This window comes from Opisthocomus hoazin, chromosome W (assembly GCF_030867145.1).
Source record: "Opisthocomus hoazin isolate bOpiHoa1 chromosome W, bOpiHoa1.hap1, whole genome shotgun sequence".
Taxonomy (NCBI): domain Eukaryota; kingdom Metazoa; phylum Chordata; class Aves; order Opisthocomiformes; family Opisthocomidae; genus Opisthocomus; species Opisthocomus hoazin.
In genome coordinates, this window is record NC_134453.1 from 30,948,627 (window position 1) to 31,020,715 (window position 72,089).

Below are 72,089 nucleotides of genomic sequence, written 5' to 3' on the forward strand. Positions count from 1 at the left end.
CTCATCCACAAATCTAGTCATTTTATCACAGAAGGCAATCAGGTAGGTCAGGAGTGATTTCCACTTCGTAATTTCATGCTGACGCTTCCCAATCACCTTTTTCTTCATGTGCCTGGAAATGTGTTCCAAGAGGACTTTATCCATGATTTTCCCAAGGACCAAAGTGAGGCTCAAGTGCAGGGTGAGTGTGCTCCTACCTGAGCCAGCATGTTTGAGGAGACTACCACCTGAACTCCAGTGCCCTTCATCCACTTTTCCTGAGCCCTGTAGTCACAGTTGGTTCGCTCAAGGTCTCCCTTGGGAGTTTCATTGATACCCACATGGATAAGCAACCACTTGGTGTTATTCCAACCACTAACACAGAATCACAGAATTGCAGAGGTTAGAAGAGGTTGGTCTTGAGATCATCTAGTCCAGCACCCCTGCTCAAGCAGGAGCAGCTAGAGCAGGTTGCCTAGGACTGCTTTCAGTTGGGTTTTGAAAATCTCCGCAGACGAAGATTTCACAACTTCTCTGGGCAACCTGTGCCAGTGTTTGAGCACCCTCAGAGTAAAAGTATTTTCTTATGTTCAGACGGAATTTAATCTGTTTTAATTTGTGACCATTGCATCTTGTCCTGTCACTGGGCAATACTGAGAAGCTCTGGCTCCCTCTTCTTTATTCCCTCTCTTCAGTTTCATAGCCAGAAGGATCTGGTCGAGTTCTGAGTACTCCCGAGATTACACATATATAACTCCTATGTGAGAGGGAAACTGATACTTTGCTAATGCGTCTACAGTGATAAATTTTTAACCAACCTTCTAGAGCTTTATGCGGCCTCCCAAAGAGGACCTGTGCTGCTAAATCCTTGGGTTAATTGGAAATTGACAGTGGGACAAAAAATGATTGTTTTTGTACCACACGTTACGCACTGCCCTAGACCAAAAAGGTGGACACTGGTTGTCTCCAAGCTGGATGTTGAAGCACCAGGTAGCACTTCTTGAACAAGACGATGCTGTTTTAAACACAACTACAGTAGTAAACCCAGCAGTTTTCCTGTCATATCAAGAACTGGAAGAAGAAAAACGCACATATGATTGTTTACAGACCACTGAGGAAGTGTATTCCAGCTAACCTGACCTGAAAGACATCCCTCTGGAAAACCCAGAATGGGAACTATATTCGAACTAGAGCAGCTTTGTGAAAGAAGGGATCCAGATGTCAGGCTATGCTGTGACTGCAGTGGACATTGTTGTAGAAGCAGAAACTCTGCAGTCAGAAACATCAGCTCAGAAAGCAGAACTGATTGCACTGACGAGAGCCTTAGAATTAAGTGAAGGAAAGCGAGTGAATATATGGACTGATTCCAAGTATGCCTTTGAAGTATTACATGCACATGGGGCAATTTGGAAAGAAAGGGGATTGTTGCCATCTCAAGGGACCGGAATTAAATATGCAGAGCAGATTTTAGAGCTATTTGAAAGTGTGGTGGTGGCTGTTATGCACTGCAAAGCTCACCAAACTGGACGAACCCCACAAGAAAGTTCAAGAAAGATGAGGAACTACTGGAGAGAGTCCAGTGGAGGGCTACGAAGATGATGACTGGAGCATCTCTCCTATGAGGAAAGGCTGAGGGAGCTGGGCTTGTTCATAAGAAGAAGGCGGCTGAGAGAGGATCTTATAAATGCTTATAAATATCTGAAGGGTGGGTGTCAGGAGGATGGGGCCAGACTCTTTTCAGTGGTGCCCAGCAACAGGACAAGGGGCAATGGGCACAAAATGAAGCATAGGAAGTTCCATCTGAACACGAGGAAGAACTTCTTCCCTCTGAGGGTGGCGGGGCACTGGAACAGGCTGCCCAGGGAGGTTGTGGAGTCTCCTTCTCTGGAGATATTCAAGACCCACCTGGACAAGGTCCTGTGCAGCCTGCTGTAGGTGACCCTGCTTCGGCAGGGGGGTTGGACTAGATGATCCCCAGAGGTCCCTTCCAACCCCTACCATTCTGTGATGCTGTGATTCTGTGGTACTGTGATATTCCATACCATATGATGCTGTGCTCAGCGATAAAAGCATGGGGAAAGAAGGAGGAAGCAGGAGGAGGAAGCGGGTATTATGGTGTTTGTCATCTGTCCTGGTTTCGGCTGGGATAAAGTTAATTTTCCTCACAGTAGCTGCTGTGCTTTGGATTTAGCATGAGAAAAATGTTGGTAACAGGTATTTTCAGTTGTTGCTGTGAAATCAAGTACTTTTTCCAGTGTCTTATATTCAGCTAATGAGGAGACATGCAGGAGCTGGGAGGGAGCACAGCTAGACAGATAACCCAAGCTAGCGAATGTAAATATTCCATACCATAGATGTCATGTCAGTTTATGAGTGGGCATTGACTGGGGGGGCGGGAAGCTATCTGCTCTTCTCTTCTCCATGACTTAGAATCCTCTCTTGTCTGGGAGTTCAAATTTTTTTCTGTGAGTTCAGTCTTTTTCAGGAGTTTTGTGAAATTCACAGAATTCACGAGTTTGGCATTCCATGATCAGTGCTCGCGGACTGTCTGTGGTCAGTCGTTGGGTGGTGAGAAAAATTGTATTGTATATACCTTGTTTTTTATATTCATTATTATCTTTGTTATTATTAGTAGCAGTATTATTAGTAGTATTAGTATTTACTTTGTTGTCTTATTAAACTGTCTTTATCTCAAGGGATGAGTTTCCCCTTTTGTCCATTCCTCCTCCTCATCCCTCTGGGGGGGGAAGGGGAGGGGAGAGTCAGTAACTGTCTATTGCTTAGTTGCTGGCTGCTGGGTTAAACTATGACATCTCCCCAAGCAACTGCTACGTGTGCTGATCCCCTGCTTCCCAGGAACTGGCTGGACATCTGCCTGTGACGAAAAGCAGTGAATGAATTCCACTTTTGTCTTTGCTTGTGCACAAAGCTTTTACTTTCCCTTTTAAATTGTCATTATGTCACCGAAAATCTGGGAATAAAACCTTGTAACACCAATGTAGTGTTAAAAGGCAGGCATTCTTTATTGCAGCGCTGGATGCACGGGGGATAATTCCACCGAATGTGCATACCTCATACCTTTTCCGTGCAGTTTATATAGATCAAAAATATACATATTTATTTTATTCATACATATTCAGTATTATTCTCTTTGGCGATTGGTGTAAACTTTCTCGCTTCCTATGTAGATTATTGCACAGACTCAGTTACCCTCTTCTATTGCTCCTTTTTGAGTAGGTGGTATTACTTGAGTAGGGGGTCAGTGAGTCGGTGGTCACAATCTCCCCCTGCCGGAATTACCTTTTTCCCACTAGGCTCGCAATCTTGGCAAACCTGGTCAGTTTCTTCAGTCCGTTTCACAGAACCACACTCCATTATTTCTCTTGACAAAAACACAGTTACCCACTATGGTTAGCATTAATGGTTACCTAGAGAATAGACCCTCTGTTCCAAGACCTAATGTCCAGATGGGTCGGGCTGTACCAGGAACATAGCAGCATTGTTCATGTTTATGGTCAACTGATTCTATCACCCTCGTTACAATTATCTCGATCCATGAATCTTTTTGCCTTTCTTATATTTTTTTCCCCATCATACAGGAGAGGGGAGTGAGCAAAAGGTTGGGTGGGTGTTTGGCTGCTGTCTGGGATCAACTCACCACAGTCCTTTTTAGTGCCCAATATGGGGCACATTATAACAACAATTTTGATCTGAGCATTGATGCTGTGAAAAGCCAGAAATGAAGCCTCAGTAGTTGGAAGGCTATTAAGCAGGTATTCTTTATTACACGCTGGGCACACGGGGGATCTCTCCTCCAAATGCATGCACTGAAAAGACACAATTACTAGGTATTTATGCTATGTTAGTATACATAGTCATTACATTTCCAAGAAATGCTTATCATAGTAATGTTTTTTCTGAGAACTCATTAGTTGGTGTTAATGTCCTTCAATCCTATGGGGTTTTCAGATTATCCTGCAGCCTCCTTATCTCTGTAGTTTGCATACCTGTTCTCCCAAGGCAAGTCACCTAAAGGGAGGATTATTCAGGAGTCTCTTCTCTTACAATCGTCCCAATTATTCACAAAGAACCAAGACTTGCTTTGGTTGTGCAATGATTCTGAGGACCTGAAGTCATAACTTTTATCTGCATCTGCTACATGTTACATTTGTTACATTCACAGATATCAGCATGCTGTAACTGCTACAGTTGTTAGTTGACAGGCTTCTGTGTGGGTCATGGGCTTCATAGTGGCTGCTTTCAGCTCTTACTGTTTGCTGTACTGCTAATCTCTCTGTTTCTCTGTGCCTGGGAACATTTTGATAAAAACAATGGCCATGCACTTGGCCCTGGCATTGATGTCATTCCTGCGCTCGATGGGCTATCCTATGGAGAGAATGAGGGATTACACCTCCATCTTCCCTGGGATTGATGTGGCTGGCTTTCTTGCACAGGCTCCCAAAGTTCTTGCAAATTATGTAAATTGTTTGATCCTATTATCTAATGTATTTTGCTTTTTGTGTGCGGAGTCTGGTTTCATTCTGGTATAAGAGGAAAAATCTTGTTGGGGACATGACAAGGAAATGTGCCCTGAGGTGATCAGTCCCTGGGTGGCAGAATATATGGAGGGATTTGGACAGATTCCTAGTGTGATTACCACCTCTAATGGTCTGAACAGGCATGTGATCCCATTGAACTGACGTGCCACTTGATGAAAGAGTGTCTTGCCTAACTCAGTGAGACCCAGCACCTTGTAAAACTGGTTTGGGGCTTGGCCTGTGCCTATTGAGCCTCTGTCAGCACCATCAGAGGAGCATGGCGGAGACAGTAACTCAAACTACACCTGAGGACACCATGGTTGAGACAGGGACCCAAACTGTCACCGAAAATCCGGGAATAAAACCTCGTAACACCAATGTAGAGTTAAAAGGCAGGCATTCTTTATTGCGGCGCCGGATGCACAGGGGATAATTCCACCGAACGTGCATACCCCATACCTTTTCCGTGTAGTTTATATAGATCAAAATATACATATTTATTAGGTTACATAACTTATCCCTTTCATAGTAAAATTAGTTCATTTTCATACACTCCTCCCACCCGCACTTGCGCAGTGCCTCCTAGTGGTGGTCGTCGGGGGTCTCAGGATGAAGGCTCATCCTCTTCATCACGGTGTCCGCTGGTTGACCCCAGCTTCTGCATATGCGCAGTCCTCTTCTGTCTCTTTTCCCGTAGCTAGGTCGCTGTAACTATGTCGCTGTAGCTAGGTCGCCTTGACTGGCTCTAGGCGACCGCTAACATTTCAGGTGGGAAACTTTTGTTTCAGTTAATTTAGACAATAGATAAAAACCACAAACACACCTGCAACCATAGTAATGCTATTCCTATTAAAAATTTCCTTCACTACTATTGTTTAACATTGATAATTACCTGGAAACTAAACTCTCTGTTGCTGGACCTAACGTCCAGATGGGCAGGGGCTACACAAGGGACATAACTAGCAACATGGTTTATGTTTATGGTTAACAGATTTCATCCCCTTGGTTACATTTCCCCCCTTTGGAAGTTTTGAAATAATTATCTTTTCAATACTTCCATTCTATTCTATATTAAACTTTATTTCAGTCACAGTGGTTAGGTAGTTATTGATTGTTATATTCGTTTTATAATTCATTCATTTCGCTACAGGGTGGTGGAGGTGTAACCGCTGATTCACCAGGGTTTTATCTTTTAGCAACAGCTTGAATAATTTTCCAATTAAAAGCAGTTCTGTTGGTGAGTTCTCTTTTCAGGCAATAATATATGAGCATTATTACTACAACTACTACCAATAAAAGCAGTCCGGTACTGATTAAAGATTTGACCCAAGAACTAATGTTCCACCCCAATCCATTAAAAATTTTGTCAAGCCAATTTTCCTGCATGTCGTGTTGAATCTCCTGAGTGTCTTTTTCTATTTGTCCTAGTAAGTCTAGGTCATGTTCAACATCTTGAGTGATGTTGGGGATGTGTATACAGCAATGATCTATTTTATCTCTCAGGTATCCACATACTCCATGTTCTTTTAACAGGAGTATGTCTAAGGCCATTCTGTTTTGCAGGGTCATTCTTGAGGTTGCTTGCAACTGTAGATTCAACTGTCTGAATCCCTTCCTTGTTACATTTGCTAATTTTTCTACTTGACCATTTAGTTTATATAACCAGGCCTTATTCCTATAAGTCGATAAGGGAGTCAATAAAGATTCTAAGGCCCATCTGATTTTTACTCCTGTTGAAGGCTCATTCCAGTTTTCGTCTTCTTCAACTTCTGATCTCTTTATTCGTAATAATTACAAATTTTCAGAGTTCCCTTTGAAGGGAGTCTTTTTCCAAATCGGACATAATGTTGGCATTCCTAAAGTAATTTGTTTTACCTTACCATCAACCGGTGGGTGAGTGGACCAGGTTCCATCACTCATTGCCCAAACTAAGTGTCCCAGACTTTGAATTGTAGATTTTCTACAACTAAAAAAGGTTCCTCTTTTGGGCTTATATGTGTCAGTTAATTGTAAATCATTTTTAAGTCCCCTACACTGGCATCCATATTTCAAGGCAGCTGCTAGAGGTGGAACACTCTGGATCACTTTACTAACTGTGCTGCAATTATATATTTTTGTACAATTCCACCAGGGTACTATAATTTCTTTTTCTCAGGAAGTACTTCCTTGGTCATCGACCGATGGGAAAGCTGCAAAAATCATCCCATCCCAAGTGAAACACCAGGGGGCACTGGCCATATACTGGAACTGAGATGTGATGGCCATTGACCATACTGAATCCCACAAAGTTATTTCTTGTTTAGTTTGGTTGGACTTTCTACATTCCCATTTCATGATTGTTCGACTAACGTTTTTCTTAACAGGTTCATCATAAGCACACCAACCTATATTGGGAAGAACTATTTGGACAAAAACATAATTTAGTAACTTCTCACAATTTGCTTTACTCCCAGGGGTTTTCCATTGTTTTCTAACATAATCTATTTGTTCCTGCCACTCAACAACGGGAAGTTGCTCACAATGAGTACCGTTATTGTTGGGTTCTTTGTTACTCAGATTTGTTGTCAAAATTCCCCACGGGACTGATTCTCCTACCGCCCTTGGGATTGGAAGACATGCAGTTATTTGGGTCACGTTTTGTACATTTGCGAATTCTTTTATGAGCCCGATCATCAAATTTTCCTCAGGAGTCCTCCTTGGGATGTATATTAATTGTTCAGCTTTTATTCGTAGCAGATCAACATTCTTCCTTTTTTCTACTAACACACTAAACAGAGCTCCCATCACCATTAATTGCCAGATACAATTTTCCGGCATTTTGCAGCAATAATCCTTCTTAGATATACTTTAAAGTCAGTTTTGCAGTTTCAGGGTCTCTATTGATGACCTTCCACGAAGGGGCCTTTTTCACTCGAGTGTAGTGTATCCACGGTTCCACTCCTTCCACTTTGATAGCAGTGTAAGTTGTTAACAGTACCTGGAAAGGTCCCTTCCACTTCTCCTGCAGTGGTTCAGAGTTCCAAGTCTTTATGTACACGAAATCACCTGGTTGATACTGATGCACAGGCGTATCCAAGGCAAGCGATCTGGTCAGCACAATGTATTTTCGGAGTGCCTCGAGGGTTTTTCCTAAAGAAATCAAATACATTTTTAAATCTGTTTCCCCTGCTATTTTTATATCCCCTGGGATTAAAGGAGTCTGACAAGGTCTGCCATACAAGATTTCGTATGGACTTACACCATCTTTAGATCTTGGTTGAACTCTGATTCTCAGAAGTGCTAATGGTAAAGCTTGTGGCCATTTTAAAGACACCTCTTGACAAATTTTACTTATTTGTCTTTTTAATGTTTGGTTCATTCTTTCAATTCTCCCACTTGATTGCGGCCTCCAGGGGGTGTGTAAATCCCAATTTATTCCTAAAATTTTACTTACTTGTTGAACTATTTCTGCTACAAAATGTGGTCCCCTATCGGAAGACATGCCAATTGGTACCCCAAACCTTGGTATTATTTCTTTCAACAATATTTTAACTACTTCTCTCGCTTTGTTGGTGCGACAAGGAAAGGCTCCCGGCCATCCAGAAAAAGTATCAATTAATACTAATAGATACCTGAATCCATTCTGTCTAGGCAGTTCAGAAAAATCAATTTGCCAATAATCTCCTGGGGTGTTACCCTGTTTTGTTAACTCCTAAGGGTGCCTTTTTCTGGTTTAAAGGATTATTTTTGAGACAAATTGGACACTTAGCTATTATAGATTTAATTACCCCTGTCATTCCTACACACACTACAGATGGTTTTAGGCTCGAGATCATGGCATCTGTGCCCCAATGGGTCTGTGCATGTTTTTCTTTTGCAAGATCTAACACGACTTGCGGGGTTACTATTACTTGTTTTTCTGGCGTTACCCGCCACCCTTCTGTATTTTGTGATGCTTTTAATTGCTCTGCTAATTGTTCATCCAATTTGCTATATTTTGGTTTCAGATTCGGGATTTTTATCTGTTTTACTGGTACTAGTGCAAGGATACCTCGTTCCGCAGCCTCCTTTGCCGTTTTATCCGCCAATCGATTACCTATGTTTACAGCTGTCTGACCAAATTGATGAGCCTTGCAGTGCATTACCGCCACTTCCTTGGGTGTCTGCACTTCTTCGAGGAGCTGAAGGATTTCTTCTTTATGTTTTATTGATGATCCTTGGGCTGAGAGCAGTCCTCTTTCTTTCCAGATGGCTCCATGAGCATGAATCACACCAAATGCATATTTGGAATCACTCCATATATTTACCCTCTTTCCTTCTGCCATTCGCAAGGCTTGCTTCAACGCCACCAGTTCTGCTTTCTGTGCCGAGGTATTTGCAGGTAGCGTTCCTGACTCCACTACCTCAGTGGTGGTGACAACAGCATATCCGGACATTCGTCTTCCTTCTTTCACAAAGCTGCTTCCATCCGTGAACAACTCCAGATCAGGATTCTCCAGAGGCTCATCCCTCAGGTCCGGTCTGCTGGAATAAACTTGTTCAACAGTTAGCAGGCAGTCATGTTCTAGATTTTCTGTCAGATTTTCCGTTGACAGAAACATTGCTGGATTTACAATGGTTGTGGTTTTCAATTCCACATCGTCCTGCTCCAGCAAGACAACTTGATATTTCAGCATTCTGCTGGGGGATAGCCAATGACCCCCCTTTTGTTCTAGAAGAGTTACCACCATGTGTAGTACATATACCACCATCTTTTGGCCCATAGTTAATTTTCGAGCTTCCTGGGTCATCAATACCGTTGCTGCCACAGCGCGCAAACATCCCGGCCATCCTTTACTCACGTTGTCAAGTTGCTTAGAGAAGTATCCTACTGGTCGCTTCCAGGATCCCAGATGTTGTGCCAGCACTCCAAGGGCCAGATGCTGCCTCTCGTGGACAAACAGTTCAAAAGGTTCAGTTAAATCGGGTAAACCTAAAGCAGGGGCCATCATCAATGCCTTTTGAAGTTCTTTAAACGATTTTTGTCATTCAGGTGTCCATGTCAGATACAAGTCTTTCGATTCTCTTAAAGCGTTGTAGAGTGGCTTCACATATAGTCCATAGTTTGGAATCCAAAGCCGACACCATCCAATCATTCCCAAAAAGGTTCTCAGCTCCTTTGGACTGTTAGGTTCTGGAATTTGGCAAATGGCTTCTTTCATTGCTTAATTGCCTTTGCCCTTGAGATATCTCAAATCCCAGATAAATCACCGCTTCTCTTCCTATCTGGGCCTTATTTCTGGAGACTGTATATCCTTCTTGGCCCAGAAAATTCAACAAACTGATAGTAATTTCAAAACATTCTTCTTTGCTTTCTGCTGCTATCGGAATATCATCCACATATTGTAACAATGTCCCCTTTTCCTGGTTCTGTCTCTTCCATATTTCTAATTCCTTTGCCAACTGGTTTCCAAATATTGTGGGGCTGTTTTTAAATCCTTGTGGAAGTACAGTCCATGTCAATTGCATCTTTTGTCCTGTGGCAGGGCTCTTCCATTCAAAAGCAAATATGCTTTGACTTTGTGCATCCAGAGGTATGCAAAAGAAGGCATCCTTTAAATCTAGTACAGTACACCATTTACGTTCCTTTTTCAGAGATGTCAATAAAGTATAGGGATTGGCTACTTCTGGGTGTATATCTTGAACTATCTGTTTTATAGCTCTTAAATCCTGGACTAGCCGATATTCTTTTCCTCCAGATTTCCTTACCGGTAATATAGGAGTGTTATATTCTGACTCGCATTCTACCAAAAGTCCATATTCCAAAAATTTCGTGATTAACCCGTCCAATCCTTTTCGAGCCTCCCACTTAATAGGATATTATTTTTGTCTTACTGGTTTGGATCCGGGTTTGAAGGTCACTTTTACTGGTTCTGCCAATTTGGACCGTCCCGGAACTTCATTTGCCCAAACCAAGGGGATTACTGCAGTTTCCACCTCTTCTGGAATTTGTTCCTCCTTAAAAGAATCCTGTAACATAAACACCCTTGCCTCTACGGCTTTTGATTATGGTATCAATAACTCAGTTTCCTCATTTTTTAAAAGTTATTTGTGCCTCTAATTTGCTTAATAAATCTCGTCCTAACAAAGGCAATGGACATTCAGGCATATATAGAAACTGGTGAGTTACCCACTGTTTTCTCAGTCTAAATTTCAACAGCTCTAAGAAAGGTTAATTTTCTTTTTACCCTGTCGCACCAACAACATCTACAGATTTATGACTACATTTCCCTTTACATGTGTTTAATACCAAATAAGTCGTCCTTGTATTTATTAAAAATTTTACTTCCTCATTCCCTAGCTTCTCAGAGAGGGGCTTGGAGGGGAGAAGCCGATTCTGCTACCCCCTGCCCCGTGTCCTTCCCGAAACCGGGCTAAATCTTCCTGCCCCCCCCCATAGGAGAAACAGAAGGACTATCAGTCTCAGATTTTCGGTCCTCCTGATCACCTCCCCATCTCCAGCGAGGTGCAACCATTAATTCAACATCATCCTCCTCAGACTCATATTTCAAACACTCTTTGCCAACACTACAGACGGCACAACATTTCTTTGAACCCTTTTTGCAGTTTCCTTTCTTTAAAGCCATTACCATAGAACCGTGCGGATGTATCCCACACTGCCTTTGCCATTCCGAATGATTTCTCAACAAGAAAAAAACAAATCTACATATGTCATTTCTTCCTATTTACCTTCCCTTTTACAAAACAACATCAATTGCAAAATGGTGTTATAATGCAGTGTCCCGTTCTCTGGCCACTTTTCCCCATCATCCAGAGTATATAACGGCCACCAATGATTACAATACTCAATGAACTGTTTCCGAGTTAAAGGGTCCCCCCCCAGCTCTTTCCAGTGTTTCAAAATACATCCCAAAGGTGTACCCCGTGGGATGGGCTTCTTACTCGGAAAAGTGCCCATCCTTTAAACGACCAGTGGTAGTGATTGTGCACTATATCACAGACACTAGCCAGAGGGATCCCACCCCCTGTGAGATTTCCCTCTCAGATCCCAGCCCCCTGCTGAGATCCTGGAGACTTCAACCCCCTGTTGAAGACCTCCCCCTTGGGCCCCGCTCCACCGGCTTTCACCAAGCAGAGACTTTTCACAAGGTACCTTTTTAGCCCAACTCTACGAGGCTTTCACCGCGATTTATGAGCAGGCATTTATTATACCTAAAGAATGCCTTAATTAAATTCCAGGGGACTTACTTGGAATCCTACAGTCCGGGGATCAGAGGTTCTCCTCGAGAATCCCTCGATGCCGGCTGGAGGTCCCATGATCCCACGGATCCGTCGGTATTCACGAGCAGTGTCCCATCTGGGTCACCAGGAACTGTCACCGAAAATCCGGGAATAAAACCTCGTAACACCAATGTAGTGTTAAAAGGCAGGCATTCTTTATTGCGGCGCCGGATGCATGGGGGATAATTCCACCGAACGTGCATACCCCATACCTTTTCCGTATAGTTTATATAGATCAAAATATACATATTTATTAGGTTACATAACTTATCCCTTTCATAGTAAAATTAGTTCATTTTCATACACTCCTCCCACCCGCACTTGCGCAGTGCCTCCTAGTGGTGGTCGTCGGGGGTCTCAGGATGAAGGCTCATCCTCTTCATCACAGTGTCCATTGGTTGACCCCAGCTTCTGCATATGCGCAGTCCTCTTCTGTCTCTTTTCCCGTAGCTAGGTCGCTGTAACTATGTCGCTGTAGCTAGGTCGCCTTGACTGGCTCTAGGCGACCGCTAACATTTCAGGTGGGAAACTTTTGTTTCAGTTAATTTAGACAATAGATAAAAACCACAAACACACCTGCAACCATAGTAATGCTATTCCTATTAAAAATTTCCTTCACTACTATTGTTTAACATTGATAATTACCCGGAAACCAAACTCTCTGTTGCTGGACCTAACGTCCAGATGGGCAGGGGCTATACAAGGGACATAACTAGCAACATGGTTTATGTTTATGGTTAACAGATTTCATCCCCTTGGTTACAAAACCACATCTGAGGACACCATAGCTAAGTCAGGGACCCAACCCCCAACTGCAGTAATTGCCCCAGTAGTCAAAAAGAAACACTGGATGTGGGAGTCAGTGGGTCTTGATTAGTAAGAGAGGAGGAGGACGAGGAGGAGGAAGAAGGGACTAACCAGGAAGCCAGTCCTTTGGCAAGGAAACAGGAGGAGGAAGTGACAGGAGTTACCCAAGAGGCAGAAACCACTTGGTCCCTAACCCTGAGTGAGCTGCGAGATATGCGGAAAGATTACAGCTGCCAGCCAGGGGAACAGATTGCTACCTGGTTGCTCTGATGCTGGGATACTGGGGACTACAGTCAGGAATTAAAGGGTAAGGAAGTCCAGCAGCTGGGATCCCTCACTAGGGATCAGGGAATCAACAAAGGGATTGGAAGAGAGGCAACAATCCATAGCCTCTGGAGGTGGCTCCTGTCGAGCTGAAGGCAAGGTATTCCCTCAAGGAAGATCTTGTAAACTACCGAGGGAAGTGGACTATCGCTGAGGAAGGTGTCCAGTATCTGAGGGAATTAGTAGTGCTGGAGATGGTCTACAGTGACCTGAATGACAACGTGGTCTCCAAAGATCTGGATGACGTCCAGTGCACACGGGCCATGTGGCAGAGGTTTGTGAGAAATGCATTGGTGTCATACGCTAACACCCTGGTGATGACAGACTGCCCAGACCTCAAGATACCAACTGTGGAGAGACTGCCCCTCTGGTTCCGGCATTTCAAAGAGAAGCTCTCTTCCTTCTCATCCCCATGGACCAGTGGTGCTTTCGGGGTGCTCCATCAAGTCAGCCTCCCACTGCTGGAGGGAAAGGGAGCCCTAGGCACACACTATGTGTCACCCTCTGGTTCTTCCTGTGCAATCAGGGGGGAGGACATGAGGAATTGGGATGGTGAGCCTTCCTCGAAGCTAGAAGCCTGTGTACATGAACCCCGGGGGAAGGCAGCTGCTAAGAAGGGGACATCCAATAAGGTTGTTGCTTCTGTTGCTGTTGAAACAGAAGGCAGCAACCAACAATACCCCAGACATAGAAGAAGGACTGAAAGCACCTCCCATGATTTTGGTAAAGTGACTTCTGGTCTGACACTGCAAGGATCAGATAGTGAATACTCCAACTGGGAACAAAGGGTCCATACCTCTGGCTAGGAAGAAGAAAGGGACAATTTGGTTTACTGGATGTGGTGGTCTCACCCTGGCTGGCAGCTAAGCCCCACACAACAGCTCACTCACTCCCTCTCCTGACTCCCAGTGGGATGGAGGAAGAGAATAGGAACAGCATAAGTGAGAAAGCTCACGGGTCAAAATAAAAATAGTTGAAAGAAAGAAAGAAAGAAAGAAAGAAAGAAAGAAAGAAAGAAAGAAAGAAAGAAAGAAAGAAAGAAAGAAAGAAAGAAAGAAAGAAAGAAAGAAAGAAAGAAAGAAAGAAAGAAAGAAAGAAAGAAAGAAAGAAAGAAAGAAAGAAAGAAAGAAAGAAAGAAAGAAAGAAAGAAAGAAAGAAAGAAAGAAAGAAAGAAAGAGGAGTCAAATGCTGCAAAGGCAATCCCTCAATACCTCCTGCAAGCAGACTGATGCCCAGCCAGTCCTCAAGCATTGGCAACCTTCCCAAAATCCCCCCTCCCCTCCATTTCATTGCTGAGCATGGCCTCCATTTCATAGCATGAGCATTCAGGCCTTGGAGGCAGCTTGAACAATTCTGCAGAATTACTGCCTAGCCTCCAGGGGCTTTCTCTGTGGAGTCCTGAAGCTTCTCCTCCAGTCTCCCAAGGTCCTTAGGGCTCTGCCAGGGCAATCCAAACCCTTTCCCCTAGTTGCATCAGGCATCTGGGGCTCTGAACACTTTGCCCCAGACATGTCCTGCATCTGGGGCTCCTCCAGAGTTGCCTGAACGATTCCCTGCTGTACACACATCATCTCTATGGCTTCTCTGAGGCAGCCTTATGTCTCAGGCAGCCTGAACTTTTTTTCCAGTCCCACCTGGCCTCCAGGGCTCTTCCAGGGCCACCTGAACACTTCTCCACATTTGCGTTCTGCCTCTGCTGATCCTCTAGGGCAGCCTGAACTTTTTTTCCAGTCCCACCTGGCCTCCAGGGCTCTTCCAGGGCCACCTGAACACTTCTCTACATTTGCGTTCTGCCTCTGCTGATCCTCTAGGGCAGCCTGAACTTTTTTTCCAGTCCCACCTGGCCTCCAGGGCTCTTCCAGGGCCACCTGAACACTTCTCTACATTTGCGTTCTGCCTCTGCTGATCCTCTAGGGCAGCCTGAACTTTTCCACCCCAGTCCCACCCAGCCTCCAGGGCTCCTCAGTGACACTCTGAACTGTTCCCCTGTTATGGGTTTGCGTGGCAAGGTTTTGGTAGCGGGGGGGCCATAGGGGTGGCTTCTGTGAGAAACTGCGAGAAGCTTCTCCCATGTCTGATAAAGCCAGTGCCATCCGGCTCTAAGACAGACCAAAGCCAAGCCAATCAGCAACTATGGTAGTGCCTCTGTGATAACATATTTAAGAAGGGGGAGAAAAAACTATGGTAAAAGGGCAGCTGAGAGAGAGGAGTGAGACTATGTGAAAGAAACAACTCTGTAGACATCAAGCTCAGTTGTAACCCGGGTGATAGAATCAGCTAACCATGGCAATGAACAAATGCTGCTATATTCCTTATACAGCCCTATCCAACTGGACATCAGGTCTGGGAACACTGAGTATACGAAGTAAGTTGTTCGGGATAGATGTAGGTAATCATTAATGCGAACAAAACAATAGACAATGTGTTTCTGTCAAAAGAGAATGATGGAGCGTGGTTTTGTGTAGCGAACTGAGAAAACTGACCAGGACTGCCAAGATTGTGATCCGAGTGGGTAAAAGGTAATTCCGGCAGGGGGAGATCGCGACCACCGACCCATTGACCACCTACCCAAGTAATACCACCTACTCAAAAGAGAACAACAGAAGAGGATGATTGAGTCTGCGCAATAATTTACATGCAAAGCGAGAAAATTTGCAACAGTCACCAGAGACAATAATGATAATTATGTATAAATAAAATAAATATACATATTTTTGGTCTACATAAACCACATGAAAAAGGTATGAGGTATGCACGTTCGGTGGAATTATCCCCCATGCATCCAGTGCTGCAATAAAGAATGCTTGCCTTTTAACACTACATTAGTGTTATGAAGTTTTATTCCTGGATTTTCGGCGACAGTTTCTGGCAACCCAGGTGGGACACTGCTTGTGAATACCAACGGATCCGTGGGATCATGGGACCTCCAGCCGGCATCGAGGGATTCTCGAGGAGAACCTCTGATCCCCGGACCAAAAGATTCCAAGTCCCCTGGAATTAAGTAATAAGGCATTCTTTTAATGAGTAACGGAGCTCTGGGTAGGAGCCTGCTCATAAGGCACGGCGAAAGCCACGCAGGGTTGGGCTAAAGAGGTACCTCGGTTGGTAAATCTCTGCTAGGCGAAAGCCTGTGGAGCGGGGCCCAAAGAGGGAGTCTTCAATGGGGGTTGAAGTCTCCAAGGCTGGGATTTCCGGCAGGGGGCTGGGATCCCAGAGGGAGCTCCAACAAGGGTTGGGGTCCCTCTGACTAGTGCCTGTGATAGTGCACAATCACAACCACTGGTCATTTGGGAGATGGGCACATTTCCGAGTAAAAAGCCCATCCCACGGGGCACACCTTTGGGATGTATTCTGAAACATTGGAAAGATCTGGGGGGTGATCCTCTGACTCGGAAACAATTGATTGAGTACTGTAATCATTAGTGGCCAATGTACACTTTAGAAGGTGGGGACAGATGGCCAGAAAATGTGACATTGCATTATAATACCATCTTGCAATTAATGTTGTTTTGCAAAAGGGAAGGTAAATGGGATAAGATAACATATGCAGATCTGTTTTTCACACTGAGAAATCATCCGGAGTGGCAGAAGCAGTGTGGGATACATCCAAAAAATCCTAGGGTGATGGTTTTAAAGAAAGGGAAATCAGAAGAGGATTTTAAAAACTGTTGTTCTGCTTGTAGTATTGGTAAAAGGTGTTTAAAATATGGACTTGAGGAGGATGATGTTAAATTGATGGTTGCACCTCGCCAGAGTTGTGGAGATGATCAATAGGATCAAAATTTGGAGGCTGATAATCCTTCTGCTCCTCCTATGGAAGGGGAAGCAGAGAGATTTAGCCTGATTTCAGGAAGGACACAGGGAAGGAAAAGGGGAGCTGGACCAGCTCCCCTCCAAGTCCCTCTCCAAGAAGCAGTAGGGAATAATGGTCCAGTAGTAGTAAAAGTCCCTTTCTCAATAACTAGTTTAAGATCATGGAAAGAGACTGCAGGCACCTATCGGGAGGATCCCAAAAGGGTAGTCAAGGTAATTAAAACAATAATTAGCTACATATTCAGTACTGAACACATGTAAAGGGAAATTTAGTCATAAATAAGTAGATGTTGTTGGTGCGACAGGGCAAAAAGAAAATTAACCTTTCTGAAAGCTGTTGAAATTTAGATTGGGAAAACAGTGGGTAACTCACCAGTTTCTATATATGCCTGAATGTCCGTTGCCTTTGTTAGGATGAGATTTATTAAGCAAATTAGAGGCACAAATAACTTTTAAAAATGGGGAAAATGAATTATTGATACCAGAATCAAAAGCCATAGAGGCAAGAGTGTTTATGTTAGAGGATTCCTTTAAGGAGGAGTAAATTCCAGAAGAGGTGGAAAATGCAGTAATTCCCTTGGTTTGGGCAAATGAAGTCCTGGGACGGTCCAAATTAGCAGAACCGGTAAAAGCGACCTTCAAACTTGGATCCAAACCAGTAAGACAAAAACAATATTCTATTAAGTGGGAGGCTCGAAAAGGACTGGAGGGGTTAATTACAAAGATTTTAGAATATGGGCTTTTGGTAGAATTTGAATCAGAATAAAATACTCCTATATTGCCAGTAAGGAAATCCGGAGGCAAGGAATATTGACTAGTCCAGGATTTAAGAGCTATAAATCAGATAGTCCAAGATATACACCCAGTAGTGGCCAATCCATACACTTTACTGACCTCTTTGAAAGAGGAACATAAATGGTTTACTGTACTAGATTTAAAGGATGCCTTCTTTTGCATACATCTGGATATACAAAGCCAAAGCATATTTGCTTTTGAATGGGAAAGGCCTGCCACAGGACGAAAGACACAACTGACATGGACTGTACTGCCACAAGGATTTAAGAATAGCCCCACAATATTTGGGAATCAGTTGGCAAAAGAATTGGAAATATGGAAAAAACAGAACCAAGGGAGAGGTATATTGTTACAGTATGTGGATGGCATTCTGATAGCAGCAGAAAGTAAAGAAGAATGTTTTGAAATTACTATCAGTTTATTGAATTTTCTGGACCAAGGAGGATACAGAGTTTCCAGAAATAAGGCCCAGATAGGAAAAGAAGCAGTGATTTATTTGGGATTTGAGATATCTCAAGGACAAAGACAATTAGGAAAGGAAAGAAAACAAGCCGTTTGTCAAATTCCTGAACCTAACAGCCCGAAGGAGCTGAGAGTTTTCTTGGGGATGATTGGATGGTGTCGACTTTTGATTCCGAATTATGGACTATAAGTGAAGCCACTATATGAAGCTTTAAGAGAATCCAGATATCGGTATTTGACTTAGAAACCTGAATGTCAAAAATCATTCAAAGAACTTCAAAAGTCATTAATGATGGCCCCTGCATTGGGTTTGCCTGATCTAACCAAACTTTTTGAGCTGTTTGTCCATGAGAGGCAACATCTGGCCCTTGGAGTGCTGGCACAACATCTGGGATCCTGGAAGCGACCAGTAGGATACTTCTTTAAACAACTTGACAACGTGAGCAAAGGATGGCCAGGATGTTTGCACGCTGTGGCAGCAACGGTATTGCTGATTCAGGAAGCTCGAAAATTGACTATGGGCCAAAAGATGGTGGTATATGTACCACACATGGTGGTAAGTGTTTTAGAACAAAAGGGGGGTCATTGGCTATCCCCCAGTAGAATGCTGAAATATCAGGTTGTCTTGCTGGAGCAGGACGATGTGGAATTGAAAACCACAACCATCGTAAATCCAGCAATGTTTCTGTCAACGGAAAATCCAACAGAAAATCTAGAACATGACTGCCTGCTAACTGTTGAACAAGTTTATTCCAGCAGACCGGACCTGAGGGATGAGCCTCTGGAAAATCCTGATTTGGAGTTGTTCACGGATGGAAGCAGCTTTGTGAAAGAAGGAAGACGAACGGCCGGATATGCTGTTGTCACCACCACTGAGGTAGTGGAGTCAGGAACGCTACCTGCAAATACCTCGGCACAGAAAGCAGAACTGGTGGCGTTGAAGCAAGCCTTGCGAATGGCAGAAGGAAAGAGGGTAAATATATGGAGTGATTCCAAATATGCATTTGGTGTGATTCATGCTCATGGAGCCATCTGGAAAGAAAGAGGACTGCTCTCAGCCCAAGGATCATCGATAAAACATAAAGAAGAAATCCTCCAGCTCCTCGAAGAGGTGCAGAAACCAAAGGAAGTGGCGGTAATGCATTGCAAGGCTCATCAATTTGGTCAGACAGCTGTAAACATAGGTAATCAATTGGCAGACAAAACAGCAAAGGAGGCTGCGGAACAAGGTATCCTTGCACTAGTACCAGTAAAACAGATAAAAATCCCGAATCTGAAACCAAAATATAGTAAGTTGGATGAGCAATTGGCAGCGCAATTGAAAGCATCACAAAATACAGAAGGGTGGTGGGTAATGCCAGAAAAGCAGATAATTGTAACCCCGCAAGTTATGTTAGAACTTGTGAAAAAAAAAGCATGCGCAGACACATTGGGGTGTAGATGCTATGGTCTCGAGTCTAAAATCATCTTAGTGTGTGTAGGAATTACAGGAATAATTAAATCTATAGTAGCCAAGTGTCCACTTTTTCTCAAAAATAATCCTTTAAATTGGAAAAGGGCACCCCTAGGAGTAACAAAACAGGGTAACTCCCCAGGAGATTATTGGCAAGTTGATTTTTCTGAACTGCCCAGGCAGAATGGGCTCAGGTATCTATTAGTGTTAACTGGTACATTTTCTGGATGGCCAGAAGCTTTTCCTTGTCGCACGAACAAAGCAAGAGAAGCAGTTAAAATATTGCTGAAAGAAATAATACCAAGGTTTGGGGTACCAATAGGCATGCTTTCTGATAGGGGACCACATTTTGTAGCAGAAATAGTTCAACAAGTAAGTAAAATTTTAGGAATAAATTGGGATTTACATACCCCCTGGAGGCCGCAATCAAGTGGGAAAATTGAAAGAATGAACCAAACATTAAAAAGACAAATAAGTAAAATTTGTCAAGAAGTATCTTTAAAATAGCCACAGGTTTTACCATCAGCACTCCTGAGAATCAGAATCCAACCAAAATCTAAAGATAGTGTAAGTCCATACGAAATTTTGTATGGCAGACATTATTAGACTCCTTTAATCCCAGGGGATATGAAAATAGCAGGGGAAACAGATTTAAAAATGTATTTGATTTCTTTAGGAAAAACCCTCGAGGCACTCCAAAAATACATTGTGCTGACCAGATCGCTTGCCTTGGATACGCCTGTGCATCAGTATCAACCAGGTGATTTTGTGTACGTAAGGACTTGGAACTCTGAACCACTGCAGGAGAAGTGGAAAGGACCTTTCCAGGTACTGTTAACAACTTACACTGCTATCAAAGTAGAAGGATTGGAACCGTGGATACATTACACTTGAGTGAAGAAGGCTCCTTCATAGAAAATTATCAATAGAGATCCAGAGACTGCAAAACTAATTTTAAAATATGTCTAGAAGGAAGGGCTATCATTGTAAAATATGGAAAAAATAAATTCTGACCTGGAGACTGATGATGATGGGAGCATTGTTTAAAGTATTAAAAGTGAAAACAAGAAGTAAGGATCCACTGTCAATAAAAGTGGAACAGTTAATATACTTCCCAAGAACTCTGGAAGAAAACTGGCTTGACAAAATTTTCAATGGATTGGGTTGGAATCTGAGTTCCTGGGTAAAATATTATTCATTTATTATTGTTTAAAAAATAAAAAAAGAACTCACAAATAAAACAGCCTTCAATGGAATGATTATTCAGGCAGTAACCAAAAGACAAGATTTAAGTCATTCAGTCACAATGCTCCCACCACCATACAGTGGATAGTGGATAACTGAGTTGTTATAAAATCATTATTGACAGTAGAATATTGAATTAGTGTATAACTAAAATATAATTGAATTTAGGATGGAAGTATTGAAAAGATAATTATTTCAAAACTTCCAAAGGGGGGAAATGTAACCAAGGTGATGGAATCAGTTAACCATAAACACGAACAATGCTGCTATGTGCCTTGTACAGCCCTGCCCATCTGGACATGAGGGCTGGGAACAGAGGGTTTAGTCCCAAGGTAATCATTAATGTTAAACAATAATGGCGGAGGGAGATTTTTAATAGAAATAGTGTTACCTAATAGTTGCAGGTGCATTTGTGGTACCTATCTATTGTGTAAATTAACTGAAGCAGAGAGTCTTGCATCTCCATACAAAGGGGTTAGTTTTTGATAGGGGCTAGAAGTCGCCTAGAACCGGTCAAGACGACCCTGCTGTGTGGATGGGAGCCAGAAGAGAACTGAGTTTGCGCAGAAACTGTGATGAAGAGGATAAGCCTTCATCTTGGGACCCCTGACAACCACCACTAGGAGGCACTGCACAAGCACGGGTGGGAGGAGTGTATGAAAATGGACTGATTTGACTATGAAAGGAAGGGCTTATGTAATCAGATGAATATGTATATTTTGATCTATATAAACTGCATGGAAGGGGTATGGGGTATGCACGTTCGGTGGAATTATCCCCCGTGCATCCGACGTCGCAATAAAGAATGCCTGCCTTTTAACACTACATTGGTGTTACGAGGTTTATTCCCAGATTTTCGGTGACAGTTTCTGGCACCCCAGATGGGACCCTGCTTGTGAATACCGATGGATCCGCGGGATCACGGGACCTCCAGCCGGCATCGAGGGATTCTCGAGGAGAACCTCTGATCCCCGGACCGTAGGATTCCAAGTAAGTCCCCTGGAATTTAATTAAGGCATTCTTTTAATAAGTAACGTGGGTTAGAGTCCCACTGAAGCCTGCTCTTAAGTCGTGGTGAAAGCCACGCAGGGTTGGGCTGAAAAAGGTACCTTTGTGGAAAGTCTCTGCTCGGTGAAAGCTGGTAGAGCAGGGCCCAAGGGGGAGGTCTTCAACAGGGGGTTGAAGTCTCCAGGATCTCAGCAGGGGGCTGGGATCTGAGAGGGAGATCTCCCAGAGGGTGGGATCCCTCTGGCTAGTGTCTGTGATATAGTGCACAATCACTACCACTGGTCGTTCGGGAGATGGGCACATTTCCGAGTAAAAAGCCCATGCCATGGGGTACGCCTTTGGGATGTATTCTGAAACATTGGAAGGATATGGGGGGTGATGCTTTGACTCGGAAGCAATTGATTGAATACTGCAGTCATTGGTGGCCGATGTATACTCTGCATGGTAACCCAATCTGTGGGGAAAAATGGAGGGGATACCTTTCCTCACCCTTTCGCCCCCCCTCTCTCCTTCAGGCTGGTCCTAACGGCTTTTGAGAATTTCGAGTACCTGTGGGATGCTCAGGCCAGTGTGTTTCTATTGTTCTGCCTCCTGAATGGGTTGAAGGTGGTGTTTAGGGTTAAACAAGCAGTTAAGAACATCGTGCAGAGACCTGCCCCGGGGCTGGATAGCTGTGAGTGGCTGGGTGTGTGGGACAGCATGGGCAGGTGTCTAGGGCAGTGGGCACCCCCGGTGTGTTTTGAACTCACCCCTGAGCAAGTGCAGAATCCTGACAAACTAGTAAAATATCTGCAAAAAGTGTGCTGCCGCCCTGGGAACTCCAGAGAGACACAAATCACAGCAATGTGCTGGGGTCTGGCCCACACCTACCGAGCCCTGTTCAATACTGTTCAGTGCCTTAAAGGGGAAATGGGGGGAAGCGAAGCAGCAGGCGCTGCAACTGGCACTGCCCCCCCAGCCGGCCCTGCAGCCCCTCCAGCCCAGCAGGCAGTCACAGACCCCTTCCCGACCGGCACCGCTGCTGCAGCCACTGGCGTTGTGCCGGCTTCCCCGGCGGGCACGGCAGTTACTGCAGCTCCAGCCACAGGCTCAATGACTGAGCCCAATAACCAACCTGTGCTGGTAGCAGTCGCCCCTGTAAAACTAAAGAAAGACGCAAAGAGAGCAGATCGCTCCGGGAGGGATGACAATGAGCCAGGGTCATCGCGGGAGATGGAGACAGAGATCATCACCCGGTCCCTGTCCCTGAGCGAGCTGGGAGACATGCGGAAAGATTTCAGCCGCCACCCAGGCGAGCACATTTTCACCTGGCTGCTGTGGTGCTGGGATAACGGGGCCAGCAGCTTGGAATTAGAGGGCAAGGAAGCCAAGCAGCTGGGATCCCTGGCCAGGGATGGGGGCATTGACAAGGCCATTGGGAAAAAGGAACAAGTCCACGGCCTCTGGAGGAGACTTCTGTCAGGCGTGAGGGAGAGGTACCCCTTCAGTGAGGATTCTGTACGCTGTCCTGGCAAGTGGACCAACATGGAAAGAGGTATTCAGTACTTGAGGGAATTAGCTGTGCGGGAGCTGGTTTATAATGAACCAGACGATGAGCAGTTACCCACAGACCCAGATGAAGTCCAATGCACAGAACACATGTGGAGGAAGTTTGTGTGGAGCGCACCCTCCTCATATGCCAACTCACTGGCAGTTGTAAACTGGAAGGGTAAGGAGGCACCAACAGTGGATGAGGTGGCTGTCAGACTCCAGCAATATGAGGAAAGTCTCTCTTCCTCCCTCGTTTCAGCCATGGAGAAATTGTCCCAGAGGTTCCAGCGACTCGAACAGAGTATTTCCTACTTCCCCACGTGTACGGGCCAGCATCTCAGCTATTAGGGGCAAGCGTTTCTCTGCTCAGGAGAGAGAATACAGATGCTACACACCACGGGGCACCTTGAGGTTTTACCTGTGTGACCATGGAGAGGACATGAGAAAGTGGGATGGAAAACCCACCTCAAGTCTAGAGGCACGAGTGCGTGAGTTGCGAGGTAAAACAATCACAAAAGAGGATTCTGTTAGAAAAAATGCCACTCCAGTTTTCAGCAGCCAGCTCTCCAGACCAGGCAGACAGTTTGATCTTGATTCCCATCCTCTAGAGGGGACCTTCAAGTCATTTTTACAGCAGGGGAGCAGCAAATTCTCTGACCAGGATTAGAGGGGCCCTGCGTCCAGCCAGGTGGAGGAAAGGGACAACCGGGTTTATTGGACGGTGTGGATTCGATGGCCTGGCACATCAGATCCACAAGAGTATAAAGCTCTAGTGGACACTGGTGCACAGTGTACTTCAATGCCATCAGATTCCAAAGGATCAGAGTCCATTTGCATTTCTGGAGTGACAGGGGGGTCCCAAGAGCTGAGTGTATTGGAGGCTGAAGTGAGCCTCACTGGGCAGGAGTGGCAGAAGCAACCCATTGTGACTGGCCCCGAGGCTCCGTGCATCCTTGGTATAGACTGTCTTAGGAGAGGGTATTTCAAGGACCCAAAGGGGTATCGGTGGACTTTTGGCATAGCTGCTTTGGAGACGGAAGAAATTAAACAGCTGTCCATTTTGCCTGGTCTCTCAGAGGATCCTTCCGTTGTGGGGTTGCTGAGGGTCGAAGAACAACAGGTGCCAATCGCGACCACAACGGTGCACCGGCGACAATATCACACTAACCAAGACTACCTTATCCCCATTCATCAGCTGATCTGCCAGCTGGAGAGTCAAAGAGTGATCAGAAAAACTCGCTCACCCTTTAACAGTCCCATATGGCCAGTGAGAAAATCTACTGGAGAGTGGAGACTGATAATAGACTACCGTGGCCTGAATGAAGTCACACCACCGCTGACTGCTGTCGTGCCAGACATGCTAGAACTTCAATATCAGCTGGAGTCAAAGGCAGCCAAGTGGTACGCTACAATTGACATCGCTAATGCATTCTTCTCCATCCCTTTGGCAGCAGAGTGCAGGCCACAGTTTGCTTTCACCTGGAGGGGCGTCCAGTACACCTGGAATCGACTGCCCCAGGGGTGCAAACACAGTCCCACCATTTGCCATGGACTAATCCAGACTGCACTGGAAAAGGGTGAAGCTGCAGAACATCTGCAGTACATCGGTGACATCATTGTATGGGGTGACACCGCGGAGGAAGTTTTTGAGAAAGGGGAGAAGATAGTTCAGATCCTTCTGAAAGTCGTTTTCGCCATTAAGCGAAGTCAAGTCAAGGGACCTGCGCAAGAGATCCATTTTTTGGGGATAAAATGGCAGGATGGGCGCCGTCAAATCCCAATGGATGTCATCAACAAAATAGCAGCTATGTCTCCACCAACCAGCAAAAAGGAAGCACAGGCCTTCTTAGCTGTTGTGGGGTTTTGGAGGATGCACATCCCAAATGACAGCCAGATTGTAAGTCCTCTCTGTACCACATGACCCGGAAGAAGAATGATTTTGAATGGGGCCCTGAGCAACGACAGCCATTTGGACAAATTAAAAGGGAGAGAGTTCACGCCGTAGGCCTTGGTCCAGTTCGGTCAGGGCAAGATGTTAAAAACGTGCTCTACACCGCAGCCAGGGAGAATGGCCCAACCTGGAGTCTCTGGCAGAAAGCACCAGGGGAGACTCGAGGTCGACCCCTGGGGTTCTGGAGCCGGGGATATAAAGGATCCGAGGCCCACTATACTCCCACTGAAAAAGAGAATATGGCAGCATATGAAGGCATTCGAGCTGCGTCAGAAGTGGTCAGCACTGAAGCACAGCTCCTCCTAGCACCACGATTGCCGGTCCTGGGCTGGATGTTCAAAGAGAGGGTCCCCTCTACGCATCATGCCACCGATGCTACTTTGAGTAAGTGGGTCGCGCTGATCACCCAGCACGCCCGAATGGGAAACCCCAGTCGCCCAGGAATTCTGGAGGTAATCATGGACTGGCCAGAAGGCAAAGATTTTGGAGCATCGCCAGAGGAGGAGGTGACACGTGCTGAAGAGGCCCCACTGTATAACAAACTGCCAGAAGATAAGAAACGGTATGCCCTGTTCACGGATGGGTCCTGTCGCATTGTGGGGAAGCAGCGGAGGTGGAAGGCTGCTGTATGGAGCCCTACACGACAAGTCGCGGAAACTGCCGAGGGAGAAGGTGAGTCGAGCCAGTTTGCAGAGGTGAAAGCCATCCAGCTGGCTTTAGACATTGCTGATCGAGACAAGTGGCCAGGGCCCTATCTTTACACCAACTCCTGGATGGTGGCCAATGCCTTGTGGGGGTGGCTGCAGCAATGGAAGAAGAACAACTGGCAGCGCAGAGGCAAACCCATCTGGGCTGCCCCATTGTGGCAAGATATTGCTGCCCGTCTGGAGCAGTTGGTTGTAAAAGTGCATCACGTGGACACCCACGTCCCTAAGAGTCAGGCCACTGAGGAACATCAAAACAACCACCAGGTGGATCAGGCTGCCAAGATTGAAGTGGCTCAGGTGGATCTGGACTGGCAACAGAAGGGTGAACTCTTTATAGCTCGGTGGGCCCATGAGACCTCGGGCCACCAAGGAAGAGACGTGACATACCGATGGGCTCGTGACCGAGGGGTGGACTTGACCGTGGACACCATCGCACAGGTTATCCATGAATGTGAAACATGCGCTGCAATCAAGCAAGCCAAGCGGGTAAAGCCTCAGTGGTATGGAGGACGATGGCTAAAATATAAATATGGGGAGGCTTGGCAGATTGACTACATCACACTGCCACAAACCCGCCAAGGCAAGCGCTATGTGCTCACAATGGTGGAGGCCACCACCGGATGGCTGGAAACCTACCCTGTGCCCCATGCCACCACCCGGAATACCATCCTGGGCCTGGAAAAACAAGTCCTGTGGTGACATGGCACTCCCAAAAGAATTGAGTCAGACAACGGGACTCACTTTCGCAACAGCCTCATAGACACCTGGGCCAAAGAACACGACATTGAGTGGGTGTATCACATCCCCTACCATGCACCAGCCTCTGGAAAGATCGAGCGGTACAATGGGCTGCTAAAAACCACTTTGAGAGCAATGAGGGGTGGGACTTTCAAAAACTGTGATATGCATTTAGCAAAGGCCACCTGGTTGGTTAACACCAGAGGATCCAACAACCGGGCTGATCCTGCCCAATCAAAACCTCAGCGCCCCGTAGAAGGGGATAAAGTCCCCGTAGTGCACATGAGGAACATGTTAGGGAAGACAGTCTGGGTTAGTCCTGCCTCGGGCAAAGGCAAGCCCGTCCGGGGGATTGCTTTTGCTCAAGGACCTGGGTGTACCTGTTGGGTAATGCGGAAGGATGGGGAAGTCCGATGTGTACCTCATGGGGATTTGATTTTGGGCGAGAATAGTCCATAAATAAATTGTATAAAGTTAATTGTTAAATAACCCTGTCACTGTCTGTTATCACTGTTATAATTGTTATATCTTAGACCAGTAGTATCATAGTAAGAATCGTCCAGATTAAAGAAGGATGGACTTTTTGATGAAACCTAGCAGAGCACAGCGATGATGGGACTGGACCTGGTTTTCAACAACTGGCACCCAGCACCTTCATCAAGATCAACATCTCCTGCAGACTGTGAGCTCTGGATGCAGCAAGTGACCGCCCATCACCACACATCACCTCTCCTGCCACGGAAGACCATAACGACAGATGGAGCCCGAAGTAATGGATTAAATGAACTCAACGGACACTTTAGAGGGATGATCCATAGACTAAGGGAATGATATCTGGAGACAGGAGAAGTGGTGGTGATCAACTGGACAATGGGGGACCTGGGCATGACGTAGATGGTATGGAATAAGGGGTGGATAATGTCCTGGGTTTGGCCAGGACAGGGTTAATTTTCACCGGACTCCAGGAAGGGGCACAGCCGGGGGGGGGGGGGGGGTGGGGTGGGGGGGTGAAACTGACCCCACCTGGCCAAACAGAGCAGGGTATTCCATACCATGTGCTGTCATGCTGGGTTCTGGTGGGGGGGAGCTGGGCGGCGGGAACTCACTCGCGGCTCAGGAGCACGCGACGCCAGCTCCATTCCGGGAGAGCGGCTCTGTGGGTTGTGCGGTTTGTGTTGTGTTTTCCCCTTATCTGTATCGTTGTTGTTCCTGTTCCCGTTGTTTGCTGTTCTGTTAAACTGCCCTTATCCCGACCCACTGGTTCTGTCTCTTTCTTTCCATTCTCCTCCGCACCCTGGCGGGGGGAGGGGCGGCCACGTGGCGCTTTTGTTGCCGGCCACAGCCAAACCGTAACATCATTGTAGTTCCTTTCCAACTAGAATTATGCTGTGCTATGCTATGCTATTCTATTCTATTTTATTCTATTCTATGGATGGATTAATTTTAAGTTTGTCCTATTGTTTTAATTGTGGTGTAGCTGCATATCAGGACTGTGTCTGTGCGCACTTAAGTCATTAGTTCCCTGAGTGGACCAGGAACTCCCTAGCTAGATTCCACATATATGAGATAATGTAGTGTTTTGAGACAATAAGCCAACTTGAGATGAGGTGAATGACTGAACTCCTAGCCACCTTCAGAACAAAGTATTTTACTAATTGGTGCAAGAGTTGTCCAGATGGGAATTTCAGACTGTCCTGAACACTCCCCCAGGGCAGATCACGCTGTGCCTAGACCAATTTGTATGTTTGTATGTGTTGATTAACATCCTGGGTAGAGGATCTGGCCATCCCAGATGCTCCACAGTTGGCTCCTGATGCAAAATTGACCAAAGTGTACATAAATAATTAAAAATAATCGGTATAAACTGTTCTTGCAGATGCAGAAATGGTCACCAAGATCAGTCTTTTGTACATAGTTAAGACAGTTAGGATATGCTTTGTGCGTAGTTTAAGATAACCAGTAGCAATGGTTCATGCACATGATGGTGTGGTCACATAAAACTACAGGCCAGCTGGATTATAAAAATCCAGCTGAAGACACCATTCTAAGGACCCTTGCAATGGAGATTCCCATCGCCATCTAGAGAGCAATCAGCCATCCTGTTTGAGAGAATCGATTCCCCATGCATGTATTACCTTATGCAAAGATCTCAATAAATTAGGGATTTGGTGATATTTTTTTTAACATTCTGTTAATGTCTGTGCAAATCTTTTACAGGCCTTAATGGATTTCAGCTCAACCTAAAGACATGTCCTTTGGAGGAGGAATGGGCTTCTTTACTGGATGTGGCTGGGATGGAGTTAATTATCTTCACAGAAGTCTGTATGGTGCTATGTTTTGGATTTGTGACCAAGACAGTGTTGATAACACACCAATGTTTTAGCTATTGCTGAACAGTCCTTGCGCAGCATCAAGACTTTCCCTGTTTCTCACTTTGCCTCCTCAGTGAGTAGGTGAGGGAGGACAAGAGGCTGGGAGGGAAAGCAGCTGGGACAGCTGACTCAAATTGACCAATGGGATATTCCATACCATATGACGTCGTACTCAGCAATAAAACATGGGAGGGGGGGAAAGTTTTGCAGGGGTTGCCATTGCCTGGGACTGGCTAGGCATTGATTAGCTAGTGGTGAGCAATTGCTTTTGCATCACTTGTTTTTCTTTGGTTTGGTTTTCCTTTTATTTATTAAACTTTCTTTATTTCAACCCGTTTCTCACTTTTGACCTTCCAGTTCTCTCCCCCATCCCACTGCAGGGGAGTGAACAAGCAGCTGTGTGGTGCTTAGCTGTCTACCAGGGTTAACCCACAGCAACTTGATAGAAGTCAAATTCCACAGAGTACCATAATCAGAGAAGAGGGTTTTATAAAGGCATGAATCCTGGATTGCCCTGTAAATTTACATTCGTGTCTTTAAGTGCTGTTTAGACAACATGCACATAGTTCCTTTCAACTGGAGTCCAGGAGCAATACCCTCCCCTTTGTAACTCTTAATTGGACTTCCATCAATGTGCAAATAAATCTTCTTTAATACTGACTAGCATTTCATAGATCTTAGACAAAAGCTTCTTTGAAAAAATCACACTACTGGATTGTTAAAGCCCTTGAAAACTTCACCCCTTCCACTCAAGCACAAAGGAACTCCAAAGCTCATTGAAATGACTGGAAAACTGCTGGGATATTGTGGGGATTGGATCTAGTCCAGAAAGAGAAACCTTTACAAATGTAATTGAAAAATTCATTATTTATGTTTTCAGTAGGCTGTCTTGCAATCCCATTTGATTTGGGAGCATCGTGGCTTTCATTTCTGCTCCTGGATTCCACTTTCCCATGAATGACTACACTTCTCCTGCTACTTCTGCCCCTTTCTGCTCCATACTGTCGTGTTTCCAAACAGGACTGGTGCAGTAATTTCTTATATTCAAAAAGCCAGTCTTTTCATCACAGAAGGCAATCAGGTTAATTAAGCATGATAGCCCCTTGATAAATCCATGCTGGTTATTCCCAGTTCCCACCACCTCCCTCATGTGCCCAGAAATGTGTTCCAAGAGGACGTTTCATTATTTTCTCAGGGACTGAGGTGAGGCTGGCTGACTCATAGTTCCCCAGATGTTCATTTTTGCCCTTTTTGAAGATGAGTAAAACATCTGCCTTTCTCCAGTCATTTGGAACTTTCCCCAGTCTCCAAAACATTGTTATGATGATCAAGAGCAGCTCTGAAATCATAGAATCTTCCTTGCTCCAGACTTCCCCTCTGGTCTTAGGGGCCTGGGATTCCTGAAGAGGAGTCCTGTTAAGGGATATTATAAGCAGACACCACTCCCAGACGATCCAGAGCCTGGAGATTCCTCCTGCCTGACCGCTGAAGCCTAGCCTGGAGACCTGGGAGTCTCCATCGCAGGTCGATGGATGCAGCTGCTGCTCTTCCATTTCTCGGTTCAACCAGTAGTGAAGCTGAGCACTTATCCCAGACACACACACACACACTATACTGGGTTACTGTATTGATCCTGACTGGGAGACCGTTTCAGATTTAGGAGTTAGTGATCCACATAACAGTTAACCTGAGCCTGGACAGGCTGGAGAGTTGGGCAGAGAGGAACCTGATAAAGTTCAACAAGGGCAAGTGCAGGGTCCTGCACCTGAGAAGGCACAACCCCATTCACCAGTACAGGCTTGGGGCAGACCTGCTGGAGATCAGCTCTGCGGAGAGGGACCTGGGTATGCTGGTGGATGACAAATTGACCATGAGCCAGCAGTGTGCCCTGGCTGCCAAGCAGGCCAATGGGATCCTGGGGTGCATTTGGAGGAGTATGGCCAGCAGGTCGAGGGAGGTTCTCCTTCCCCTCTACTCTGCCCTAGTGAGGCCCCATCTGCAGTACTGTGTCCAGTTCTGGGCTCCCCACTTCAAGAAAGAGGAGGAGCTACTGGAGAGAGTCCAGCGGAGGGCTACGAGGGTGATGAGGGGACTGGAGCATCTCTCCTACGAGGCAAGGCTGAGGGAGCGGGGCTTGTTCAGCCTGGAGAAGAGAAGGCTGAGAGGGGACCTTATAAATGCCTATAAATATGTGAAGGGTGGGTGTCAGGAGGATGGGGCCAGACTCTTTTCAGTGGTGCCCAGCGACAGGACAAAGGGGCAGTGGGCACAAAGTGAAGCACAGGAAGTTCCATCTGAACATGAGGAAGAACTTCTTCCCTCTGAGGGTGACGGGGCACTGGAACAGGCTGCCCAGGGAGGTTGTGGAGTCTCCTTTCTCTGGGGATATTCAAGACCCGCCTGGACAAGGTCCTGTGCAGCCTGCTGTAGGTGACCCTGCTTCAGCAGGGGGGTTGGACTAGATGACCCACAGAGGTCCCTTCCAGCCCCTAACATTCTGTGATTCTGTGTGATTCTGTGTGATTCTGTGAGCAGGCACAGGCCTGTGCTGCACTGTGCTGTACTTAAAAGTTTGACTTTCAGGCCTGTTTTGTGCTGCACAAATCCCTTGGCCACAGGATTAGTTTAGACAGCTCATTGTAACAGAGGAGCCTTGATACCAACGATTATGTCATCTGCATGGTCTTCCTTTTATCTAAAAGTGTAGCAAGAAGTTCTCATGACAATAACCTTTAGGAATAGAGTTGTTTTCTTGCAAGTGATACCTGCGAATATAGATGAGAAGCTATTAAGTAGTCAGAATTATTGTATAACAGATGTAACCAAACAAAAATAAATTTTGTGAATAGCTAGGATAGATTTAAGATAAGAAGTTTTTGAATAATCCCACTGTAGACAGCTTGGCCTTGGATGGGCAGACATGTGGAATTATAGAGATAAGGCAGGTGCAAGATGACTGTAAGAATGGAGCAAAACAACCTTGAAGGACACAGTATACGTGATCTTAGAACTGAGTCTGCGCAGAAGCAAAGGTCAGCTAGTGGACACCGTATGAGCCTTCATCTGAAGACCCCCGACGACCACCCAGAGGCGCTAATAGACATGCACAAAGGATATTAGCATATTTTAATGAGTTCCCAGAAAAAAAACATGAATATGTATGTAAACATAGTATAAATGTTTAGTAGTTATGTCTTTTTGACACGCACATTTGGGCGGAACTATCCCCTGTGCGTCCAGCCCTGCAATAAAGAATGCCCGCTTTCTAAAACTCCAAACTTTATTTTTAGAGAGTGAATTATTATGCCGCTTTCCGGTAACACAAGGAAATTACTTATTAGCTTGAATGACCAAAAGGGAGAGCTTCTCTCCACGGACAGGATCTACTCTGCTCTGCACAGAAAAATCCATCTCAGCTCCATCCGATGCTGCACAAATGTGGGGTACCCAGCATCTGAAGGGATGTAAGATTTACTATCTGTATTCCTCTTCTTATTGTCTTGCCGTTTGTTGTTGGGCCTTCCTTATTGAGATCCAGAAAGAACCCTGCACCATCTCTCTCTTTCTCTTCTCCCCCCTCCCACCCCGGTGCAGAACAGTTAGTCTTGACTGGCAGCCAAGGGCCCACACAGCTTCTCACTCCCTCCCTCACATTCAGAAGGACAGGGAGAGAAAATAAGAAGAACGGGAACTAGAAAGCTGGTGGGTTGACATAAAGACAGTGATATCACTTACCAATTACTGTTGTGGACAAAACAGACTCTAATTGGGGAATTTAACTTAATTTATTACAATTAATATAAATATTTCAGTACTTATTTGAATATTGGGAAACAAAAAAGTAAACATTAAAGTACATAGGGAAAACACCTTTCATTCCATTTTCCCAGGATCAAATTCACTCCTTCACTCCAGACTCCTATCCCCACACTACCCCCACTACTGTGGTTATTATCACAGGTTACACTCAGTCTCTTTAGCAAGGCAATGAGCGGTGCTGGCTGGGGCAGGTGTTACAGTCAGTACGTAGTGATTTCTCTCTGTTGCTCCTTCTTTCTCACACCTTTGCTCTGCTCCAGCGTGAGTTTTCCACAGGCTACAGTCCTAACAGGAATATCTGTTCTGGCATGGGTCCTCCATGGGCTTCAAGAAATATCTGCTCCATCATGGAGCATCTCCTCCTCTGACCTTGGTGCTCCTTCTGTTGTTTCTCACTCCTTTTTGTTCCCTCTTTCTCTCTCCGTCCAGCATTTTCTGCACTTTCTTAACTGTGTTTTCACAGAGGCACCACAAACTTTGCTGGTTGACTTAGCTTTGGCCTGCAGTGGATCCATTGCTGAGCTGACTGGAACCAGCTGTGTGCAGCACAGGGCAGCCTCTTACTTCTTCCTACAGAATCCACCCCTGCAGTCCACCCCCCCACTACCGAAACTTTGTCACATACTCCCAGTACACACACACAAAGACATTGACATGTCTGGCTGCACAGACTGTCACAGACAAGGTGCTATCTTCAACAGCACCTACATATAGGATGCACATAAAACATAAGTATAGACATCCAAGTCCCCCTCCTTCTCTCCATCTGGTAGATATTGAAGTTCACTAGTGAAAACACATATACTCCCACTCTCCGGATTCGTAAGCACATGCATATTCACGGCTACCTCAAGTACCAGCATAGCACCTCTCTCCATCCAATATCCCTGCCTGGATCATGAGCCCTCTTACTACTCCATGTATCTCCTACTCACTGCCTAGTCCAGCTTGGTGCTTGCTAGCAAACAGATGCACACACTTGCACACTCATCTCACAGGCACTCCACACTCACAAGTCCCCCCCCAAATACCAGCACAGACCCTCTGCCCATCTAATATCCCTGCCTGGACCTGGGGCCTCCTACTCACTGGCTAGTTCAACTTGATGTTTGCTAGCAAATTACACACAGGCACTGTAGAAGACTGCTACAAACTGGTTTTGTCTCGACATTGTCATTGTCATCTCTTGCTGGCCTCTGGAAAGAAACCACCACAACGACCTGCAGGAAAGTGCTTGCGCACAGAGTAGCCCATGGACGGGCAAGAACGGACTTGTCTAAGCAGGCAGCACGCGTGGCAGGAACTGCACGTATGCGGACATGCTCTGCGCATGTGCAAATGCCCCTATAAAAGGGCAGCACGTGGTCCTCGCCACTCTCTTGCTCTCCTCCTCACCCCCTGGCTGCTGGGCTCTACTCTCACCAGGGCTCCACGCCTGCACAGAGACTGAGCCGACTGGACATCGCTGGACATCGTCGAATCCGTGGTGGTGGTAACTGATCCTCTGCCCCCCGCACATCTTTTCCTCGCCCGCTGGGGTTTTTCCGACTTTACCTTTTTTTTTTTTTCCTGTCTCGTCTTCTCCCCCCCCCCCCACTGCCGTCCCCACCAGACCTCCGATTCCCGTTTCACCGAAAATAAAGTTTACAAGGTTGCACGGCATATGACTGCGTTTGCATCTTAATCTCGTCTCCTGGGATCGAATCGAAACCTCCCTGATATCGGATCGGGACATTTTTATTGGCGTCACAGACAGGATCCCTGGAGACGAGAGTGCCGTGCCTCCTTCCTGTGGTGCGCTCTGTGATTGCCTGTGAATGAGGGCGAACGAAGTGTGAGGAAGGCGTGAATGGCGGTTTCTCCTTTCCTTTTGTACTGCTCTTATCACGGACTTGTGTATTAGTGTATGGTTTGGCCTCCTGGGAGTGAATAGGGGAAACTTGGACTTTAAGGTGTGACCCTCTCAGGACGATATCCTCTTTGTAGGAATTTTTGTAGGAACTTTGTGGGAATTTTGTGCTTTAGATTACGTTTTGGCCTCCCGGGAGCGTATAGGGGAAGCTCGGATTTCAAAGCGTGGCCCTCCCGGGACGACATCCCCTTTGTAGGAAAATGGCTGCCCAGAAGGCAGCCGACACGTGTGATTGTGTGTCCGTGCGGGCTGAGGAAGCAGAGAGGCTGTATGACTTTCTAGAGGCTCACCGAGCTCGTCCCTCACTCCAGGGGCAAGGCTGGGTGAGGGACCATTGGTTTTGGTTACAGAGTGTGGTAGACAGAATGAAAGTGTTGCAAAAAGAAGCCAGAGTTAAGAGGGGGAAGGGAAAAGCGATCATCTGTGCGGTGTTGGGAGCGAGTTTGGCTGCTGCGGTGGAGGAAAGCAACCAGAGGTCTGGTCAGGCTGAGGCAGTGGTAGATTCTCTGCAAGCGGTGGTAGAAACGCTGCGGGAACAGTTGCAGGAAAATAAGCGGCTGCTGGAGGAGGAGAGGTGCCAAAACGTAAACTGAAGGAGGAGTTAAGGAATCAGCTCCTGAGGGACGCAGACTCCTTGGCGGAAACAGAAGTAGCGCGGGCAGAGAAAGGGATACGATCAATCTATCCCCAGGGGGACTTGAAGGGAGCAAAAGAGACCACAGGCAGCAACACCCCCCCCCCCCCCCCACGTACCCGTTGGTTAAAATGGAATACGTATATGAAGACGACGGTGATAATCGTCCCCAGGTTATTACTAAAGAAACCCCTTTTGCGGCAACCGAATTGGCAAAGCTGTGAAAAGATTTTGCGAGAACCGCAAGAGAATCGGAGACAGAATATGTCTGGAGGGTGTCCCTGTCGGGGGGGGACGGGATCTTGTTGTTGGAAAGGGAAGCAGAAGGGTACTGGTGTTTCAAAGATCCGGTAAGAAAAACCTAACAGTACAATGTATACTGTTAAGCAGGTATTCTTTATTGCGGCGCCGGGCACACGGGGGATTTCTCCTCCAAACGTGCGCGCCAGACACCCTGTTGCTTCAGGTTAAATACAATCACACATGTAAATATTCATTATATTTCTAGGAACTAATTAGCATATGTAAATATCTTTCACACATGTCTGTTAGTATCTTTGGGTGGTCTTCGGGGGTCCCAAGATGAAGGCCCATCCTCTTCATCATGCTGTTCACTGATTGACATTTGTTTCTGCGCAAACTCAGTTCTAGCATCACGTATATCATGTCCTTAAGGTTGTTTTGCTCCGGTCTTGTTGCTCTCCTGGTGCCTCCTTATCTCTGTAGCTTAGCGCATTTGCCCTCCCAAGGCCGAGCTGTCTGGAGTAGAATTATTTAGGAGTCTCTTTTATCCCACAATTATCCCAATTATTTGCTGAGAATCAAGACCACTTTTGTTTCACTTAATTATTTTGTCTAACGACTAAGTGATAGCTTGTGCCCATGTCCTTCCACTACATTCCTTAATGAGAAAACAGGGATTAGTGTAACAGTTATATTGTTAGATCACTATGCATGCAGAAATACAAGTTACAGTACTAAAGACTACTAAAAACTAGAAAATATTAAGGCTTTTTGTTATAGTTTCACATTTCTTACAATCCCCTCTATCACTGGGGCCCGGGCATGTTCTTAACCACCGGCGATCGCCGAGCCCCGTGGTCGCTGACTCGGAGGGCTGCGTACTGGGCGGGGGGGTTGAACCAGCTGGAGAGGGGGGATCCCCTGGCCATAACGGGCACAACAGATCAGTTGCTGGAAAGTGTGCAGAAAGCGGCTTGTCTTCAGATGATGCATGATCGGGAGCTCAAACCGAATTTGAGCTCCCCAATGCTGCTGCCGGCAGACCCCGAAAGAATGACTCCCCTAATACGGGGGCTTCCCGATTCCCTGAAACCCATAGGGATCCAGCTGCAGGGGAGAATTCAAAACACCCCCAGCGAGGAGAGAATCGCGGCTGCCCTGGAGGGGGGGGCGGCCCCCGACCGTCGGTGGCCGGGGAGGAAAGCGTGGACGTGGGGGGAGATAGCCCAAGAGCTGATTAACTATGGGAGGAGATACGGACCTGTTAACCGGCCATATCAAAGGGCTGAAACCAGAGCCGTGCGAGCCGCAGAGCGAGGGAGTGGGCAGTCGTTTTTCTCGGGGAGAAGCCCGGATCTGGCCGGGAAAGGAAAGCCCCTGAATCGGCAGGGACTCTGGTAGTTAGGGCTTCAGAAGGGCATTCCCCGGGACCTCATGGATGGACTCCCAACCAAGAAGCTGGAACAGCTTGTGCAGAGATGGTCAGGGCGAGGAATCGGTTCTGAGCCAGGTCCTAGTGCCCCACCCTTGGTGGATCTGGGGGGGAGCAAAATAGGGAGAAGATGGTGGGAAACTAAATCCTCCGTTCCCCCAGGGTGAGGGGGGAGGCGGAGGGTGGATGTTTGTAAGACAGCTCACCTGCAATAACAAAGGGGATTTATTGATTACGGTGGCGGTAGGACCAAAGAGGAGATCGGTAACCTTTTTGGTTGACACCGGAGCACAAATTACTGCACTAAGCCGGGTCGAGGCGGAACGGTGTGGAATTTCGGTCCCGTCCAAAAGCCTGATAGTTTTAAACGCCTTGGGGAAAACCCAGACAGTGCCCATGACTCCGGTGACATTATGGCTGCCGGGGGAAGAAGACCCCGTGGACACCATGGTAGCTGTGGGACCTTTCCAAATGAACCTTTTAGGCATGGATGTTTTAAAGGGTAAACAGTGGCGTGATACCCAGGGAAATTCGTGGTCCTTCGGTGCCCCCCAAATTAGACAATTGGCTAAAACCCCCAGCGCGGAGGTGCGTCTGCTACAAGCGGAGCCTGCCCTCCCCCCTTCTAAATTAACGAATGTGAAACCCTACCCGCTGCCGCTGGGAGCCAGGGCAGGCATAGCCCCGGTGCTGGCAGAGCTGCGGGAACAAGGAGTGGTGGTTCCCACCCGCTCGCCTTACAATTCCCCGGTCTGGCCGGTGCAAAAACCTAATGGAAAGTGGCAGTTAACGGTCGATTACCGCCGTTTGAATGCTAATACGGGACCGTTAACTGCTGCTGTGCCCAACATTGCCGAGCTCATTAGCACCATTCAGGAGCACGCGCACCCGATTCTGGCAACTATTGATGTTAAGGATATGTTCTTTATGGTTCCCCTTCAACCTGAAGATCAGAGCCGTTTTGCTCTCACCTGGGAAGGACAGCAGTACACTTTCACGCGGCTTCCCCAGGGCTATAAGCACTCTCCCACGTTAGCTCACCATGCTCTAGCGCAGGAATTGGAAGCGATCCCCATACAAGCGGGGGTGAAGATTTATCAGGATATAGATGATGTGCTTGTGGGAGGGAGTCAGATAGAGGAAGTTAAGGAGGCGCAGCGGGACATTATCACCCATTTAGAACGTATAGGATTGACGATTCCACCCGAAAAGATACAAACCCCTTCTAGTGAAGTGAAATTTTTGGGAATCTGGTGGAGGGGGGGAATGACTTGTATCCCCCCGATACTCTGTCCTCCCTCGACCTAATTAAAATGCCAGAATCAAAGAAAGATCTGCAACATGCATTAGGACTACTTGTGTTCTGGAGGAAACAGCCCTGATTTTTCGATTATTGCTAGACCTCTGTATGATTTACTGCGGAAAAAGGCCCAATGGGAGTGGACCCAGGTCCACGACGAGGCGTTATGACTGTTGGTGTTTGAGGCAAATGCATACCAAGCCCTGGGACCTATCCATCCGACAGACCCAGTCCAAATCGAATGGGGGTTTGCCCGAACTGGGCTCTCAATTCATTTGTGGCAGAAGGGACCAGAGGGGCCCGTTTGGCCCATCGGATTCTATTCACGTAGTTTCAAGGATGCTGAAAAAAGGTACACAACTTGGGAAAAGGGCCTATTTGTAGTTAGTCTAGCTTTGAGAGAGGCTGAACGAACTATCTGACAGCAGCCCATAATCCTTCGGGGCCCATTTAAAGTGACCAAAGCAGTTTCAACAGGAACCCCACCCCCTGACGGGGTGGCTCAAAGAGCCTCCGTACGGAAATGGTATGCCCAAATAGAGCATTATTGTGAGATCTTTTCTGTATCTGAAGGAGCTACTAAAGTGTTGAATATACAGGATGAGGCAGACCTAGATAAGGATGTGCCCCAGCTTGCTCCTGTGATACAAATAGCTCCCCCATTTTCTGAACAGTTACAGAACATATGGTTTACAGATGCTTCGTTGAAGCGAGAAGGAAAGATTTGGAAGTATCGAGCTGTGGCACTTCAGGTCGGGACTAAGGAACAAATCATTACTGAAGGGGAGGGCAGCGCGCAGGTGGGAGAGCTAACTGCAGTGTGGAGTGTATTCCAGCATGAGGCCCAAGCTGCTTCCCCTGTATATATTTATACTGACTCCTATGCGGTTTTTAAAGGCTGCACAGAGTGGCTGCCATTCTGGGAACAGAATGAATGGGAGGTTAACAGGATACCGATATGGCAAAAGGAAAAATGGCAAGATATTCTTGCAATTGCTAAATGTGGGAAGTTTGCAGTGGCATGGGTTGCATCCCACCAACAAAGTGACACCCCAGTGAACCGATGGAATGCTGAAGTGGACGAACTAGCTCGACTAGCTCCTCTGCAGAGCACCCAAATAACAGAAAATTGGGAACATTTATTAGAATGGCTGCATATAAAACGGAAACATTCAGGGATAAATGATTTATTTCGTGAGGCGCAAGCTCGAGGGTAGCCAGTTACCAGGGAGGAATGCAAAACATGTATATCCTCTTGTGAACAGTGTCATGTCCGTTTGGACAGACACCCCCTGGAAAATGACCCCCTGCACTTAAGAGAAGGAAAAGGTTTGTGGGAGGCCTGGCAGGTTGATTACATTGGTCCGTTTCGAAAACCAGAGGGAAAATGTTACATATTGGTGGGTGTTGAAATAGTGTCTGGACTAGTACAGGCCAAGGCATGTGCCAAGGCGACAGGGGAGAATACTGTGAAGGCCCTGAAAGAATGGTTTGGGACCTTCCCTAAACTGCAATCGATTCAATCGGACAATGGTTCACACTTCACAGCTAAAATAGTTCAAGAATGGGCGGCCCAAGAGGGAATTTCATGGGTGTTCCACACACCATACTACCCGCAATCAAATGGGATTGTGGAAAGAACAAATGGTTTACTAAAGCGATTTCTGAAACCACACAAATCGGGATGGGCCGAGCGGGTGGGGGACGCAGTGACCAGTGTCAATAGCTGCTGGGGAACAAATGGATGCCCAAAGATTACAGCGTTTTGCCCCCAGGCACCAACAATTATGCCCACCTCGCATGGCCCTGGTCACTCTAACAACCCATCCCATTTCCCCGGGCAGCCTGTCCTGGTTGAACTCCACACTGTGGGAGCAGTACCGTTGGTATTGGACACCCCGGGGAACAAATATATTTGGAAGGCGAGAGACGCTTGTGGGAAGGTCCGTAAGATTCACACTAAGTGGATTATTCCTTCCTTCTGACCTGAGAAGCGAGTTTGTTTCTGTTCTTACTTTCCAGGAAGGAACAACTGACCCAGAAACACCCTCCCGGAGGAAGCAAAATGGACACAGATTGTGACTTAATCAGAATGCGCACGTTATTGTTGGTCATACTAGTTTGGGGATGCATCTATGGAAGCCATGGAAAACCACTTCCTCCACCTCCCACTGATCCCTACGATCCCTTTAAGGACAATGAGTTTGTGTTGTTAGCCAAGGCTGTAAGTCGAACTTTTAATCTGAGTCACTGTTGGGTCTGTGGTGGATCCCTGGGGTTATCGAGCTGGCCATGGACGTCTACACCCCTCACCCCAGCCCAGATTGTGAGCAATTACAGTGAGACCACGAATTCTACTTGGGGTGATAGCGGAACATGGCCAATTCAGTTTCCGGCTGTCGGGCAATATTGTTTAAACCGTGTCCAGGAGGGAGCGATCCATGTTGGGGAAAGCAAGTGCAAATGGACACTCACCCATAAGCTAGTTGATAAAGATAGAGGTGTCCACATATGGATGTGGCTTGATGAAGCCGGGCACAGTCGGGGATTTAAGGGATACTGGTCAAGCAAAAATGAAACCTTCCTCCAACGGTCCAATTATTACCCCTATAGTCAAGTGTGTGAGTGGAAAAAATGATTCTGGCGCCTGGTACTGCACTGGCCGCATAAACGACAGCCCCACTGAGTTTTTTAGCCCTTTTGGCAACAAGGACACAACTCATTTTCAATCTCCAAGGGAGAAAGCTGGACCATTTGCTTATGGCACTAAGGCAAAAAGGGGTCATTATTGGATCTGCGGACATACTGCCTACAAACGTTTACCGGCAGAATGGGCAGGGACTTGTTACGTAGGGATTATCCGGCCCATGTTTTTCCTCCTCCCAGAGACGGGTGGACCTCATTTGGGGATAAGACTATATGATGATCTGGGGGATAGAAGGTTTGCCTGTAAAACTCGATCTATTGAGGTTAACCTGGGTGGAACGCAAAAATGGGGGAGTGATGAGTGGCCTCCTGAGAGAATAATTCAGCATTACGGACCTGCCACCTGGAACCCCAATGAACCAATATCAGGGGCAAGGGAGCCAATTTATAATCTAAATCAGATAATTCAATTGCAAGCGGCTCTGGAAATCATCACTAATAAAACTGCAGATGCCTTAGACCTTTTAACTTGACAGTCTCAACAGATGCGCACGGCAATCCTTCAACATCGCATGGTCCTGGATTACCTGTTAGCTGAAGAGGGGGGGGTGTGTGGGAAACTAAATATTTCTAACTGTTGCTTGGAGATCGATGACATGGGCAAAGTGGTCCTCCAATTGACCAAAGATATTAGGAGAATCGCTCACGTTCCAGTACAAACATGGAATGGTTCGACTGGTGATTTGTGGTCCTGGTTGCCAGGGACACGATGGGTAAAACAATTACTACTATTTTTGTTATGCGCGGTTGCTGCTTTAATGTTTTTACCATGTATTGTTCCCTGTTTTGTTCAGTTAATCCGACATGTGGTATCCAATATGCAATTCATACCCATCACAACACCTGACGGCGTAAGACAGATCCATGTCATTCGTCAACCAAAACCGACCACTGTACCCATCATTTAGACCCTATAGAATTCACAGACTGTCAAAGGGAAGAATTGCATACCTATATCCATGTCACACCCACCCTGATTTTCTGTGTTTGTTATCATGAAAAGACTACCTCATACTTACCTGATTCCTCAAACTTTTGTTCAGTAAGACATTGTTAAACTTAACAGTGTTAGAAGAGACAGTGTTTACATTGTGTAATGTTTCAACCTGCCTACGATTGTGCATTTCTGTACCATACCCCTTTTTTTTTTTTCCTTTTTTTTTTGGTCCCTCCTTCCCCTGCTGTGTCACCCATCCCCTCCATCCTGGTTTCTACCCCTATTTCTCTCTCTCTCTCTCTTTCTCTCTCTCTCTCTCTCTCATTTGTTGTTCCCTATCTCTAGACCACCACCACCTCCCACACCACCGCAAAGGCAGCAATGTCGAGCCACGGGGTAGTGTAGAAGACTGCTACAAACTGGTTTTGTCTCGACATTGTCATTGTCATCTCTTGCTGGCCTCTGGAAAGAAACCACCACAACGACCTGCAGGAAAGTGCTTGCGCACAGAGTAGCCCGTGGACGGGCAAGAACGGACTTGTCTAAGCAGGTAGCACGCGTGGCAGGAACCGCATGTATGCGGACATGCTCTGCGCATGTGCAAATGCCCCTATAAAAGGGCAGCACGTGGTCCTCGCCGCCCTCTTGCTCTCCTCCTCACCCCCTGGCTGCTGGGCTCTACTCTCACCAGGGCTCCACGCCTGCACAGAGACTGAGCCGACTGGACATCGCTGGACATCGTCGAATCCGTGGTGGTGGTAACTGATCCTCTGCCCCCCGCACTTCTTTTCCTCGCCCGCTGGGGTTTTTCTGACTTTACCCTTTTTTTTTTTTTTCCCCTGTCTCGTCTTCTCCCCCCCCCCCCCCACTGCTGTCCCCACCAGACCTCCGATTCCCGTTTCACCGAAAATAAAGTTTACAAGGTTGCACGGCATATGACTGCGTTTGCATCTTAATCTCGTCTCCTGGGATCGAATCGAAACCTCCCCGATATCGGATCGGGACAGGCACACCGGGTTTGGGGAAGATATAAACACTCCAGTCCTGCACCCCACATGAGCTTGTGACCTGTGGTCCCACTGCAGCTGCTGGCACTGAACTCCTTACATGCCTCACTCAGCCCAGTCCCTCCCGGTAGCTGGCACATGGGGCATACACTGTTCCCATTCCAGTAGCTGGAAGCCAAGACCCTCAAATGCTCTATTTTCTGGCATTGAGACCCCCCGCTCACTCAGTAGCTGACACCACAGCCATGATCCCCTACACCCCCAGTCTGACTCCAGTTGCTGTCCCCAGTATCCACTCACACTGGTCTCACCAGTAGCTGGCATTTAGTCCTTACAGCACTCACACACATACATAGGGTAGAGAGTGAGATTACACAGACTGATAGTTAAGAAAGAATTTAATAAAATAGGTGTCCTGGGTTTGGCCAGGACAGGGTTAATTTTCACCGGACTCCACGAAGGGGCACAGCCGGGGGGTGGGGGCTGACCCCACCTGGCCAAACAGAGCCTGGTATTCCATACCATGTGCCGTCACGCGGGGTTCCAGTGGGGGGGGTGGTGCGGCAGGGACTCACTCTCGGCTTGGGGGGGCGCGGCGCCGGTCCTGTTTTGGGAGAGCGGCTGTCTGGGTCGTGCGGTTCGTTGTTGTGTTTTCTCCTTATTTGTATCGTTCTTGTTCCTGTTTCCCTCTGTTTACTGTTCTGTTAAACTGCCCTTATCCCGACCCACCAGTTTCTGCCTCTTTCTTTTCATTCTCCTCCGCATGCCGGTGGGGGGAGGGGCGGCCGCGTGGCGCTTTTGTTGCTGGCGGCAGCCGAAAACGAAACATTAATTTGGCGCCCAACGTGGGGCGGGGATAATGGCAGGGCTGAGCAGCGGGTGTTAAAACTGCTTTCTTACATTTTGTTAAATTTTGTTAGAGGCATTTTTCTGTGTTAAAATAGTCGCCGGTAAAAATGTTTGTCTTTCAACAGATGGTTGTGGTTTTTGAATCTGTACTTGCTTTGCTTGTTCCCTGTGGTGCTATTCATCGTCACGAGGAAAAGGATCAGGATTATGATTTTACTGTACTGTACGATATCGACTTATGACATGATGACGTCAATGTGCATGAAATTAGGCTTGTATTTGCATGAGGCACTGCGATCATTTCCATACCTCGGACCCTATGTCTTGGAATTTGTTAATAAGCGAACCCAGCCTGTGGGGAAATCCGAAGGGGATACCTTCCCCACTCTTTCGCCCCCCCTCTCTCCTTCAGGCCGGTCCTAACGGCTTTTGAGAATTTCGAGTACCCGTGGGATGCTCAGGCCAGCACTCTCCTTTTGTTCTGCCTCCTGAATGGGTTTTGGGTCTTGTTTAGGGCTAAACAAGTCGTTAAGAACATCGTGCAGAGACCTGCCCCAGGGCTGGATAGCTCTGAGTGGCTGGGTGTGTGGGACAGCATGGGCAAGTACCTAGAGCAGTGGGCACCCCCGGTGTGTTTTAAACTCACCCCTGAACAAATACAGAATCCGGACAATGTGGTAAAATATCTGCAAAAAGTGTGTTGCCACCCTGGGAACTCCAGAGAGACACAAATCACCGCAATGTGCTGGGGTCTGGCCCACGCCTACCGAGCTTCTGTGTTCAACACTGTTCAGTGCCTTAAAGGGGAAAGGGGGGGAAACGAAGCAGCAGGCACTGGCACTGCCCCCCCAGCCGGCCCTGCAGCCCCTCCAGCCCAGCAGGCAGTCACAGACCCCCTCCCGACCGGCACCGCCGCTGCCACAGCTGCAGGGTCTGCCTCGGTTTCCCCAGCAGGCACGGCAGCTGCTCCAGCCCCAGCTCCAGCAGCAGGCATCGCGGCTGAGCCCAATGACCAACCTGTGCCGGTAGCAGTCGCCCCTGTAAAACTAAAGAAAGACACAAAGAGAGCAGATGGCTCCGGGAGGGATGACGATGAGCCACGGTCATCGCGGGAGATGGAGACAGAGATCATCACCCGGTCCCTGTCCCTGAGCGAGCTGGGAGACATGCGGAAAGATTTCAGCCGCCACCCAGGCGAGCACATTTTCACCTGGCTGCTGCGGTGCTGGGATAACGGGGCCAGCAGCTTGGAATTAGAGGGCAAGGAAGCCAAGCAGCTGGGATCCCTGGCCAGGGAAGGGGGCATTGACAAGGCCATTGGGAAAAAGGAACAAGTCCACGGCCTCTGGAGGAGACTTCTGTCAGGCTTGAGGGAGAGGTACCCCTTCAGTGACGATTTTGTATGTTATCCTGGCAAGTGGACCAATATGGAAAGAGGTATTCAGTACTTGAGGGAATTAGCTGTGCGGGAGCTGGTTTATAATGAACCAGACGATGAGCAGTTACCCACAGACCCAGATGAAGTCCAGTGCACAGAACACATGTGGAGGAAGTTTGTGTGGAGCGCACCCTCCTCATATGCCAACTCACTGGCAGTTGTAAACTGGAAAGATAAGGAGGCACCAACAGTGGATGAGGTGGCTGTCAGACTTCAGCAATATGAGGAAAGTCTCTCTTCCTCCCTCGTTTCAGCCATGGAGAAATTGTCCTAGAGGTTCCAGCGACTCGAACAGAGTATTTCCTACTTCCCCACGTGTACGGGCCAGCATCTCAGCTATTAGGGGCAAGCGTTTCTCTGCTCAGGAGAGAGAATACAGATGCTACACACCACGGGGCACCTTGAGGTTTTACCTGTGTGACCATGGAGAGGACATGAGAAAGTGGGATGGAAAACCCACCTCAAGTCTAGAGGCACGAGTGCGTGAGTTGCGAGGTAAAACAATCACAAAAGAGGATTCTGTTAGAAAAAATGCCACTCCAGTTTTCAGCAGCCAGCTCTCCAGACCAGGCAGACAGTTTGATCTTGATTCCCATCCTCTGGAAGGGACCTCCAAGTCACTTTTACAGCAGGGGAGCAGCAAATTCTCTGACCAGGATTAGAGGGGCCCTGCGTCCAGCCAGGTGGAGGAAAGGGACAACCGTGTTTATTGGACGGTGTGGATTCGATGGCCTGGCACATCAGATCCACAAGAGTATAAAGCTCTAGTGGACACTGGTGCACAGTGTACTTCAATGCCATCAGATTCCAAAGGGTCAGAGTCCATTTGCATTTCGGGAGTGACGGGGGGGTCCCAAGAGCTGAGTGTATTGGAGGCTGAAGTGAGCCTCACTGGGCAGGAGTGGCAGAAGCACCCCATTGTAACTGGCCCCGAGGCTCCGTGCATCCTTGGTATAGACTGTCTTAGGAGAGGGTATTTCAAGGACCCAAAGGGGTATCGGTGGGCTTTTGGCATAGCTGCTTTGGAGACGGAAGAAATTAAACAGCTGTCCATTTTGCCTGGTCTCTCAGAGGATCCTTCCGTTGTGGGGTTGCTGAGGGTCGAAGAACAACAGGTGCCAATCGCGACCACAACGGTGCACCGGCGACAATATCACACTAACCGAGACTACCTTATCCCCATTCATCAGCTGATCCGCCAGCTGGAGAGTCAAGGAGTGATCAGCAAAACTCGCTCACCCTTTAACAGTCCCATATGGCCAGTGAGAAAATCTACTGGAGAGTGGAGACTGACAATAGACTACCGTGGCCTGAATGAAGTCACACCACCGCTGACTGCTGTCGTGCCAGACATATTAGAACTTCAATATCAGCTGGAGTCAAAGGCAGCCAAGTGGTACGCTACAATTGACATCGCTAATGCATTCTTCTCCATCCCTTTGGCAGCAGAGTGCAGGCCACAGTTTGCTTTCACCTGGAGGGGCATCCGGTACACCTGGAATCGACTGCCCCAGGGGTGGAAACACAGTCCCACCATTTGCCATGGACTCTTCCAGACTGCACTGGAAAAGGGTGAAGCTCCAGAACATCTGCAGTACATCGATGACATTATTGTATGGGGTGACACCGCGGAGGAAGTTTTTGAGAAAGGGGAGAAGATAGTTCAGATCCTTCTGAAAGTCGTTTTTGCCATTAAGAGAAGTAAAGTCAAGGGACCTGTGCAAGAGATCCAGTTTTTGGGGATAAAATGGCAGGATGGGCGCCGTCAAATCCCAATGGATGTCATCAATAAAATAGCCCATCCGGGGGATTGCTTTTGCTCAAGGACCTGGGTGTACCTGTTGGGTAATGCGGAAGGATGGGGAAGTCTGATGTGTACCTCATGGGGATTTGATTTTGGGCAAGAATAGTCCATAAATAAATTGTATAAAGTTAATTGTTAAATAACCCTGTCACTGTCTGTTATCACTGTTATAATTGTTATATCTTAGACCAGTAGTATCATAGTAAGAATCGTCCAGATTAAAGAAGGATGGACTTTTTGATGAAACCTAGCAGAGCACAGCGATGATGGGACTGGACCTGGTTTTCGACAACAGGCACCCAGCACCTTCATCAAGATCAACATCTCCTGCAGACTGTGAGCTCTGGATGCAGCAAGTGACCGCCCATCACCACACATCACCTCTCCTGCCACGGAAGACCATAACGACAGATGGAGCCCGAAGTAATGGATTAAATGAACTCAACGGACACTTTAGAGGGATGATCCATAGACTAAGGGAATGATATCTGGAGACAGGAGAAGTGGTGGTGATCAACTGGACAATGGGGGACCTGGGCATGACGTAGATGGTATGGAATAAGGGGTGGATAATGTCCTGGGTTTGGCCAGGACAGGGTTAATTTTCACCGGACTCCAGGAAGGGGCACAGCCGGGGGGGGGGGGGGGGGTGAAACTGACCCCACCTGGCCAAACAGAGCAGGGTATTCCATACCATGTGCTGTCATGCTGGGTTCCGGTGGGGGGGAGCTGGGTGGCGGGAACTCACTCGGTGCTCAGGAGTGCACGGCGCTGGCTCCATTCCGGGAGAGCGGCTCTGTGGGTTGTGCAGTTTGTGTTGTGTTTTCCCCTTATCTGTATCGTTGTTGTTCCTGTTCCCGTTGTTTGCTGTTCTGTTAAACTGCCCTTATCCCGACCCACCAGTTTCTGTCTGTTTCTTTCCATTCTCCTCCGCACCCTGGCGGGGGGAGGGGCAGCCGCGTGGCGCTTTTGTTGCCGGCCACAGCCAAACCGTAACATCATTGTAGTTCCTTTCCAACTAGAATTATGCTGTGCTATGCTATGCTATGCTATGCTATGCTATGCTATTCTATTCTATTTTATTCTATTCTATGGATGGATTAATTTTAAGTTTGTCCTATTGTTTTAATTGTGGTGTAGCTGCATATCAGGACTGTGTCTGTGCGCACTTAAGTCATTAGTTCCCTGAGTGGACCAGGAACTCCCTAGCTAGATTCCACATATATGAGATAATGTAGTGTTTTGAGACAATAAGCCAACTTGAGATGAGGTGAATGACTGAACTCCTAGCCACCTTCAGAACAAAGTATTTTACTAATTGGTGCAAGAGTTGTCCAGATGGGAATTTCAGACTGTCCTGAACACTCCCCCAGGGCAGATCACGCTGTGCCTAGACCAATTTGTATGTTTGTATGTGTTGATTAACATCCTGGGTAGAGGATCTGGCCATCCCAGATGCTCCACAGTTGGCTCCTGATGCAAAATTGACCAAAGTGTACATAAATAATTAAAAATAATCGGTATAAACTGTTCTTGCAGATGCAGAAATGGTCACCAAGAAATGGTCACCTGGAAAGGTAAAGAGGCACCAACAGTGGATGAGGTGGCTGTCAGACTCCGCCAATATGAGGAAAGTTTCTCTTCCTCCCTTGTCTCAGCTGTGGAGAAACTGGCCCGGGAGGTGTGGCAAATCAAAGAGAATATGTCCTACTTGTTGCCTTTGTTGGCGTGGCGACCTGGTTCAGGAACGGCACGGCGACCAACCCCAGGCCGCTCGGGCCATCAGCTCGCAGACACCAATGTGGTGGACGGCAAATGGCGTTTATTGACGGGTAGCACAGTATTATATAGCTTAGGTTTACAGCGTCACTTCCGTCTGCTTACACCTATGGGCTAAACGCTACTGGTTATCAGGAGAGGAGGGGGGGACCTACCTTTCCGTACAGCACGACATCTTCCGACCGCCAGGCCCTAACTATCCACATTTCCCCCCTCCTTATGCTTAACTAAATAGGTTAATATAAAATATAAAAGTGTTAATACTTAACCTTAAGACTTAAACTTAATATCTGGCCAGACTTAACCTTACTTAACCTTAACTACAATTTAAAAAATGTAAATATTAAAATCTTACGATTACAAAGATAAGGTACCTTAGACAAATGCATTTGTAAATTAGCTAAAATATAATCTTAAAAATTCTATTGTTATTCTTATTCTATATTGTATAGTAGTGTTAAAAAGTATATGCTATAAACTTGAATAGAAAACATAAGGCACAGTAAACAGGTAGAAGTTAACTTTTAGGGACGATTGAGGGTAACACTGGGTAGGTACATTTTTAAAGCAGTTGTTGGTGTTCTACGAACATGATGTTAACTTTCTCTAGCCGACTCTTGACGAATGACACGATCTTGTTCAGTATACAGGGTCCAAAAATTAGTGTCATTACGATCATCGCGATCGGCCCTATCAAGGTGGATATCAGGGTGGTTAACCATGGCGAATGGTTAAACCACGACTCAAACCATCCTTGTTGGGCTTCTTTGTCTCTTTTTCTTTTTTCTAGACCTTCTCTAAGTTTGGCCATGGTATCTCTGACTACTCCGGTGTGATCAGCATAAAAACAGCACTCTTCCCCTAATGCAGCGCAGAGGCCTCCCTGTCGCAAGAAAAGAATATCCATTCCCCTCCTATTTTGTAACACAACTTCTGATAGTGAGGAACTTCCAGGCTTGGACAGAACGTTTGCTGACTTGTCATCTTCTTTGGTCACTGGGGTATACGGGTTACGGGGGTGTCCGATGATCCGGTCCTGTGAACAAAAACTCACAGTTTTCATTAGTTTTACTCTGGCTAGTATGGTGCGAACAGCCACCTGGATCGGGGTTAGATGCTCTTCCTTCGTGACATGCTTAATCATGTCTGCGATACTCGACCCCGCTGATAGTGATCGCAGGATTTCTTTGGTTGTCGAATTACACTGCTGACGTAAACATTCTGCTACGACTGGGCCTTTTGCCTCCACAGGCAAGGCTGATGAATCGACCGCTGCTTGGAGACGATCCACAAATGTTGTGAAACTCTCACTCTCACTTTGCTTAATTGTGGACCATGGCGATGGTTTGGCAATGACTTTAGAGGCTATGTGAATAGCTTCTCTGGCCGCACGAGTAGTTGTAATGACTTCATGGGCCCGTAGGCCCTGGGCTTGTGCCTGGGGAGTAATCATTGTGGGATCTGTGCCCATTAACCGCTGCAGGCTGGAGCCATGCAGTGGATGGTCTGCCCCAGTTACTTGGGCCAGTTGCCTCGCACTGTTGTCCTCCCATTCTTGTTTAAAAACGATCATCCCTGCCCCGTCAAAGATCAATCTACAAGTTTGTTTTATATCGAACGGGAGCATATTGTCTCCCCCGAAGACACCATCTATGAGGGCGGAGACAATGGCAGAATTAAGGCCTTTATCTGCGATTGCCTTAACAATCGCTTGTATATCCTTAGGGTTTATCGGTGTGTGGACCCTCTGTCCCCCGTCCGTCACCCGGACCGGGAACGCTAGTGCGGCCGATGGGGTCCAGTCGGCGCACGTAATCTTTATTTTCCTCCAGTCCGTGAGAGGGATTTCTCCCCCTCGCGGTTTCTCTTTAATTTGGATGGGGATATTTTGGCTCTTGACTTTATTTATCTTTGTTTTCTTCTCTTCTAAACTTAAATTAGTTGCGAGCCACTCATCCCCGCTAGTGTCTGATTCGGAGTCGGAACTCGACTGACTGGTTACTTCCGGTCTCCAGTACGTTTTTGCTGAGCTCTGGCCCCCTCCCCTATGGGCGGGCCACTCCTCCCCCCGCCCGGGCCCGCCCCGCCCTCTGCTCGGCGGGGTGCCCACCTCACAGGCGCATCTTTTGAAATGCACGCGCCGGTTGGCTCTCTGCCCCCCGCTGACCCCCCTTTCCCCTTCTAGGTCGCTCCTACCGCTCCTCTCCCCCCTGTTCTCCTCCGCCTCCCCTTTGTGTGCGCTTGATAACTTTAGCGCTTCCTCCCTGTTATCACCAAAGGAATTTTCATCCCGCCTTTCCCCTTTGGGCTCGGCGCCATCTTGGGGCGCATAGGGCGGTGGTGTGGCCCAGACTTTATCAGACTCTGTTTCTTTCGCGGCGCCCCTAGCCTCCTCGGCTAACCCGCCCCAGAAGGATTTAGCTTGTTTGTCTCCCTCCGTAAGCGGATCGGGGTCCGGGAGTTGAGGGGACGTGTCGCCCTCTTGCTGATTTTTAGGCTCAGCAGAACCGTTATCGTCTGGGGGGTGCGAAGTCTGTGTAGCTGCCCCGATTCCCAATTTTGGGGTAGCTAACAAACAGTTCTTTGCCGCCTTCCAGGTCTCCTGCTCTTGTATAGCTTTCTGCAGGGCCTGCACGACTTTCCCCCACGACTTAAGCTTTTTCCCACAACCCGAGGACATCGTTTCCTCGGCTAACGCTTTAGTGCACTTATCCCACACCTCAGGGTGGAGAATATCCACCGGCTGGTCAATGACCCCAATTTGCAAAAGCCTCGCAACTGCGAGCGTAAAATCTTTGGGCTTACAATCAATTCCCCACTGCTTATGTAATTGCGATACGACCTTCACAAGGGCTTCCATCCTCCTTGTTGGTCCGGGAGCGTCCTCCCCGCCGGGCTGGTCCCGCCGCTCCGGCCGCCGTTCACCCGACTCCAGGCGAGTCTTTCCCGGGTTTCGGCACCACTTGTTGCCTTTGTTGGCGTGGCGACCTGGTTCAGGAACGGCACGGCGACCAACCCCAGGCCGCTCGGGCCATCAGCTCGCAGACACCAATGTGGTGGACGGCAAATGGCGTTTATTGACGGGTAGCACAGTATTATATAGCTTAGGTTTACAGCGTCACTTCCGTCTGCTTACACCTATGGGCTAAACGCTACTGGTTATCAGGAGAGGAGGGGGGGGCCTACCTTTCCGTACAGCACGACATCTTCCGACCGCCAGGCCCTAACTATCCACACCTACTCCCCACCTGTACGGGCCAGCATCTCAGCTATTAGGGGCAATCGTTTCCCTGCTCAGGAGAGGGAATATAGAGGCTATACACCCCGGGGCACCCTGTGGTTCTACCTGCGTGACCACGGAGAGGACATGAGGAAGTGGGATGGAAAACCCACCTCAAGTCTAGAGGCACGAGTGCGTGAGTTGCGAGGTAAAGCAATCACAAAAGGGGATTCTGTTAGGAAAAATGCCGCTCCAGTTTCCAGCAGCCAGCTCTCCAGACCAGGTAGACAGTTTGATTTTGATTCCGATCCTCTGGAAGGGACCTCCAAGTCATTTTTACAGCAAGTGAGCAGCAAATTCTCTGACCGTGCCGGCGGTTGCCCGGGGCGGGGGGCCGTGTGCCCAAGCAGGTGTAAGGTTTGCTGACCCGTTCGATGCAGTGACTGCTGGCGCGGCGGCTGTACTGCGTCTGAGGAACTGTGCAGTTTTATGTTGGAATTCACCTCGTTTTGATCTCAGGTCGGGTACGCCAATTGCTGTCGAGAGACCCTGTTGTGCACTTTCGGGATGCCGGATTTTTACACCCCACTTCCCATTTCTCTGGATTCAAAGGATCATCAGGTTCTGGCAGATTTACTTGCCGCATTTCTCATGTTCGGTAGAAATTTCATCGTATGTAGGGTTAAATTTCAACAGACTGCTGCTCTGTCCTTGCTTTTGAGATAAGGACAGAGGAGTAGCAGCTGCTTCTAAGATAGTCTCTGTAAGTTTTAGAGCATTTAAAGCTGTATGCACTGATTTCCGAGTAATGATTTTGTCAGGGATTTTAAACTGCAAGACTTTGTTCTTTCAAACTTCACTGTAAAAAATTCTTTAATGGAGCCTTCGCTCCTTTTCTCGGTGACTGTCCCATTCTCCAGCGAGCCGGGGGGGGGAAAACAGACCTGATTCCTGCTCAGGGTCTGTTGGACCCAGCCCCTGATCACGGCTTTCTTCAGGTGGTACATTTGCAACAAAAGGACTTTTATGAATGACTCTGGCCACTTTTTTCTCTGCTCACACATCTTTTAATGCTTCATAAACCAAACACCAAGTTGTTAATGCTCGACTCGCATTCACATCACCCCTTGAAGTATGTTTAAAAGGTAACTCTCCTGACACCTTCCAAGTTAAAACATCAAAAACACGCGGTGATTCCATGGGCACTCCATTACTTCTAACAACAGCTCGAAAAACAGGGGCTAATTATCGCTCCTCTTTGTTGCCGACCTGCGTGCACAGAGTCCATGATTCTCTGCCACACATCCAAGACGAACAACTGATCTGTTTTCCAATTTTTCACACTCGCTGGTATTGTGGTTATCTCGCTTACAGTTCACACACCACTTTAGCTATCCCCCTCCACCGTACCCCCGACCCTCCCCTGGTTCCCAACCCCCCATTCCACGGCACGGCGCAAGGTGGGGCTGGAAGAGAAAACAGGTTATATGGGTTAGGGACTGGTGGCTCCGGCAGCAAAGTATCCGTAACCTTCTCATCTGTACAACGAGTCACTAGAGTCCTTGGAGATGGTGGTGTAGGCAGAGGAAATGGAGGATACCGCGGTACAGGATTCGGGGACGTGGGACGATCCGAAGGGGCAGCGGCGGTGCCCGGCCGACCTGTGGGCGGTGGCGCCTCAGCGCATCCCTCTCCGCGGCGCGGTGATGGTGGTGGTGACTCTGGCGGTGGGGGTGGAAACCCCTGTGCCAGTGGGTCTCGCCGCGCGTACTCCTTTTCCTGGACCGCAGGTTTCCCTGCCTCCACGGGCTGCCGACTTGGACCCCCTCCTGCTTTCACAGGTGGCATAGGGAGGCTAGGACCCTGAAACAGCAGAGTTGTTGCCAAGCAGGTCCCTCCCTCGGGTGTTAATGTAGCGAAAGCAGAAGTAACGGCTTAAGTCCTTTCTCTGTGCAGCAGCAACAGAAAATTCAAGGTAGCTGAGTCATATTGTAACCCTCTCACGGAGAGGATGGGCTGGAGGAGCTTAACCACTGCTGACTCTTCCTATATCAGTGTGGACCCCATCTCCTCCCCGGCCCAATCAACTTCATGAGTTGCTTTGCCGTTGCATCTATTCCTCTCTTAGAGAGAATACCAATGAGCAACGTTGCCGCAGCATCCACCTCCATGCCTGTGACCACGGCCTCCACATTAAAATTTAGCTGTGCCAGGCAGCCCCAGTGTGGCTCGAAAATTCCTGGGAGTTGGCCATCCGTGTCTGCCCTGCGCGTTCGCACCCAGGCAACACCCTCCCAGCCGTTGTTCCCACGCCCCCCGTCTAGCTGCTCACCGCAGACTGAGGGACTCCTGCAGGGAAACCGTCCATCCGCTGCTACCAAATGTTGGCGTGGGTTACGGATCCGTTGTAACGATGTGACCCCAATATGAGTATGATCGTTCACCTTTATTAGTCAGCAAAACAAGGTTTATATAGCAAAGCAATTACAGCATCTGAATGGTTAGACCCCCTAATCCATATATAGGCAAAACTACTGCAACTTGTTGTGATTGGTGCAGAGCTGCATCTCGATGTGAAAACAGTGCTGTGGCAGGAAACAACAACGTGGCAGGAAGGAAGTGATAGTGTGGCAGGAAACGGCGACGTGACGGTCCCCCTGCTCCAGTGTCCCGAGCTCGTCGCTCTACCTTCCCAACAGGGTTCTGTGTCAGCCGCTCCTAAGGCTCACTTCCGGATCGGAACCTGGGTTGCTCAACGGCACCAAGCTATGTCCCCTCTCATCCAGCCAGGACTCCACAATCCCCTACCATGCACCAGCCTCTGGAAAGATCGAACGGTACAATGGGCTGCTAAAAACCACTTTGAGGGCAATGGGGGGTGGGACTTTCAAAAACTGTTATATGCATTTAGCAAAGGCCACCTGGTTGGTTAACACCAGAGGGTCCACCAACCGGGCTGGTCCTGCCCAGTCAAAACCTCAGCGCCCCGTAGAAGGGGATAAAGTCCCTGTAGTGCACATGCGGAGCATGTTAGGGAAGGCAGTCTGGGTTAGTCCTGCCTCGGGCAAAGGCAAGCCCGTCCGCGGGATTGCTTTTGCTCAAGGACCTGGGTGTACCTGTTGGGTAATGTGGAAGGATGGGGAAGTCTGATGTGTACCTCATGGGGATTTGATTTTGGGCGAGAATAGTCCATAAATAAATTGTATAAAGTTAATTGTTAAATAACCCTGTCACTGTCTGTTATCACTGTTATAATTGTTATATTTTGTACCAGTAGTAGCATAGTAAGAATCATCCAGATTAAAGAAGGATGGACTTTTTCGATGAAAACCTAGCAGAGCACAGCGATGATGGGACTGGACCTGGTTTTTCAACAACTGGCACCCAGCAACTTCATCAAGATCAACATCTCCTGCAGACTGTGGGCACGGGCCGCACCAGATACATCAGCCGTGAGCTCCGGATGCAGCAAGTGACCGCCCATCACCACACATCACCTCTCCTGCCACGGAAGACCATTACGACAGATGGAGCCCAAAGTCATGTATTAAATGAACTCAACGGACACTTTAGAGGGATGATCCATAGACTAAGGGAATGATATCTGGAGACAGGAGAAGTGGTGGTGATCAACTGGACAATGGGGGACCTGGGCATGACGTAGATGGTATGGAATAAGGGGTGGATAATGTCCTGGGTTTGGCCAGGACAGGGTTAATTTTCACCAGACTTCAGGAAGGGGCACAGCCGGGGGGTGGGGGCTGACCCCACCTGGCCAAACAGAGCCCGGTATTCCATACCATGTGCCGTCACGCGGGGTTCCGGTGGGGTGGGGTGGTGCGGCAGTGACTCACTCGCGTCTGGGGGGGCTCAGCGCCGGTCCTGTTTTGGGAGAGCGGCTGTCTGGGTCGTGCGGTTCGTTGTTGTGTTTTCTCCTTATTTGTATCGTTCTTGTTCCTGTTTCCCTCTGTTTGCTGTTCTGTTAAACTGCCCTTATCCCGACCCACCGGTTTCTGCCTCTCTTTTCATTCTCCTCCGCATGCCGGTGGGGGGAGGGGCGGCCGCGTGGCGCTTTTGTTGCCGGCAGCAGCCGAAACCGAAACAATAGGACAGACCGTGGTGATCAGGCACATGGCTCAGTCAAGCAAGTGTACTGTCAGGCAATGGTTTACATGTGACTGGCATCTTTTATACCCATTTCTGTCTGTTCTCCCCTTTGTTCCTCCCTGACTCCTTCCTCTGCAGGAAGTCGGCTGGAACTGGCTGTGTCTGACACAGGGGCAGCCTGTGGTCTCTTCTCACAGAGGCCACCCCTGCATCCCCCCCGCTACCAAAACCTTGCCACGTAAACCCAATACAATTACCATTACAAGGCTAAGTTTATCCTGCAGCCATGTGATACGTGCAGCACAGTACAGGTCTGCATCTAGTCAGGTCAACTGTTATGTGGATCATTAACTCCTTGATGTACAGTAGTCTTCCAGATAGGGCCACTACAGTAACTCAGACTTATTTGTTTCTCCTCTATTAAATTTCCTACCCCATGCAGTAGAGCCCAAATTTCCCCTGGTTATTGTTTTCCTGTTAATGTAGAAGTAGATGCTCTTGTTTTCACCCTTAACATCCCTTGCCAGTTTCAACTCTAGTTGAGCTTTTACTTTCCTAACACCATCCCTGCATGTCCAGGCAACGTTTCTATATTTTTCCTTTTTAGTTTGTCCTTGTTTCTACCTCCTGTGTACATCCTTTTTGCATTGAAGCTCAGTCGTGAGTTCCTTGCTTAGCCAAGATGGATTCCTGATATAGCTACTCATTTCCATGAGGATCTGAATAGCCTGTTTTTGTGCTTGGAGGAGCTTGCCCTTGAAGCCCTGCCAGCTCTCTGGATCTCCTTTGTCCTTCACAGTTTCCTTCCCACAGGATCCCAGTCCCCTGAATAAGCCTGTCTGCTCTCCTGAAATGCAAGGTCTGTGCTCTGCTACTTTCCTTCCTCAATCCCCTCCGGATCTTGAGCTGCTGTAGTCAAGGCTGTCATTGTTTGTCACATATCTGACTAGTTCATCCTTGTTCATGAGTAGCATGAAGGTACTGCATGCAATATCTGAAGTTTACCTTGAATTTTATGTACATCCATTTCTATTCTCTAATCTTGATCTGCATATATACTGTCCTGGTTTCATCTGGGATAGAGTTAATTTTCTACCCAACAACTGCTGTGTTTTGGATTTAGTATGAGAAGAATGGAGTTTGAACTTTTCTGTGAGTTCAGTCTTTTTCCATGAGTTCAGTCTTTTTTCCGTGAATTCGGTGAAATCTGCGAAATCCGTGAGTTCCGCGATCGCTACTCGGGGACTGGCTGCACAATTGGTCTTTGGGTGATGAGAAAAAATTGCATTGTGTATGACTTGTGAAGGAAGGGGTTAAAAGGGATTTTAGTAGAAGTACCATTATCTAATAGTTGCTGTGCATTTAAAAAAAAACTGACAGTGCTTATCTATTGTGTAAATTAACTGAAGCAGAGAGTCTTGCATCTTCATACAAAGGGGTTAGTTCCTGATAGGGGCTGGGAGTCGCCTAGAACTGGTCAAGACTGACCCTGCTGTATGGATGGGAGCCAGAAGAGAAGTGAGTTTGCACAGAAACAAACGTCAATCAGCGAACACCGTGATGAAGAGAATGGGCCTTCATCTTGGGACCCCCGACGACCACCACCAGGAGGCACTGCACAAGCGCAGCTGGGAGGAGTCTATGGAAATTACTTCTTGGAACTGATTTTAATATGGAAATTACTTCTTGGAACTGATTTTGATATGAAACGGGGATAGGTTATGCATATGTATAGGCGTATTGGGAAATCTAATGTATATGTAATATTTGATTGTATAAGTTGAAGAGACAAGTTGCTGCTCGGGGCGCATGACTTTGGTGGGACTACCACACACACACACACACACACACACACACACACACACACCCCCCGTGCCGCCCGGCACCGAATAAACATACCTACTTTACAGTCTTACAGATTGTGGAATCTGCTTTCCGCACATCAACTTGTTTTGCATATTCATTATTACTATTATTGTTGTTGTTGTTATTGTTATTGTTGTTGCACCTTTCTTTATTGTCTTATTATATGAAACTGTCTTTATCTCAACCCACGAGTTTTACTTTTTGTCCTTTCTCCTCTCCATCCCATTGGGGGACAGGGAGGAGCAAGTGAGCAGCTGCATGGTCCTAGTTGCTGGCTGCCACAACAATACAGCAAGTGGTGCTATCTAATACACATGTATCTTCCTTGAGCAACAAGCACGTAATCAAATGCTGTTATGTTTTGCAGGACTACCTGAGATGCTTGTTTTACCTCTAATTGTAAGGCTGAAATAAATAGCGTTAACCAGCTCTTCTATTACAGCAGATATATTTGCAATAGCCCTTTCTTACTCTGATACTCCTAGCCAGGTGTCACATTAAATGTTGAATTTGTCCACTCCCATGATTTCTTTTTTCATAGTAAATTATGAAGAGGTCGAGCAATGATAGAAAATCCAGGGACATGTTTACGCCAGTATACTGAAGTTCCTAAAATTTGTTGCAATTCTTTAACATTAGAGGGGTCCTGCCCCTGTTCTATTTTCTCCAGTGTGTCAGGAGGGATAGATAAGGCTCCTTTGATCCACCAGACCCCTAGGAATTTGACTTCCTGTGTGGGTCCCTGATACTCGGATGGGAGAATTTCCAGACGCAAGGCTGTTAATCATAATGTCACATCCTCCATAACCTGTTTAACAGCATCAAATTGTTCCCCTCCAATCAACAGGTCATCTATATATTGATATATAGTAACTACTGATGGAATAGGGATTCCAGTCAGTGTTTTAGCTAAAGCATTATGAGCAATGGTGGGGGAATGTTTATATCCCTGATGTAGCCTGTTAAAGGTGTATTGTATCCCTTTTCCAAGTAAAAGCAAATAGAGCATTATCATGTTCCTGGAGTGGAACCATAAAAAACATATCTTTTACACCTAAAGTTGCCATCCATGTGTGAGATGCTCCCTGTGTTTGGGTTACCAATTCTGCAATGCTTGGTACAGCTGCAGTTAAAGTTGCAGTGTTGGTGTTTAATCGCCTGGAATCAATTGTGAGCCTCCATTGCCTGTTTGTTTCTTTTACTGGCAAAACAGGGGAGTTAAATGGTAAGTGTGTACGAGTGATGATGCCTCGGCTTCCTAAGTCTTTTACCACCCTGTCAATACCCGATTGCGCAGCTGCTGGTAAGGTGTACTGTTTTATGCTTGTAATTTTTGATGGTGGCAAAGATATGGACATTTCTAATTCATTTTTTTAGGCTCATTCTGTTTAATTTCTCGCCCAGCAAAACTCCAAACTGAACCATCAGGGAGTTTCCACACTCTGCCATACAACAAATCAAATCCCAAAATATTAGTGTTAGCAGCACTGACCAATACTTCAGTGCGAGTTAATCTTTGTTCACCCTGGAGCCACAGGGTAATTTTTGCTGTGGGGCATTTCCTTATGACTCCATCAATGCCTGTAAATTTTACTTTACGGCGACCAGGTTTTACATTTAAGCATGTTGCGGTCTCCTTGGTGATTACCGAAATTTGAGTATCCATATCAACGAGGAAATCTACAAAAATTTTCTTTGGTCCCACCTGAATGGCAATGACAGGTTCTGGAGGTGTATCAGAGAGCCACTGTATAGCTAGTACCTGCCGGGGAAGGAGACTCATAGCCCTCCCCGCGGATATGCGTTTTTTGCCTGAGGGTCTGTTAGATCAATGAGCTCCTGCTGTGGGGCGGAGGGTGTAGTGTTAACAGGAGTTGCTTTGTTTTCTGCCGGCTGACCTTTCTTTGTTGAATTAAGCTTATGCCTTAATGACTGTAGGAGAATTTTGAGGTCAGTCGTGGATATACCAATCAGTAGGTGCCGTGGCACCCCCACAGATCGAGCTTTACGCCAGAGCTCCTTACACTCCTTATCAAATTTTAAGTTGCATTCGGGCTTAGCCTTAGGGCTGTGAATCTGGCGAACTCGCCCAGGTGGAGGATCAGATAACTGGGAGGATCTGATCCATCCCATCCTGCGCCCGTAGTTCACTATGTCTTGTACAAATTCACTCCAAGTGATGACTTGATTTTGATCTTGGTCCTGATCCTGATCTTGCCCTCGACGTGGGCATCGGCCTTGTCTGGGGCGAGCGACTTGAAGTTGATCCTGTACATTGGCCATATATGTTTTTAAACTGTCTGGGAGGCCGTGGATCAGTGGAGTGAATCTTGCTGGATCTATAGGGGCTAACATTGGGGATCTTATTAACACATCCTGCTCATGCATTGCCTGTATGCAGGCAGCCTTTTGCACAGATGTCACCAAATCAGAGAACCCTGAGGTTTTTATAACAGAAAGTTCTCCTCTGTCATGCGGGTCTATGCCACCGGCCCAATAAGCAGCCCGCATAGTTAATGAGTAATTATGATTACCCAGTGTAGTAGTTAGAAATACTCCAGGACCCCAGTAGCCTCCTGCTTCTTCCTCATTTAAGAGGATTCGGTCTCCCCCGGTGAGGGAGACTCGACATACATATTCCATCTCAGACTCCTCTGGATGCCTGGAATATTTTTCCTGCAATTTTGCCAATTCAGCAGGAGACCATGGGATGGTTCGTACAGTAGTACGAGCCTGTTCTCCACCCTCATCAGTGGTTTCTGTTTTAATCAATGGTCGAATAGGTATAGGTTCTGGGGCCACACCATAATCAGAATTTTCCTCCAGTTCATCATTATCATCACTGTCCCAGACATCTCCATCCCATGTCTCGGGATCCGCATACTGTATTATTTTGCGGATTTCTTTAGCTGAGACCGAGGATGGTATCTGGTTTAATGAGAGATTTAATTTTCCTTCTAAATGTTTTTCTCTCCTATTGGCTCAAAACAATTGCAATTTAAGGTAACCGATTTCACCTTTTAGGGTGTCTGTTTGTGTCTCCAATTTCTTCCGAAATCCCGGAGGGACTCCTCGCCTCAATCGGACCACTGCGGGAGCAGACAAGGAGCATCTAAAGGAGTAATGGTATTCTTTAATAGTTTTGTTTTCCTCTCCTTTCTTTCTCTGTTTTGGAATCTGAGACCGGTCATTTGGAGAGTTCTCATAAGTCGTAGGAGACATCCTATGCTGAGCACTGTATACCAGGCTACTAGTGCCTGAGGGTATACATTTTTGGTATGTTGGTACAGGCACGGGTTAAGTTTTGTACTGCTGTAATAATGTGCTTCTGGTATTGGTACGCTTAGGTAACCCGCTTAAGTTGTACTTCTGGCAATACATATTTGTTGGTACTGAACTCGGATGTCAGATATCTCGGATACTGGCTTAATAATATACCCATCAGGCATCCTAAAACCAACAATTGAGTGTGAATGAGTGTAAATGTGAGTTAACTGGTGAACAAATGAGTAACTGAAAGGTGGTATGGCTGTAAAGTGGGGGTGAAAAACTTGAAAAACTGCGCATTTCGTTGTGAACCCCCTTTTTCTCATAAATAGTTTTATCTGCGACCAGAATATTAATTGTGACAGTTGTGGAACGTGGTCAGAGCAGGACAGAAGGGGATGACAGGTTAAAGTTGTTAAGATAATCTGTAGAAAGACTAACAGGAGTACAGAATTAGTAAAGTAAAATGACGGGACAGCAAAGCAGTGGTATTTTAAAGAAAAGCCCCTTAGGATATATCCTAGCACATTGGAAAGATTGTATGACTGTGTGTGAAGCCTCTGTGTGAATGACAAATAAGTCAAGTAAGCACAAATAAGTACGAAGTGAGTGTGGAGTTCTGATTTGCGGTTCTGATCTCCTGTGACAGAAGAAGCCGGAGGCAAACGAAGCCTAATAAAATGAAAAAAAATAGAACAAAAAACCCAAGAAAAAAACCAACAAAAAACCCACGTACGTTTGGTACGTTCTGCAGGTATTGATTATTTCCGGTTTTTGACTTGGGACTGTTGTATTTGGACTCTGGTTCATCGGGCTGCGGTTTATAATTGCTTAAGTATCAGTGCAGGGTCTTCCCGCGGGGGCGGGGGTGGGGGAATTTTGAAAAAGTCTGCCCCAGGATCTATATTGAAACATTGGAAAAGTAGGGGGACAACCCTCCCCTTCACTCAAAAACAACTTAGTAATGTATGCGGTTTGGTTTGTTTAAAGGGAAATTGGCACAATTTAGGAATTGAATTGGGAATCTGGGATTTGGTTTTGGGATACTTACAAGTTGGTATGTATTGTGGGGTTACAAGTTTCTGGTTATTTGGCATTGATTGATCATTTTGGGACTCTGATTTTGGGGTACATATTATATCTACTGTATATATAATATGGAATGAGCTCTATGTGCATATATATATATATATAAACATATTGGTTGAGGTAGTTTGGTTGCATATTGTATATATTGTTGTACTTAAGTAATACACAGTTTGTAGACAGAGGGTGACAGAGCACTGGAACAGGCTGCCCAGGGAGGTTATGGAGTCTCCTTCTCTGGAGATATTCAAGACCCACCTGGACAAGGTCCTCTACAGCCTACTGTAGGTGACCCTGCTTCGGCAGAGGGGTTGGACTAGATGACCCACAGAGGTCCCTTCCAACCCCTAACGTTCTGTGATTCTGTGATTCTGTGATTTTGTGATTCTGTGATTCTGTGACGCGCAGGGGATAGCTCTGCCAAGATGCGGGTACCGAAAAGATACAATTGTGAGCTATTTGTGCTATGTTAACATACATATTCATTAAATTTCCAAGAAATGCTTATCATATTCATGTTTTTTCTGATAAATCATTAGCATATATTTATGTCCTTTGCGCATGTTTGTTGGCACCTATCGGTGGTCCGCTGGTTGACCTTTGCTTCTGCGCAAACTCAGTTCTAAGATCATGACTACCATGTCCTTCAAGGTTGCTTCGTTCTGTTCTTATGGTCATCTTGTACCCTCCTTATCTTTGTAGTTTCAATATCTGCTCTCCTAAGGCCAAGCCGCCTAAAGGGATTATTCAGGAGTCTCTTACAACCGTCCCAATTATTCACAAAGAACCAAGCCTTGCTTTAGCTGTGCAATGATTCTGACAACCTAAAGTGATAACTTTTATCTACATCCACTACATCTGCTACATTTGTTACATTCACAGGTATCAATCCCTCCTTTTCTTTTGAGGGCTTGTAGTTTACATGCTACAGTCCTCAATATGTGTACTTGTTGTATTTAGAACAGAGGTTAGTACAGCAGTTAAAGCATTGGATCATTATGCATGCAAGAATAAAAACTGCCATAATAAAAACCACTAACAGCTTTATGGCTGTGTATGTTGTCAGCAAAACCTGAAATGGTCCTTTCCACTTCTCTTGCAGGGGTTATCCAGTCCACGACTTCATGTATACCCAATTTCTGGGATCGAACGGATGTACTGAGGAATCAAGATTCAGAGATTTATTAAACCACATTCTTTTTAATTTCTTTCATCACTGTCCCTAGGGATATTAGATACTTTTGTAAATCTGTTCCACCTCTGAAGTTTAGTTCTCCTCGCAATTTAGGAATCTGGTACAGTCTCCCATACAATAGCTCATAAGGGCTTAACCGATGTTTTCCTTTAGGCTGAATTCTAATTCTCAGTAGAGCAAGTGGAAGTGCTTGTATCCAAGTCATTGAGGTTTCCTGGCAAATTTTATTCAATTGCAGTTTTAAGGTTTGATTCATGCCCTCTACTCATCCACTAGATTGTGGATGATAGGGGGCATGCAGTTCCCATGTTACACTACATTGGTGTTACGAGGTTTTATTCCCGAATTTTCGGTGACACAAGGGGACAGGGAATGGGGGTTGTGGTCAGTTCATCATACGTTGTCTCTGCCTCTCCTTCCTCCTCAGAGAGAGAACTCCTCACACTCTTCTCCTGCTCCAGCGTGGGGTCCCTCCCATGGGAGACAGTCCTCCATGAACTGCTCCAGCATGGGTCCCTTCCACAGGGTGCAGTGCTTCAGGAACAGACTGCTCCAGTGCAAGCTCCCCATGGGGTCACAGCCTCCTTCGGGCACATCCACCTGCTCTGGCGTGGGGTCCTCCACGGGCTGCAGGGGGACAGCCTGCCTCACCATGGTCTTCTCCATTGGCTGCAGGGGAACCTCTGCTCCGGCGCCTGGAGCATCTCCTCCCCCTCCTTGTTCACTGACCTTGGTGTCTGCAGAGTTGTTTCTCTCACATCGTCTCACTTCTCTGTCCTGCTGCAATTTCCATCACGCAGGTTTTTTCCTCCTTCTTAAATATGTTATCACAGAGGCACTACCACTGTCGTTGGCTTGGCCTTGGCCAGCAGTGGGTCTGTCTTGGAGCTGACTGGCATTGGCTCTATTGGATGCAGGGGAAGATTCCAGCAGCTTCTCACAGAAGCCACCCCTGTAGCTCCCTGGCTACTAAAACCTGTCAGTCACCTGCGGGGGTGGAGGCATGAGATGAAGCATTCAGGCTGCCCCTAACGAGCCCAGGCAGGACTTGGAGGAAGGGTTCAGACCACCCTGAAGGAGCACTGGGATCTGGCCAGGACTGATGGGAATGATTCAGGCTGCCCCTGAAGAGTCCCTTAGGCCAGGTGGAAAAGGGTGGAATAGTTCAGACTACCCTGGAGGAGCCCTGGAGGCTGGGCAGGGTTGGGGGGAAGTATTCAGCCCATCATGGAGACCAGGTGCAACTGGGAAGAAGAGTTCAGGCTCCCCCAGAGGAGCCCCAGAGGCAGGACAGGACTAGGGGGAAGGGTTCAGGTTTTCCTGCAGGAACCCTGGAGGCAAGGTGGGGACTGGCAGGGGGAGAGGGGGTTCAGGCTGCCATAGAGAGGCCCCAGAGGTTGGGATGGACTGTAAAGGAAAAATTTAGGCTGCCCCTGAGGAGCCTCAGAGGTGATAAAGGACTGGGGGGAAGGGTTCAGGGTGCCAAAGAAGAGCCCTGGAGGCCAGTCAGGGGTTTTCAGGGTTGAGGCCAGCACTGAGGAGGCCTCCAGGGGCTGGGCAAAAATGGTAGCAGAACACTGAAGGGGCCCTAGAGGCCTAGGCAGAGTGGTGAAGGGTTCAGGCTTCTCCTGAAGAGGCCTCACAGGACATACGGGTGGATAATAGCTCGCCAAGGCAAACGGCTCCAGTGCCAGCACAATCCACAGCAGAGCGCTCTAGCACAGTGTACAGGGGGAGTTCCTGAACCGGGGAAACCTCAGGGCAGTAGAGAGACCTACCAGGAACCCGCAGCTCTCGCAAGAGTGGCTGACGAGACCTGGGTGGGGCCAGGAGCAACTGTGGTCAAGCCCCCACACTTATAAAAGAAGTGCCTAGGGAGTACTAGTGACCAGAAGCGCTGTGAACGGGGGGGAAAACAGGGCATGGTGTGTCAGTCAGGGCATGGCATGGCATGGCAGTTTGCGCAGCAGTTTTCACGGAAAGGCCTGCAGGAAGAGCGCTGTATATAAGGGAGGGGTTGGATTGTATGGCGCTTGCAGTTGGCGATGACATGGTTGAGAGCCTCTGAGTAAGGATTAAGGGGAAAACAAATAAAGTGGATGCTGTTGTGGGAGTCTACTATCGACCACCCAGCCAGGACAATGACACCGGTGAAATATTCTACAAGAAATTAAGGGATATCTCTACATCATCTGCCCTTGTCCTTATGGGTGATTCTAACTTCCCAGACGTCAACTGGGAATATCATACAGCAGACACAAACAGGTCCAGGAAATTCCAGAAGCACGTTAAAGATAACTTCTTGGTGCAGGTACTGAAAGAACTGGCCAATGTTATCACAGGACCTCTCTCCATTATTTTTCAAGGGTCTTAGGAGTCTGGAGAGGTCCCAGTCGACTGGGAGCTGGCAAACGCTGTCCCAGTTTTCAAGAAGGGTAAGAAGGAAGACCCTGGTAATTACAGGCCTGTCAGTCTCACTTTGGTGCCTGGTAAAATTATGGAGAAGGTTATTCTGGGAGTTATTGAAAAACCCTTGAGAGACAATGCAGTCATTGGTCATAGCCAACACGGGTTCACGAGGGGAAAGTCCTGCTTAACTAACTTAATTTCCTTTTATGGCAAGGTCACCTACCTAGTGGACAAAGGTAAGGCAGTGGATGCAGGCTTTTGTTTATTTTAGCAAAGCTTTTGCGTGGCAGCATGCCACAATAAGTTACGGCTGTCACAAAGCAAGGAAAAGCAAGCAGAAGCAGAAGCACTTTATTGGTTAATCATAACATTTTTATATCCCCTTGTCCCCCACCCCCAGAGTCTCATTGGTGAGGGTCTTTTGGCATGTAGCTCCTTTGTTCTTCTGATTGGTCATCATGTGTCCATTCACACGACCTTCACGCTTATCAGAGTTGGATTTTTCCCATCCTGTTTCTTCGTTCCTTTCCTCCTGTTTTTAAGCCACAGGTGCACAAAATAATTAGCTCAAAGACATGGCTCTATTCCATCAAGACCGTCAAGGCCGCCCGTGGCCCAGCCGATTCCCACATCTCCCTCTTTTTGTTTTTCTACCAAAAATGCAGTGTTTACAATCCTCTGCAGGGCCCTTGGCAGACAGGATAGCAAACATGGAATGATGAGAAGGAGGCCACAGATAACACACAATAGAATTAACCCAATCTTCATCAAACCTTTAAGCCAACCACTAATTCCCCAATCACTAAAAAGACTTTCTATCCAACCCCATCCATCATCAATCTGCAGCTTTTTGACTTCCTCTTTCAGTCGTTGAAGGCTACGGTGAATAGATTCCGAGTGATCGGAGAGATTCATACAACACATACCGTGAAATTCTCCACATCCATGCCCTTGTGCTAAAAGTAAAAAATCAATTGCTGCACGATTTTGTAAAGTCGCGTGTGTGGAATTATTAGTAAAATTAAGGTTTTACATCTGAAAATTAAGATTTATATGAAAAACGTAGCAGTGTTCACCCATTGAGGAAAAGCATGAAATCAAAAGGAGCTCTGAGGATGGGACGCAGCTGCAGCAGGCGTGCGAGGAATCCATTCACACAGCAATTCCCTGCAGTGTACCATAGAGGACGGAACGGAGTGGAGACTCCATGGCCCTGCTCCGTGATGATAAAGCGGGAAGAAATGGTTCTCTAAAACTGATAAGCAGCTCATCTGGCCCCCTGAGCCAACAGGTTTTCGAAACCTTGCCAAAGTGCTATCCTCTCGTGAACTTTGCTCGTTTTAATATCATTTTAATACCAAACCACACCTCCATCCCGAAGGCTACCCACCTCCGAGGTGCGACCACCCCTCTTTGAGTCTGCGCCCTCGATTTTTCGTAAACTATACCTTTAAATGTGAAGCGAGAGAATTTTACACCAATCATGATAAAAAGTATGTATGACTACAGTCACTCAAACTCCACCTTGAAGGTAGAAAGGCTATAAAAATAGCCAGGGAAATGGGGGATTTTCGGAGAAGAAGATAACACCGTAGATTTTCGGAGAAGAAGATCTTCGGAGGAAAAGAAGATAACACCGTGAGCAAGTCAAGGGAAACTCCACCTCAGACTGCCTCTGACAACCGGGATTGGCCGACGGGCTGAGCCTTGCTTCTCCCCCCCTTGGGACGCCTTGGGTGAGACTTAAACTAAGCGCTTTTCTTGGGAATAGTTACTCCCTAATGTTTATAGCCAGGCTGTATTATTTATAATCTTTTCACGCGTTTTGTATTTGCACGTGCTTTCTTGCAGACGGTCACTATCACCGGCATTTCAAAAAACCTATATATCTGTTGCACAAATAAAACTGCACTGTTTAAGTAGCCAGTTGTCACAGTTTCTCACTGAACGCGACCAAATGCGGCCGTGCTAGTTCATGAGCACGACTGGACTGAAGGTGCAGACTGCTATTAGTGTATCCAGAATCGTGGTAGTTTAATATACGTATTAAACGCGACTGGACTGGTAGTGGCAAATTGGACATCACTCAGAATTTAAACCTAGCCGCACCTAGCCTCTCACTTCGGTGAAGAGCGTTAGAAAGCAAGGGGTTTATTTTCTGCCAAATTAACGTGACAGCGTGTCTAACCAAATCAACATTTAAGAACAAACTACTTAAGGCCTGAGAAGTAGCATTAGTCTGCTTGGTTAGCCAACATCCCGATTTCTTCGGGGTAGCTAGAGCCTGAAAGGCTGCAATCCCGGGAGCTAAGAGTGATGCAGTGATTATTTCACCACTATTCCAAAATCCTATATTGCCTTTGCAATCTGAGGTAAAAGCATGAATTGCTCTTTTCCCTCGGTATCATGTGTTTCGGTGGTCAATTACCATGATCTGATTTGGTGTTAAAAGCATTATCTCCCTAGACTACAGGGACCTCCCTTTATATGGGATGGGATGGACGGCTAAGCACGATCCCCACAAATGAGAAATACTCCATGGGGTAAAGCAAGTGGTTGATTAGTTGATTTAGATATGTTGCTTGTGGTATAGTTGCACCAAGCACTTGAATTGCGATATGTAATGTCTCCATGCATGTGTTTGATTTCTCCCTGTATAGTTAAAAAGCAAACAAAAGTCCAGTCGTATGGAGCCAAGTAACTCTATTTCCTGAGGCTCTAATTGTGCCAATGGCAGCTGAACAGTCCATAGGTTCCACATATCAGTGACCGTGCCGTTGTTCGGGGGGACCACACTGGTCAGTGCCGATGGTATGGGCCATGCATCCAAAGGGACACCAACAAGGCATGTGGAAAAGGGGGTTCCCTGGAGATGCAACGGACAGGCAAATCGAATCTGGTCCTGTTCGACTTGCTAGCCTGACCTTGTCACGTTAAAGGGGGGAGTAAGGGGAGTCTGATATTCAACTTGCCTGCCAGAGCCCTTCCAAGGACTTTCACTGAAACAGTTTCACAAAGTTGAAACAATAGGTAATTTATTCAAGCGACAGTTATCACAGGTTCGGAATTGCCGTTGATAAATTCACTGTCTACAAAAGTTGAGCTCCAAGTGATAGTTTAGCGCTTTAGTTAACCATGTGTTCCCGGGGATACGTCTGACAAAGTCAGAGGCGCGACTCTTACCAAAAAGGCATCCCTTCTTGGGGGGGGGAAGAGAGGTTCAGGCCCGTCGACCCGTCCGTCAGGTGAAGTTCTCGCTTGGCTCCTCCTCCCAAAGAGAGTTTTCAAGTGCCAATTTTTATATGTTTGGAAATCTTTTTGCGAGGTGGGACTAAGTCAATTACAGTGTATCGATCGGCTCTTGGCATGGAATGTCATGTCGTCAGAAGTGGGACTCAGCAGTGTGACGCCTTCAGAGCGGGCATCTTGGTATGTGCATTCGGGGGCCATCTGTGCTTTATCCAAAGCAATCTCTGAAGCAATCTCTGGCTGCGCAGCCTCCGCGGCGCCCCACAGATCACTGAGTTTACAGTGATCACAGAATCACAGAATAGTAGGGGTTGGAAGGGACCTCTGTGGGTCATCTAGTCCAACCCTCCTGCCGAAGCAGGGTCACCTACAGCAAGCTGCACAGGACCTTGTCCAGGCGGGTCTTGAATATCTCCAGAGAAGGAGACTCCACAACCTCCCTGGGCAGCCTGTTCCAGTGCTCCGTCACCCTCAGAGGGAAGAAGTTCTTCCTCATGTTCAGACGGAACTTCCTGTGCCTCAGTTTGTGCCCATTGCCCCTTGTCCTGTCGCTGGGCACTACTGAAAAGAGCTTGGCCCCATCCTCCTGACACCCACCCTTCACATATTTGTAAGCATTTATAAGGTCCCCTCGCAGCCTTCTCTTCTTCAGGCTGAACAAGCCCAGTTCCCTCAACCTCTCCTCGTAGAGGAGATGTTCCAGTCCCCTCATCATCCTTGTAGCCCTCCACTGGACTCTCTCCAGTAGCTCTTCATCTTTCTTGAACTGGGGAGCCCAGAACTGGACAGAGTACTCCAGGTGAGGCCTCACTAGGGCAGTGTAGAGGGGAAGGAGAACCTCCCTTGTCCTGCTGGCCACACTCTTCTTGGTGCACCCCAGGATCCCATTGGCTTTCTTGGCAGCCAGGGCACACTGCTGGCTCATGGTTAACCTGTCGTCCACCAGGACACCCAGGTCCCTCTCCGCAGAGCTGCTCTCCAGCAGGTCCGCCCCAAGCCTGTACTGATGCATGGGGTTGTTCCTCCCCAGGTGCAGGACCCTGCATTTGGCTTTGTTGAACCTCATCAGGTTCCTCTCTGCCCAACTTTCCAGCCTGTCCAGGTCACGCTGAATGGCAGCACAGCCTTCCGGTGTGTCTACCACACCTCCCAGTTTGGGGTCATCAGCAAACTTGCTGAGGGTACATTCTAACTCTTCATCCAGGTCGTTGATGAAGAAGTTGAACAAGACTGGGCCCAGTACTGACCCCTGGGGGACACCACTTGTTACCAGCCTCCAACTAGACTCAGCTCCGCTGATGACAACCCTCTGAGTTCTGCCATTCAGCCAGTTCTCTATCCACCTCACTGACCACTCATCCAGCCCACACTTCCTCAGCTTCCCTAGGAGGATATTATGGGAGACTGTGTCGAAAGCCTTGCTGAAGTCAAGGTAGACAACATCCACGGCTCTCCCTTTGTCTACCCAGCCAGTCATGTCATTGTAGAAAGCTATCAGATTGGTCAGGCATGATTTCCCCTTGGTGAATCCATGCTGACTACTCCTGATAACCTTCTTTTCTTCCACTTGCTTGATGATGGCCTCCAGGATAAGCTGCTCCATCACCTTTCCCGGGATGGAGGTGAGGCTGACCGGCCTGTAGTTCCCTGGGTCCTCCTTCTTGCCCTTTTTCAAGATTGGAGTGACATTGGCCTTTCTCCAGTCCTCGGGCACCTCTCCTGTCCTCCAGGACCTCTCAAAGATGATGGAGAGTGGCTCAGCAATGACATCCGCCAGCTCCCTCAGCACTCGTGGGTGCATTCCATCGGGGCCCATGGATTTGTGGACGTCCAGATCGCTTAAGCGATTCCTCACACAGTCCTCCTCGACCAAGGGAAAGTGGTCCTCTCTGTAGGCTGCTTCTCTTACCTCCGGGGCCTGGGATTCCTGAGGGCCAGTCTTAGCACTGAAGACTGAAGCAAAGAAGGCATTCAGTAGCTCTGCCTTCTCCGCATCCTCTGTCACCAGGACACCCGCCTCATTCAGCAGCGGCCCCACATTGTCCCTAGCCTTCCTTTGCTGCTGATGTAGTTGAAGAAGCCCTTCTTGTTGTTTTTGACATCCCTTGCCAGCTTCAATTCCAGGTGAGCCTTGGCCTTCCTCGTCGCATCCCTGCATGCTCTCACCACGTTTCTGTACTCTTCCCAAGTGGCCTGCCCCTCTTTCCACATTCCATGGACCTTTCTCTTCTGCCTGATCTCCGCTAGAAGCTCCTTGTTTAACCATGCAGGTCTCCTGCCTCCTTTGCTAGATTTCTTTCTCAGGGGGATGCATTGCTCCTGTGCATGGAAGAAGTGTTGTTTAAAGAGCGACCAGCACTCTTGGACCCCCCTGCCTTCGAGAGCCCTGTCCCACGGGATTCCTCCCAGTAGCTCCTTGAAGAGCTACTGATGGGCTATCCCCCCTTACTTTTGTCTGATAAGATAAGCACCAGTTATTTACTTCCTTTGTTAGCTCTTCGGCTCTTGACACCTCAGTGAGAGACGCCTCAGTCCGTTTGTCTTTCGTCTTGCATTCAACAAGTCCAGCAAGGCCATCGATTACAGACCTACACATTCGTTTTTGGTTGTGATGGCACCCATATTGCTTGTATACACCCCATCAAGCTTAAGAGGATCGTCATCATTTCCACCTTATATACCGATCTGCGTTACAGCAAAAATAGCGGATTGAATAGACCTCACTTACAGTATTGATTCTTTTACAATGAATGCACAATGGTGTTAAGGTGCGATTCAGATAAATGCTTTGATTACCATTAAAATAAATCAAATGCTTTTTAGAAAATATACAATGTGCAATAATATA